The sequence below is a fragment of the Metopolophium dirhodum genome, chromosome 1 (genome assembly GCF_019925205.1).
Source record: "Metopolophium dirhodum isolate CAU chromosome 1, ASM1992520v1, whole genome shotgun sequence".
Classification (NCBI taxonomy): Eukaryota; Metazoa; Arthropoda; class Insecta; order Hemiptera; family Aphididae; genus Metopolophium; species Metopolophium dirhodum.
This window is the reverse complement of record NC_083560.1, coordinates 25,411,161-25,483,249: the sequence shown is the minus strand read 5'-3', so window position 1 is coordinate 25,483,249 and position 72,089 is coordinate 25,411,161. Positions and strand designations below refer to the sequence as shown.

At 28.3% G+C, this 72,089-nt stretch overlaps 3 protein-coding genes across 6 annotated transcripts in view; 2 read left to right on the top strand and 1 right to left on the bottom strand.

The window, feature by feature from the left end:
- The first annotated feature begins 23,972 nt into the window (after positions 1–23,972).
- On the top strand, positions 23,973–48,428 carry LOC132935678 (uncharacterized). Its single transcript, XM_061002288.1, has 6 exons — positions 23,973–24,357; positions 26,436–26,714; positions 31,896–32,094; positions 34,774–34,923; positions 44,582–44,716; positions 46,764–48,428. Exons 2-6 carry the CDS (start codon positions 26,438–26,440, stop codon positions 46,933–46,935), a joined length of 933 nt encoding a protein of 310 aa, XP_060858271.1. The 5' UTR covers positions 23,973–24,357; positions 26,436–26,437; the 3' UTR covers positions 46,936–48,428.
- Positions 48,429–57,273: 8,845 nt separating this feature from the next.
- Positions 57,274–58,081, bottom strand: LOC132937409 (uncharacterized). Of its 3 annotated transcripts, none has more exons than XM_061004229.1 (3): positions 58,063–58,081; positions 57,516–57,715; positions 57,274–57,447 (listed from the first exon to the last, which is right to left on the bottom strand). In XM_061004229.1, exons 2-3 carry the CDS (start codon positions 57,686–57,688, stop codon positions 57,291–57,293), a joined length of 330 nt encoding a protein of 109 aa, XP_060860212.1. In that variant the 5' UTR covers positions 57,689–57,715; positions 58,063–58,081; the 3' UTR covers positions 57,274–57,290. The 3 variants fall into 3 exon arrangements, with proteins under 3 accessions (XP_060860212.1, XP_060860211.1, XP_060860210.1); XM_061004228.1 differs by lacking the exon at positions 58,063–58,081 and adding an exon at positions 57,844–57,937; XM_061004227.1 differs by lacking the exon at positions 58,063–58,081 and having other exon boundaries at positions 57,516–57,739.
- A 9,328-nt stretch (positions 58,082–67,409) lies between these two features.
- The window catches only part of LOC132935850 (uncharacterized), a 7,581-nt gene continuing 2,901 nt past the window's right edge, over positions 67,410–72,089 (top strand). The window contains exons 1-5 of one of the 2 annotated variants that reach the window (XM_061002482.1): positions 67,410–68,323; positions 70,405–70,500; positions 70,562–70,636; positions 70,697–71,596; positions 71,829–72,051. In XM_061002482.1, coding sequence (XP_060858465.1) covers positions 71,171–71,596; positions 71,829–72,051 — 649 coding nt within the window. In that variant the 5' untranslated portion in view covers positions 67,410–68,323; positions 70,405–70,500; positions 70,562–70,636; positions 70,697–71,170. Of the gene's footprint in view, positions 68,324–70,404; positions 70,501–70,561; positions 71,597–71,828; positions 72,052–72,089 lie in introns of both variants that reach the window. The other variant, XM_061002481.1, reaches the window with a different exon arrangement.

Below are 72,089 nucleotides of genomic sequence, written 5' to 3'. Positions count from 1 at the left end.
AAAAGATTTATCAGTTTAACTTTTTTTTTGAAATTTAAATTTTTAACAAAAGCTATTCAAACTTAAGTATTTTTTTGACAATTATATTTTCTAATGAACAATATTTATTCTAAAATGATGTATAGTTTCTTATTAATTGCGGTTTATACAAAATACTTTTCATGTTGTATATTTTGATTTTAATATATTTTTGAATGTAATAATTATCTGATAATTTATGTTTAAAATATTATTTTCATTATTATTTTTGTTATAACCTCGCGCATCCTCAGGAAATACAATTTTCTTCGGGCAGCGCCAAAACCTGTATCGCGCAAATCTCAAACAACAAAAAATCCATTTTATAATACTGTGGCGTGGCGGCGGCGGCGGTGGTATTATGATTACTCTAATAAGTAATAACATGTAAGTGTGCGCACTATAGCTGATGACATCTCCGATTTAGCTGCGGTAGTGCTTATGCATGTTTATTTTATTTTAGCGATTTTATTAGATTAGGTTAGGTTGGAAAAACGATCGAAATCACGTCATATTGTGTAGGTAGGTAGGTACAGGCACGACGAGTACATACGAGACAGTAGACGTCTATATAAATACTTACATTGATTTTGACTGATTTTATATTATAGTTTATTCTTCAGTTCTCTACGGTATAAGAATTTTTTTTCATATTTGTGACATATTAACGGATATTATGATGGCATTTTATCATTTCAATAATGTGTTACTGCACTAAATTAATATAATATATTATGATATTATATTATATATAATATAATGATATAAGTAAAACAATATTAATATTATTGTTTTACTAATACATTTGATTCCCCTTGTACTTTGTTTAGTGACAATATTGATATCGTCTTTTAACATTCTGAATTTCGATTAATAACATCTTGGTACTTAGTATATGCCTACCTAAAATCATGATGGCTGTACCACATATCATCTTGATCCTATTATTAACCATATAGTTGATTTCATAAGACCTAATACTAATATATTATTATCCTGCTTGTTAAAATTATTCTTTTTACAAATGTAATAAATACATTCCATTTCAAGATAGCATGGATAGTTGAATAGTAGATGAGCATATATAAACACTTTAAACTATCATTACATAACAAAATAATGATAATCTTCATACATAATATTATGTACAATAAACGAATGTATAATTTTATTATTGTACATAATATCTTTGATAATAATCGTCTGCAATCGTCAGCTACTCAATAACCATTCATTCAGGTTCGCAACAGTACAAGCCGTCTAAGTTGGATATATTTTATACTACACTGTTCTACACTTGTACGAGTTCACTCGCGATAATGTTACTGACCACTTTTATTAAAAAATCCCCTTGGAAGATGAATGTTATAGATTGGACATGATAATACCTAACATTAAAAATATTTATAAGTTATTGTCAATATATTATTATAAATAAAAAGTTATTAAACATTTTATTCATTTCAGCAGAAGTATATGTATTTAATATTATATGTCGTCATATTATAAAAAGTAGGTACTTATACGAATTATCTCTAATTTTTTTATATAGTGAAAACAATACAAATTTTTTATAAGATTTTTTATTTCTTATTAATTTTGGTTTTTGTTTCGATTTTGTATACTGGTTTTTAATTTTTTCGATTTCGGTTTCAATTTTTCAATACCGGTATTATGAAATTTCGGTTTCGGTTTTGAATACTGGTTTCTAAATTTTTCGGTTTCAACTTAGCAATACCGGTATTAAGAAATTTCGGATTCGGTTTCCGTTTTGTATACCGGTTTCCAATTTTCTTTTGCGAATAATGAAATGGTTATCAACATTGTAATCATGATCTCAATTTTATTATGAGTATTAATTATGCGTATTAATGGAATTTACGTATTTAAAAACACGTCAATTAAAAAAAAAAATAACGATTTCCAATTTTTTTAATATTTTGGTTTTGAATTTAATACCGGTATTCAATTTTTACGGTTTCGATTTTGATTATGGTTTCGGTTTCGGTTATAAAACGGTTTTGAAAACGGTTTCAAGCCCTGATTTTAATATGGTACAACGTTTTTAAGTGCGTATCAATGGGAATGTGCGTATACCGGTTAGGCAGGCGGCGGCAGCTGATGTAACGACGATGTGTACTGCTGCTGCAACAATGAAAAATTCATTTACTGTGGCTACGAAACAGTATACTATGCGTGCACAAAAGACCGATATAACAATATGTGTATACACCACCGGGGTGGAACCAACAGCAGTAGACACAACAATAATAATAATAACATATTATATAAATAATAATAACATGAAGACACTTTATAGGTTTTTTTTTTATATAAACGGTTGTATTGTGTTTTCGGCGGTATTATTCGTTTGACACAATAACTGTCCTGTTCTTTATTCCGCAAATCGGTTACCATTGTGCCGGGGGCCGCAGAGCGTTGGACGGCGCGTGCCGAACCGCCGTTATTGTACCTTGAATTTGGTGAATTATCCTCACTCACAAGACTCAGCGCGGATATTATCATGATGTGAGGTGTGTACCATTGTATAATTTATGTAAGTTTACGTATCATAATAGTACATGACTGTATTTATTTGATCAATTTACCATAACTATATAATTATATTTCCTAATGAAATGTAAAATATATTTACTATAAAAGATAAATGCAATATTATAACATAATAATGCACTTTATTATTTAATTAAGACAAATACTGCTTGCTTAAAAAAGTAAAACAAATATATAACTAAAGATAATTAAACGTTAAAACAAAAACTGTACTGTAGGTACATTTATTTTTTTAAAATTCGTCAATGGCCTTTTTATACTAAGTATACTTATATGTATACTAAGCATACGTCATAATCCAGAAAAATAAATTATATTAAGTCAAATATCTGTTATTCAAATCATCGAACTACGTGATAAAATTATCGACATAGTTTTCTTATATTAATATAATTTATATTATTGATAGATAAAATTAATTTTTGTGACTATGAATTGTCATTATTCAATGTATCAATTATAATATGTTATGTATAAATGTATAATATACTTGGAAAATCCAGGGTGCCACTTTTGCACCCACCTCTCCCCCCTAATATAAGCCCTTGGACGGAGCCGTATGTACCACCTACAATACGACTAGAAATCGATATCAGCAATCAGTGGTGAAAGAAAAGAAGCGTCTGACGAGGTGATATTATTCTGTATTTTGTATATGAAACGCGTATTATTATTATTATTATTATTATTATTACAAGACGTCTACGTCGAGTTTCAGTCGCCTAAAATGTGTGTTTCTTCGTCGTTACGGTCACATTAAATAACTATCCTTCCGGCGGTACCTTACTGTGGACTACCACAATGTTTTTAATACACCAGCAGATTATAATAATATCATGCACGCGCGATCGGATCATTGTATAACTTAAGCGAGTTAGCACTCAGACTTGACCCAGTGCCGGAACCGGTTCTATAATATTATAGTAGACGTAATTTAGTATTAACATTTTAAATACGACCACGGTAATACATTCGAACGAACAATTTTAGAAACAATTCGTTTTCCCATTGATCGCCGCCCGTAATTATGTTATCCGACGGCACTGCGTAGTCGCTTTCGGGCATTAATTTCTGTTCCCAAATAAATTATTATAATATTTGACTCGAACGTAAATCCCCTTTAAGATAATAACCAGCTGTAGTAATAATTAGTATGATAAAATATTATGTTATGCGTGTGTGTCTATAATAAATAATAACGTTTTTTTTTTACCTTGAGCATATTATTTGGTATAAAAACAGTTAGATTCGAGGAATAAAATAATGAAAGCACAAAAATTAAAACAAATTTCAATTCAAACTGTTATAGGTACTTGTTTTTATATTGCACATTCTCTACACGTTTCAGGCGCAACACGTGTTATACATATACCTACTCAACAGGTATGTACAATAGGTACTAACCTAACCTGCGAAAACCTCTGAGTCATAAAATAAATTTTGTATTTTCGTTCTAAAACCTACTTGCAAGTATACCTAACACAGTTCCCGAGCCGATGTTATCAATTTTTATTTCAGAGAAACTTTCGAACGAAAATTAATATCAGTGTATGTAGAACCCATGGGATTTATGAAAATTAATAAAACATAATGATCCCTTCAACCTAATAATATGTCAACAATAATTATAAGTATTTATGTTATAATTTTAATCGCAGTAGATCATTTTGGATACAATTTTGATATTCGAACCTATTGTATAGCTTCATAGTATGTAGATAAATGTCCGTGAAGTTGGCACCCCCACTTTGAGATATCGACTTCAAACCAGTGCAACTGATTTGCAACACCAGTTTTGAAATTTGCAACTTCACCCAATCTCCGGGAAATCCGATTTCCCGACGGGGGTGCCAACTTCACTGAGCACTCCCACTTTGAGCTATTGACTTCAAACCAGTACCAATATTTGCAAAACCAATTTTTTATTCATCAATGTTATAAATTATTTTTGATGATTGTTAATGGTTAGTGAACTAATAAAAATGTTGACCAGTCAAATTCATTTATTTTTATAACTTTTTAAATTATATTTATTTATTTAATTATATTTATTAATCATAATTATAAAAAAATTTCCAATATTTTTTGTATATCATTATCTCGAAAAGTACCTATAAATATTATTGAAAATATTTTTTTATATAATTTAAAGTTGTTAAAAAATAACGTTTTCATTAAAAAAATCATATTTTTAATATTTTTTATCCTTATATTTTTTTAAGTTTCTTACTTTTTTGAATGACAACATAGAGTTTTTATTTCATATTCAAAAGCAGAATATTTTTCTAAGTATTTGAATACATAAAAATCGAATTTAGGACGAGTTTATATATTATATACACTGAAGCACAAGTTAGTGGTACCTACTAAGAACTAATGAAAATTTTAATTTCAATGTTTAAATTTTATGTTAGAAAAAACCCATTATCTCGAATAATTATATGCTGATTGATTATTTTGAAATATTAATTAGACACAATGTAGTACGAACAGATTTTTTGAATAATCATATAGATTGCTGATTTAAATTCGAATTTCTAAACTAAAGAAGAAACAACGTACGTTTTTTAATTCGAAATGTCATCATATTTATATTTATTAATTTGATTTTTCCAAATAAAATGAATTAAACACAAACTAGTATTAAATATATTATATTGTACCAACTAGGAATAAATTATTTTTAAATGATGCTAGCTTTTTGTAAAGCAAGTTCCTATATCGAATAAAACTTGTTTTGAGTAGATCTCATCGAAATTCATATTAGAAAATACTCGTGTGTTTGTAAACACACAAGTGAAAAAAATACGTAGGTACCTACTAGTTTACATAACCAGTTTGAAACAAATATATTATGTTTATCCATATAATATGTACCTATTATACAATACACCTATTTATTTTCTTAGTTTTTTTTTTTAATTAATCCTAATACCAACTCTAGAGTTGGTATTATTTAATAACTTAGGAAAATAAATTATGCAATCTAAAACATTAGTTAATTAAACTATTAATTATTAATTAATAGGAATTTCTATTTTATTTTCAAAAAAGATTTTTAAGTCGTGTTGTATTATAGCTTAAATGTAAGGTTTCTTTTTTCTAATAAATTAAAAATGTAGTGTCCGTACCTATATATACAATATTATCATCTATTATGGACCGTAATAATATACGTTGTGACTTGTAGATATATCCAAAGATAACCCACCGTGATAAGCTATTTCACGTTTACTTATTAAATTCAATGGTCTATTCAACTATTTAAGTCTTCTCCGAGTTTGATTTTTAAAGAACAAGGCGAGATATTTTATTCAAATGATTGTAATTTGTATGCCACGCGCATCCCAGAAGGCAGAATGTATATTTATACTATCGGATTATACATTAGACTATCGGATTATTCTATAGAATTACTGGTACTTTCAGTTATAATGTATTGAAGGAATCCATAAATACATACTTCAACTAGTTATTCTACATACTAACTAGATATTTTATAAACTAACAATAAGGGTTTTGTTAAAGTATTTAAAACTATTATTAAAATATAAATATTAATTAATTTCATGTCAATTTATTTAATATTATTAAAATCTTAAACAAATTACAAATTACAAATTACAAATAAAAATCAATAGTAATCAATAGTTTTTATAGTAAAATTATAAACTATTCTATTATTAAAGTTACAATTATTAAATTATTATTTTTTTTTTTTACAATTTATTATTTATCCATCACATCATACCGTTGTACTAACAACCCCGGTTGTTCCTGTTTTAATACGTTTCACTTCACTTATTAAAAAATCATATTTTTCTTTCAGAAAAAACGTGCTGTTATTACGTTCTGTTGTTGAATTTTTTATAATTTTTTATAATTGTTTCAAATTTGGTTTTCATTATAAAGCACACTTAGTTATTACGCTATACAACACTGAAAATGATCAAACTAACTATATAGTAGGTAGACTCGCGGTACACTGTCACACTTCTAAGTCTAGTCTATGCATAATTGTGTGGTTCAATATTATTCTATCTTATTATTTTTATAACAACGGCATATACATTTCATACATTAGCAAAAACCCAATCGGTATTCTATATATTAACTAGTAAAACCGGGTAATTGATATGGTTTTTATGTGATACATTTATCTGATGTGTTAAAACAACAGCAGATGATTACAGAAACCAAACTTCGACTTATAAGAAAAGGGAACTTTAAACGTACACACTACACGTAAAGGATAAAGAAAAAAACCATTTTTAATTTATACGATCGTTTCATAAGTAATGAAATAACTTTGATACAATACTTTAAAACAATACCCACTGTGCATTCATTGTTTCAAAACGTCGTAGCACTGTATGATTTAAGTTGCAATGCCACGGGCATCCCAGAATGCAGAAAGTATATTTTATATAATCGGATTATATAGTAAAACCTTTACCTATCTACCTCGAGTTGTGCGATTGGGTATAATTATTTAATATTTTTATAATAGTCGTTCCGGTTCCGTGTACTTATTATTGTACGCTCGCTTTTTAAAACGTACATACTTAATTTGTATCACCTCATAAACCTTACGAACTATAAAATATGTAATTACCCACTAAAATCTTCGCGGGGATGTATGTAATAATAGGTATCACCCACGGATACTGTCCACCATACACATATATATATTCATACGCAATACGCATACATCATCATTAAATCGTAAATCTTTGTAAGTCTGGCAGCTGTAGGTAGGTACTGTGTAAATAACGAGTAACTAAAATTAATATCGTAATATTGTTTTTATTATAGTCATCAATATAATTATATATTTTTTGACTCTCGAATTTAAATTGTTTATTTATCGTGATAAGATAAAGGTACTTAGTACTACGGTTATACATAAAAACTTGACAGATATTACATAATATGTTTTACGTGGTAATCAATTAGACCAGTGGTCGTTATATCGCAAACTTTCAAAAAAGGTCGTCATTGAAAACCGCACACTTTTATGGCTGCATCCGAGTTGGGTTCCGGATTTTTTTAGGTACTACAATAGTAGGATGGTGAGTACTACAATGTAATAACATTCCCATTTTAGCAGACTCGGGGACTGTCTATGATTTATAGACCAAAGTACATAATGGTTAAAAATGTTTTTAAAATTTTTTTTTGGTTTCATTGCCAATAAATATATAAGTTATTAGAATTTTACAAATTTTTATAAGCTACAAAAATATTATAAATCAAATATAAAAATATATGTTGTATGATATAAATAAAAATAAAATATTGATTAAAAAAATCACATTTCTGCGTTGGTAAAAATGTATAAGATTATTTGAGCGACATTCATTTGAGCAAATAACCCAAAATTTACCTGGGTAAAGCATATATCATTTGGGCGAGAAATTAACCAATCGTTTAGGTAAATTTGTAAATTATTAAATAATAGGGAAGTAACATACCTACGTAGGTATACAATAATTTTTATAACATTTACTACATGTTAATATTATTATAGCGTTTCGGGCCGAATACTTTCGGCCGTGGACAAAAGAACCAACTGACGAACCTCGTACTACTAATGGGGCTGAATCATTTCACAGTAATTATAACTCACAATTTTACCATCCACATCCTAATATTGATCAAGTAATAAATTAATATTTTAAAATAAATTCAAACCAAAACCTTACTAAAGGCTACTAGAAACCAACAAAAAAAAAATCAATATATTACGTAAATATACTAAAGAAAAACAAGACTATACATTAAAATCATGGGAAAAATTTCAAACCGGAAAATAATCGATTGTATTAAACAAATGAACATGAGATACCATACTAATAAAAAAAATTGTTAGGATTTTTAATACAATATTATGATAATTTATATGAGAATATAATACATTTTATTAAACAAATGGGCATTAGATACCATGCTAATGAAAAAAAATTAGTTGAGATAATAAATATATGACAATATAGTACATTTGTAACTAAACCAGTTAGAGTTAACTAAGAGTCCTAAGTCTCTAAGAATGGGAAGGAAAACCTATTAGTCTATATTAATTTAGATAAATATATATTTATAGCTTGCCCAAACGATGTATATTTAGATAGATTAGGTGTCCGTGTAAATTTCACCCAAATGATATGTATAAATTCGCCCAAACAATATATTATTTCGGGTCATTCGTCCAAATGAATGCCCCCGATTATTAAGATTAATTGTAATAATTTAATTGCACCTACCTAATTTAATTTGCATGAAATATATAAATAAAATTGGCTGGCAGACCACATTCCATTGTGGATGCGCCGCCTTTTATACAACAATTTCGCACTGTTTTCCCAAAATTAACGGTATGTTCGATACTGCACACATTTATCTAATATCATATTATCGTTTACAATCACACACTAGTTGATCATATTTAAAATTATAAAATATTAGAAATTATTAATTAATATAATAAATAAAACTTTTAAAATGAAACATTCAGGATTATCCACATTATTCTACAGATTGCCATACTATACACATTTCTCGTTTCTCCAGATAAGATACGCATATTATGGTTTTTATTAGATCTGTTAAGACAATAGTAAAATGATTACAGAAACCAAACTTCGAATTATAAGAAAATGGTACTATTTAAACGATCACGTAAAGAATGTAAGGATAAAAAAAGCCATCATTTTTAATTTATATGATCGTTTCATAACAATGAAAAAACTTTGATAGAATATTTTAAAACAATACGGTGTACATTTATTCCAGTCCAAACATTAATTTTTTTTCATAAAACAATTAATTTTTTCTTATTATATTATATTGAATTGATTATAAAATATTTTTAGTTATTGTTTTTTTATTTTATTTTTTATTAAAATAATAATACTAAAATATTTTTATGACGATTTATTTCATATTGATAAATGTTTAATTTTTAACTGTCAATATTATTATTATATTATTATTCTATTTATTATATATTTCATTTTTATCGTTTAATTCAGCATATGACTTACATGTTTTTTTTGAAACACTTCCAACGTTATATATTTTTTTCAATAGTTTATGAAAACAAAATTTAAAATCGTTTATAAAAATTTATTTTTTATTTTTTTCACTAATCATAACGTCACTCACAATTTTACATACATTTTTCACACACATATTTTTAAATAGAAATAGAACAGCGCACAAATGTCCACGAGACGGAATCGAAAGACATAGGTACTAACCGATTACATATAATTATTTTATAAGTACTCATATAGTCGTATCGATTATTGATTGAGATTATCAAAGGTATATTCTGATATCAGATAATCGGAATGCATTTAGTATAGTCGTATCAAAAACCCGGGACGCAATTTGTATGTCACAAAACGCAATTTTTATATCGGGGACGCAATTTGTATGCAGCTGTTTGAACATCGACCGTTTAAAAGGTCATAGGTACATCATTGCGCATCAATATGATTTAACAATAGAAGTGAATATGGGTGCACCCAAAAGTGCAAGTTGTTTTATAAATTTCTAGTGAGGTATCTTTTATTTACAACTATTACTCCTGAACGTCAAAAACTAGACGATATTCACAAACATTGGCCAAGTATTGATTTATAATATATTTTTTTTAACTTAAATAATTTTTACTCAAACTATATATTACCTATGTATATTTGTATTTTAACCATGGCTATAATGTGCAAGATTGCAATGAACACAATTTATTTACTCAAACTATATGTATAATAATTATTGTATTTTCTTTTTTGGAGTAAAAATATAATTTTATAGTTAAAAAGGTGGGTAAGGGGATGTTGCTCTGCTGTACAGTAGGTTACAACTTACAAGTTGGTCACTTTAATGGACGGTGTTAAATTTGAATTCAATGATGTAATATCATAGTATAAGAAAAACGATTCTGAGCGAAAACGATCAGACAGCCTATTTACTATTTACTCATTATGTTTGATGAGTATTATTGTGAATAAAGTAATTTATATATTTACCTTTTTACGTGGAAGCTTGTTTTAATTTTTAAATCCTTAACTATAAAAGTTGAAAGTTTTATAATTAATTTTTAGCTACAAAATAAATATTAAATTTTAAGTTTGATACATTTTGTCAAATTTGAACTTTAAATGCTTAAAAAAAAAAATTTTATTTGACTTTCTTGTAGCCTTTTTTTATAAAGGTAGACAAACTTATGAAAAATCTTGAATTATATTTTCAAATATTAGATTTAAAAAGAAAATTTTTATGAATTTCTACCTTATAATAATTTGCAAATTTCCGTCAGTTTTACGTATTTTGTCAATATTTGAACTTTAAATGCTTATAAAAAAAAAATTGTGCCTATGTATTTTTAATATTTTCAACTGCTATTGTAACAATACATTAGGAGCTTTGCATTAAATTTTTTACGCTTTTTTACCCAACAAATAAAATTTAATTGATATTTATGGAAAAAAAAACTAAAAAAATTGAAAACTGACAATGTCCGTAAAAAGTTCAAAAGAGTCAAAATATTTGGACAATTGTATGGTGTATAGAAAATGCTAATATACACATTCAGTGAACTTTTCAAGTATTTACAGTCATTCGTTTTTGAATTATATCAAAATAAGAAAATCGTTACATAAGAAATCGAGTGAAAACAAATTTTGTAAAAATATGAATTTAAAATGCTCATAAAAATGTAATTTCACTTTCTGGTAGCCTTTTTTTTTTTTGTTGATAAAGACAAACTTATGAGGAGTCTTGTATTACATTTTTAAATCTTTTTAAATCTTAAAAAATGTATCATCAAATATAATTTAAATTTTATTTAATATTTCATTATTTATAAATGAACGTAACTTGAATTTGATTAAAAGTAACTCGTTATTTATTAAGTTTATATCATAAAAATCAATTAGATTATAAATTAAGTTTATGAATATTACATTTTAAAAAGTTAAGTTAATAAGTTAAAACTTTCTGAAATTTTTAACTCGTTTATGCCTAGACTTGATAAAAACCCATGGCTATCGAACTATTGAGAACGTTAAACATTTTGGGTCGAACGATTGAGAATACTTAAAACTAACAAATAAATTACCACTGACCTAAAAAGAGAAGACCATTGAGAACGAATTTACGTGCAACGTTGCCATAAAATGTATTTGGCTATTGAAAGATTCAGTAATAAACAGTAACCTATACATAAAAAAATATTCTTTTAAATTCATAAAATAATAATTAAAATCTTATACAAATATATGGGCACCTAATAATAGGTAATATTTATGAATATAACGTGTACAATAATATGACGTCGAACTTATAAATATATGTAATATACAGAATGATTTTTTAAACATGCTTCCCTCCATTTATCCATTTAATAATTATACTCCTGTTCAAATTCTGATTTTTAGAATTTTTAAGTATACCTGAAGACTATATTTTCTAATTTCTGATCAATTTTTAGTTTGTATTACTCAAGGAGTGTCCTGTGGTGATACAAATTTCAATTTTTCAAATAAAAATTCCCCTTTTTTACTGTAAATTATTCAGTAGGTGTTTCTCCTGAAAATGTTGATGTATCTAAATCAAAATTCTAATAAGTAGTTTCTGAGTTGTTAAAATGTTCATACTAAAGATCTTTCTAATAATCCTTAAATATGGTTTTACAAAAATTTAAGCTATGTATAATATTAGATGTAGTATTCATTATACTTAAATTATTTATATTGATAGATCAACATTGATTACTAACATTTCCAAATCATCTAAGTCCTAAATCTACTTATGTAACCTATTACTATAGGGCATAGACATATTATCCTTAGTACCGTGTACCGTGTAAGTATTTTCAACATTATTTCTCCTTGAGTTTCAATTAGAATATTGCTGTATGATTTCAATATCAACAGATTATCGTGCTTAAATTATGAAGATGCTTTTGTTTATTTAATTGAAAATAGCCCTGCTGACAATTTTGAATTTTTCATTATATACTGATTATGTCATCTGATGCCACTTTTCCACCAATTTTATTGTTATTCGCAAGAATGACCAATTTGCCAGAATCTTTCCATAGCCACTATAGTGCTCAGTGTTATACATCTCATCCATCTATTTACCAAGTTATAAATATTTTATTAGATATTCAAACTGAATCTTGTTTAAAAATATTTAGTATAAAACAACAAAAATATTAACTAGCCTCGTAAAGAACAAGAAGAAAATATTTTATTTCTAATTAATACGTGGAAAAAATATAAATATAATGAGATATCTTTAAAATATTGTTCGCTGGTATTGAGATCATTTAGCCATTTTGTGATAAAAAAGTTATAAGAACTTGATTTTGTTATATTTTTTAATTATTTTTTTTTACCTATGTGTATATCTGGAGACGAATATCTGAATGATATTAATTTTTTTGACGCGTCATAACTGTGATGTATTTTAATTATATTTAATTTTGATTATACGTATTTCGTTATTACTTATTAGTTATAACTTATATATATTTGTATGTTTGGAATTTTTTTAAATTTTATGAACTTAATTTATGTTATAATTGGTTTTTGTTTCGTGTATATGATATAATATTCTATGTTTAAGTAGTGTAAGTAAACCATTAAAAATATTATGGGACAATTACCTATTGTTATGTTTCTTTAAGTCCAACGAATATCAAACGTAAAAGTTGCACAATCGTGTTGGGTTTTTTCATACATAAAAAGGTAAAAAGTGCGCAATCGTGGTACGCCCACGCCCTACGGTTTTTGTTAGGTACTTTGTCCCGGAGATTGGTGACCCGAATTTAGGTAGTCGTATTTTATCCCAAATATAATAGTATCCCGATTCCCGATTGCGTCCAAACACACATTGGTTCACATAATAACGTATAAGTAATAAGATAAAATGTCTATAAAATAAATTTTCATTAAAATGCATCATAAATAGTATATACATTTAAATAGTAAAATAATTGTTTACAATAAAAAAAGATATGAAATAAAATCATTAAAATAGTTAAAATGATTTTAGTGTTAAACTATATAGTGTTTGAGGTAGATTTTTAAAACTTTATTTTTGCAAAATAAAATTAGATATTTTCATATTTTTGGATTTTTAAATTTTATTTGTATAAATAGTATTTCCTACCTATTATGTACGGACCGCAATAGGGATAGGTTAAAAGGTAAAAAGGTTACTTTGGGTCGCAATCGGGCGATACCTCTTTGTCCTCAATTATGAAATGCCGGTAATACTTACGTCGGTCGCCGAACCAGTACTATAATGGGACTCGGGCAATTTTTTTTTCAATGTTATATTTCGATTCCTCATAAGTTAGATCGCTTTGCTTAATTTTTTTTTAAAGGTTATAGGTACATGACGTACGTTGTGCATACTGCACCGTCGCGTTTCCACATTTCATAAAGTTCGCGGTTGCAGCAGACCAGCGTCATTTAGTGGGTAATAATCGACAAAAAAACAACCGGTTGCTGTATATTATGTGTGTATAGTTCGTTTTCGATGCCATCCGAGCTGCAGTCGTCGACAATGTAACAATAATAATAATAATAATATAGTGGGTTTATGTAAAGGGTTCGAGTAAAGTGGTAAAGCAGACGAAAAACGTGTCCAATAATCGTGTCATATGCGGCCGACAGTTATGGTATATAATTAAATAACTCCGTGTTATACTATAATAATAATATCGTTGATGGCACACTATTGTTATAAGTCCATTTTTTCCAAAATATAATTTTTGATACTAATAGAATTTTATGCAATCTTCATTTATTGCAATTCGCTATATAGCTTCATTTGCAAACATGTGTCATAGTAATATATTTTTATTGTATAAATTGATATAAAACTTCTAGCAAATTTGCATTGTCTTGTGTATAGATATTATAATACTGTATTTTATCACTTATGCCCATATACATTTATTATTTAAATATAAATTTTGTTTTTTGATATGATTGAATTCATAACAGTAAATATAAAAAATAAGAAAGTTTTTATTTAGCTTGTGAATGAGTTATTTTTTTAAATATCTTGGAATTATTACACATCCAAAAAAGTTTGTAATTATTTAACACTGCTACATTCCGAGCATACTAATCTAATTACTTTTTATACCGGAGATCTTTTTCCAACTTCTGTGTGAATAGACCAAATGTTATACGATGATCAATACAATAGACTTCAATTTAATAATAATTTGTCAAAGATAACAAACAAATTTATAATCAATGTCTTAACTAGAATTTAGCCGAATTTCATAATTTTAATTATATCAAAATTCTGGTAACACCAAAACTAATAAAACATATCACGGCAACACATCCCAAATTCTAGATATGAGTTAGTTCAAATTTAAGTGAATATTTAAAAAAAAATTAATAATTCAAAACAACTATTTTTAAATAGGACTAGACATTTCTTAACATTTAAGAAATTATAAGATGTTACTCTAAAAACAATTATCTTGTAAATAATATATTTAATCTTAACTTTACTATTTATTTATGTTTAAGTGTTAAATTAGGTGTAACATGCAATTTTTTGAACATTTAAGTTATTTATATTTATTTAAAAAATAACCTCCTACTCGCATGTCAGCTGATTTCGGTGTCGGGCCAAAATGTTATCGAAATCTCAGACGAAGGGATCTATATACAATTTATTACTATACATAATATTATATCCCGACGACGGCGGTACGATAGCGACCATCATCATGTCCCTCGGGAATGAACGACGCGTAATTGTCGCGTAGAGTTGGAAAATTTGTGTAGACACGATTATATACCTCAGTGGGTACATGCCTATATATTATAACGTCGTAATTATATAGGTATATAACGACCGTACATCACACGAAGCGTTTTGAAAAAATTAAAAAACCATCGTCCGACAAGCATTTTAACTTTAGCTTTTTCCTTCGCAGAAATTCGTTTCATATTATTTTAATATATAATATACCATACATATATTACCGTGCTGCATGTATACCAGATGTGTACAGTATAAAATGTTAACGATAAATTAACAAATTTTCATTGATCAATTTTTGATATATTGTTGTAGTTCAAAAACGAATACTTAATCCTAGATAGGTACTTCACATTTTCACCAGATGTTAAAATTAGAATTTCCATATAATATGGTAATATTTTCAAACAATGTTGTCTCTTTTTGAGCTTTAAATAGCCATAAGAAATTTTTTAAATTTTGTAAATTATTTTTGAGTTAGAGCATCATATATGTTTTTATTTTCATACCTAAGATTAACAATTTTAACGGAATATTTCACATACATTTTTCTACTTATATCAACAAAAAAAAATGTTCTTAAACGAACATTAATTGTTTATAACCTTTTCACTTATTTTTACGATATTTGATATTCGGCGGTAAATTATTAATCGATTATTGATATTTTGTTGTATTGCTAAAACGAATAACCGTAGTGAAATATTTATATTAGAATTTTCAATACATGGTAAAATGTTATTATTAATACTACTTATTTTGACTCTTTTTGAGATATTTATAGCCATGATAATTTTTTTATATTTTTAAGCTATTTTTCAGTTATAAATTCATTAAAGCTTTTCGTTTCATAGTCAACATAAGACATTTTAATATAAGGTTCACAACGATTGTGTCTACCTCTATAAAAAAGAAAGAGTTCACCGGGAAGTCACGCTATTTATAGCCATGAGATATTTTAGATTTTTTAGATATTTTTAAACTATTAAATTTGATTATTTATGTAGGTCTCCACTCAGAACCATTATTTGTATACAATGATTAATCATTGGATTTAAATATAACACATCTATTACAACGTCATGCTCTATTCAAATACTGTACAGCAGAGCGGTACCCACTGGTCGACCTTTATTTTTATAGTATCCATATCTTCAACTTTTAACTCTTAACATATTTTCAGTCAGCGGCCCCTCATGACTTGAACGACATACCAAGTTTTACTGGGCCAATCCGGTCCTGGTTCGACTAGTTAATCCATCGCTCAGCGAGTCGCTATTATATTATTTAGTCTAAGATTGTTTTCTTCTGGACTTGATTTAACATGGTTTTTGAAACTTTCAAAAGCTATTCTATATACGCATAATATAGGTACTTGATCAGCGTTTGAATTGGGAAAACAAAATCAGAATGCATTAAAGCACTTTAGTCATACTTAAAAATATATATCGATAATATTTATCGCCGTTTGTCGTTTTTGAAGTGGTACATAATATTTGTTTTAACTTATTCCATTAAAAAAACGATAATAATAATAATAATTTATTAGAGAACGGTGCGCCTACGTTTACATACCTAAATATTATAAACCCACTTACCTAAATACATGGAATGCGTTTTATGTATAATTGTCATACATATAAAATGGGCGCATTATGGAAGCCATATGCATTCCGGTATGATTTTTAACATTGATATTACGATGGTGATAACAATTTTCATAGACAACATAACATTTCATCGTGTTTTCCCATTACTCGGAATGCATATGGCGACTTCCTATCAGGACCATATTTTGATTAATACATGAGTTCTATGTATTTGTGTTCGGCGTATAAGCCCCGATAATTGGCCGAGATAAAAAAAAACATTATGTCATTTTCGTGTACCTAACTACAATAGTAGGTATCATACGACTGTTTTTACCAGTACACTCAATTTTGATTTTATCGAAACGAGTAAACGACTGTTATACAATATTCAGCGCGATATTATCAAACCACATACCAGGTAGTGAGTACTAAAATATGTTTGGGTACATACAATAACAAATGGGATCAAAAAAAATGTAAAAATTACCTATAGTCGATATATGGGATTACATTTTATTTTTATTTAATTTTTCGTAAACCATACATATATTAATAATATTATATTTTATGAATGACAGTGTTAGGTACCTATGAAGCAGGGTTTTTTTTTAGTGTTGAGTGGGACACAGTGAAAATTGTTACTTTGTGCAGTGCAAGAAAAGAATTTCAGGATGATATTTATTGTATAATATTATAAAAATAAACCTACTATTATTTGATGCAAAAATTTAAGACAAAAATTAAAAAGAAGTTACCTATAGTCAATTGATTTTTTTTATTTTTATAAACAATTATTATTACAAATCACCTATTATATGTAAATATTACTTAGTAAGTATTATTACTTATATTTACAAACAAAATTTTAAAATTATTTATTTGGTATATCATGGGTTAGTTCCGAATTTATATGTATTTACATAGGTATCGTTTCTGATTATTTGCTTTTTAACTCTTGGAGTTTTATTCCGGACCAGGCCTTGGCTTTTTTTTCTACAATTTTTTGGGTCGGGCCGGTCTGGACTTGAATAAAATTAAGGGTTGGACCGGGCTTTTTAAGGATTTTTCTTCGACAGTAAATAATCACAATTTGAAATAACAAATAATAATGATGAAACCAACTTTGGTACAGATAGATATATAAAGAGTATACCACGGTTTAAGCTATAGGTTTAAGTATATCTTAAACCGTGGAGTATACTCTATGGATAGATTTTAGATAGGAGATACAATCACAATAAATATAATAATATATTGATTGGTGGGTATAATAAAACTATTTATATACCATAATAATATTATATTTTTTTTCACAATATTTTTTGGACCAGGCCGGACTGGGCTCGAGGATAAAATTCATGGACCGGACCGGGCCGAAAATTTACGGCCCTTGCAGGTCTAGTAGGTACTTAGAATAACTATAAGATATTAGTGGAATAATACAATAAAATAAACCGTATAATCAACTACAATGAATAGTTGAAATTATTATTTTTATTATAATTACTATTTTATAAGGTTAAAAAACTGAAAAAAACCGATCGCGGTTACTCACGAACGGACTTACGAACGGACTCACGATCGGACAAACTTGCTTTTTTGGAGTAAAAAAGTAAATTTATAGTTAAAAAGGTGGGTAAGGGGATGTCGCTCTGCTGTACAGTAGGTTACAAGTTGGTCACTTTAATGGATGGTGTTAAATTTGAATTCAATGATGTAATATCATAGTATAAGAAAAACGATTCTGAGCGAAAACGATCAGACAGCCTATTTATTATTTACTCATTATGTTTGATGAGTATTATTGTGAATAAAGTAATTTATATATTTACCTTTTTACGTGGAAGCTTGTTTTAATTTTTAAATCCTTAACTATAAAAGTTGAAAGTTTTATAATTAATTTTTAACTACAAAATAAATATTAAATTTTAAGTTTGATACATTTTGTCAAATTTGAACTTTAAATGCTTAAAAAAAAAAATTTAATTTGACTTTCTTGTAGACATTTTTTTTTATAAAGGTAGACAAACTTATGAAAAATCTTGAATTATATTTTCAAATATTAGATTTAAAAAGACAATTTTTATGAATTTCTACCTTATAATAATTTTTGTCATTTTTACGTATTTTGTCAATATTTGAACTTTAAATGCTTATAAAAAAAAAATTGTGCCTATGTATTTTTAATATTTTCAACTGCTATTGTAACAATACATCAGGAGCTTTGCATTAAATCTTTTACGCTTTTTTACCCAACAAATAAAATTTAATTGATATTTATAGAAAAAAAAACTAAAAAATTTGAAAACTCACAATGTCCGCAAACAGTTCAAAAGAGTCAAAATATTTGGACAATTGTATGGTGTATAGAAAATGCTAATGTACACATTCAGTGAAATTTTCAAGTATTTACAGACATTCGTTTTTGAATTATATCAAAATAAGAAAATCGTTACATAAGAAATCGAGTGAATAACAAATTTTGTAAAAATATGAATTTAAAATGCTCATAAAAATTTAATTTCACTTTCTGGTAGCCTTTTTTTTTGTTGATAAAGACAAACTTATGAGGAGTCTTGTATTACATTTTTAAATCATAAATTTAAAAAGAAAACTTTTTGTGAATTCTCAACTCAAAATGATTTCCTAATTTTCATGATCAACTACAATGAATAGTTGAAATTATTATTTTTATTATAATTACTATTTTATAAGGTTAAAAAACTGAAAAAAAACCGATCGTGGTTACTCGCGAACGGACCAAACGTGAAGTTTGTATAATATATGAACGCCTACCTATATGCGCGTATTATATAATAATTATTATTCCCAAATGTTTTGTAAAAAACCATTTTGATTTACATTACAAACGCGTGTCTAGCCCATAACATCGTACGCCCTAAAACCAGGCCCGTAATTAACGTTTTATTTTTTGACCCACTGTCGGAGGACTACTGCCGCGCTGCACCGTATAGCCGCCGAAGATTTATAATATAATAATAATATTATAATCGTCACAGCTTGATGTACAAAATGTTTAATTTCCACGATAAAATCTTTAAAAGAATGTAGTTTTTTTTTTCGACGCCAGTGGATCGAGATTTATAATTTATTGACTTTCTCTCCGTGGGCAGAACTGAAGAAAAAATATCACACATGAAAATTAGAATATAGTTAACGATTTATGTTTTTCCAGTTTTGAGGCTAATACAGTATAAAAAAAAAACACTCATATCATATTCTATATCGAGTAATATAATATTATAGAGCCTACGCCTAAATTAATACTTTTTTTTTAAAGCCGGGTCTTATAACCGCTTTCTAATAACGGGAAATTCTAATCACCGTAGAAAATATCAAAAATCTGATCCGCATAATAAACTAGTTGTCCATAAAAATGTCAACATTATATAAGTCCACTTTGGATTTTTGAGAATTTCGGAGATGGGTCTAATGGTATGATGTAATGGCAGCTGCTGCAGTAACGGTAATACAGCTTTAGTTTATTTTTGACGGCGTGTTTATTACGAGAATATAATATTACTTTTAAAACCATAACTTGTTTATTATGTATAAGAAATACATATTATCTTGAACATCACTAGTAATGAAATTCAAAACCAGTTAACGCCGCGTGTACAAATATGCTAATATCCACTATATTAGTATGCCTACAACATAATAATATATTCATAATGAGTATTATATGTATACCATCGTAAGATATTATAACACTCGATGTATAATTTAATGCAATCATTTCAAATCATAATATGTCATCGGTATATTTTATATGACCGAAGTACCTACGCGTTTTAGTTTTCAATATATATGTGGTGATTATATTTTACAAAACCATGAATTGTACAGATATCATTTAAAACGAAACATATTCTTCGCAAATTAAATATTATATATAAAATAAAACGAAATTTATTTTAATTAATATCAGCTGCGAATCGCGCGCGTATTTATCATTCCAGAGACGAATATATGAGGCGACATTCGAATTTATGAGTAACAATTAGTATAATAAAATAGCGATTTGGGGGGACGAGGTGGCCGAGCGGTCTAACGCGACGGATTCGGCACAGCCGGTTAGGTTAGGTCCTAATCCTCGACCATTGGGCGGCATTTTTCTCCGTGCAAGTCACGGTGTCCGGAGATCAAGTGCCGCCATCCCCCCACCCGGGCACAGCAGATACCTACGGGTGCCCAATCAAAAATTCTGCCAAACAAAACACACACGTGTTCATCCCCCTACCGACTTAATAACTTACAGTAAAACTAAAAATAGCTAATGGCCTCAGCTGCCGGGCTCAAGATCAATTAAAAAAAAAAAAAAAAAAATAGCGATGGGCGGTAATGGATAATTTGTACTATCGATTATTATTCGATTATTCATATAGACTATCGAATAATTATTGAAATAATTAATACTATTAAATAATTATTCGCATAATACCATACATGACAGAATAATCAAAACTATTGAATAATCAATACTGTCGAATAATTATTCAAATGATCCATACCATTGAATAAATACTTGAATATTATCTATAATTTTAATATAAGTTATTTCAGTTGAATGGTTATTTTTAAAGTATTGTTCAGTAGAAAAACACAAAGGTACAATTTGTATTTTCTCAAGAATCTCAAATTTAAGAGATAATTATTATTAAGTAATCATATTTATTTATTTACATACTTTTAATTGTTATTCCTCAAATTATATACCTTTTCAATTTTCATGAGTATTTTATAATTTGTTTGTGCATATTTTTATTTTGTTATTTTCTATAACTTCCTAGTTACAACTTACAATTTGTTTTTAAATTTCAACTTCTACCATATAATAAAATATAAATTTAATACCTATTCATTAATTTTAAGTTGTTTATACCTTCTAAAAACTTTGCCAAATCCTTCATATTATTAATTATTATAATACAAACAATGTAATGTTTTGATAACAAATGTATTATATTGTTATTGCTAAATGTCTAAATATATCATTGTTATAGATTTGCCTAATATTCAACTATAATTTTAATAACTCAATTTAAAATCTCAAAATTTGATTTTAAATAAAATACAATGAAAACTTACACTTGTACCTATTGACTAGTGGCTACTGGCTACTAGTAGGTAGTTAACTATTTGCTAATACAACTTTTCTGAAAAACCAACTGATAACAAAAAACAAGTTACTTAAATATATATTTATTCTTAATAATAATTATTATTTAATCGAATAATAAATAGTTATTCATTCGAGTAATTAATCGAATAGTCTTAATCGATTATTCAGATAACTAATTTGGCAAGGCTATCGAATACTATAATAATAGTAATAGACAATATTTAGGCACTAGTTGTGTCCCACGTGCTCCACCCCCGCGTGGATAGTTGTTTGCAAATAGTGGGGCTGTTGCTCGTGGAGTCGTCCATAAGATTTGTTTATTTTCTAAATATATATGAATTATATTTCTGTCAAAATATGAATAAATCAGTCAGGTAGGCGATCCCACTACGTCGTATCATAGACGACAAAACAGTGAGTAATTACTTATTACAAAATTAACTTGGAATTAAGCTTATAGCCTGGTCCGCAATTTACTCTTTCGTTTAAAAACAAAAATCAAGAAAATCCGATGAGTAGTTTCAGAGAACATTCGACACAAAGATTCTATTTTCACATTTATATGTAGTGTACATTTAGCACGTAAATGAAATAGAATATAGATGTTAATATATATATATAACCAGTGATAAAGATTTATATTTCGATTTTACAGTAGGTATAGATAATTTTTCGTATTTTCCGTTTAAAAATATTGTTTGTAAGTCAGAAGACAGCATTGCATTTATTAGTCAATCGTCACGTTCAAAATTGTTCCATGAAGTATATTACTGCCAAAAGTTTGAGATGAATCGCAAACCGAAACGTCAGTCGAGCTAAAACAATGATGCACAGCAGTCAGTGACGTATTTAGGATTTAGCTACCTTGGATATATATTAAAAATATAGTATAATATAAATATTGATTGCATATTAAGGATAGCTTTATATTAAGATACTAATATTAAGATATTAAAAAAACGTTTTGTTGCTTAAATCACTGTAAATCTGTTTTCGAAAAAAAAGCTCCCACAAAAATTTGCTGCCCCCCTTAAATACGCCACTGCAGACAGCAGTCAGTTTAAACATCATCATTTTAATTTAATTTTATATCGCAATACTGATGGGAAACGACGTTAGAATTCAAACGTAGCTTATCCGCCACGCGCCGTCTCTTACCAACCCACCAGACCTTGTAGGCGACATGGGCGGACTCGATTGCCGGAGGGGAGGGGCATGGACGCTTTACAAATAATATAATACATGTAATAACATATAGTTATAATAATTTATTGGTAACAAATCTAGTGTAGCGCCCACCCAAATTTTTCAATAATCCTTACCAATTTTTCGCAAACCTATGTATAGATTATGTGTATAACGAATCAAGAACAATGTTGCAGAAATTAACTGCAGGAAATCGTTTGTTTTAAGTTATAGCTAATACAGAATTCACGATTTTCGGTGTCCTACGCATTCGTAAAACCCAATATATTAACCGGGCGATTGAAACTCTTCTGATTTTATACTGAACAACTCTTTTTTTTTAAATTTATTTTTGTTTCAACGTAGAAATAATATGTATAGTTGAGCAAGCTGAAAACGACGGGGAAGTATTCGATTCGGCGTCAGATATTTTATTTTGAAGTTGTAGCTAATTGACATTTCTGGTATTTTCATATACCCGTCATCCGAAATTCATGAGAGCGCCTCTGGACTAGGCGACACCAGCGCGCCGACCGATGACGGCGGACGCGCACTGGAACGGCGCACCGCAGACAACCGGTACGGAGGGGACGGCTAGCTGTCTTCTTCCGAACACCAATACGCGAACACCGCAGTGCGCCTCCGCCTCCGACAGCAGTACGACGTCCGTTCGCACATCCGTCGACGATCCGAATATTTTTATTTTTCGAAATTTATTCTTTTTTTTTTGTTTTATTGTAAGTACGACCACGACATCGTGCGAGCCGTACTAATTTATTTTGTAATATTATATATTGCGCTCGTTTCCGAGTCCATAACCATTCACAGTGAGACCAATTCAGTGACACCTCGCGTGTATATTGTTTACCTGTCTTTATTTTAATCGTGTTGCGTCACCTCCTCGATCACCTCCGCTCACATTCTCGAATCACCCCCAACACCTGCGGTCGATACCACGGCACGTCAAGACGGATACCACTCTCAACCGTGTCAATACCTAACAGAACGATAAGCTATTACATTACCAATACAGTACGTATGCACCTATCACCTATGCTCAGTAAATAATACTGTAATAAGTAACTGCCGAACTAAACATTATACGAACTCGTCCGAATCTAATCTTAACTTTTAAAAGTCTACGTTGTCACGATATTCGAAACAATATGTATACGAATCGCAGTGCAAGTTACAGTAAATTTGTAAATTATAGCATAATATCACATTATCACACACTTAATCCTAACTCGAACAATGTGCACAGAGTTATTCAAAATCATCCGATTGTCCTTAGCATTACTTTTTTAGGGATATATAATATGTTAAATATACTGTGCACGTATCTGCACCATGATTATCGTTATGCAGAGGAGATAGACATTTATCGGAACAATATTCAAAGGTGGGCATGTGTTTTTTTTTAACTTTTTAACTTAACTAGTTTATTGTTTTTGTTTTTAACTTATTAACTTATTCTGTTAAAATTGTTATTGTTTTAACTTAACAATTTTCTTATTTTTATATAATTCAAAAACGAATGACTGTAAATACTTGAAAATGTCACTGAATGTTTATATTAGCATTTTCTATGCACCATACAATTTTCCAAATATTTTGACTTTTTTGAGCTGTTTACGGACATTGTCAATTTTCAATTTTTTTAGTTTTTTTTCCATAAATATCAATTAAATTTTATTTGTTGGGTAAAAAAGCGTAAAAATTTAATGCAAAGCTCCTGATGTATTGTTACAATAGCAGTTCAAAATATTAAAAATACATAGGCGCAATATTTTTTTTTATAAGCATTTAAAGTTCAAATATTGACAAAATACGTAAAAATGACAAAAATTATTATAAGGTAGAAATTCATAAAAGTTTTCTTTTTAAATCTAATATTTGAAAATATAATTCAAGATTTTTCATAAGTTTGTCTACCTTTATACAAAAAAAAATGTCTACTAGAAAGTCAAATTAAATTTTTTTTTTAAGCATTTCAAGTTCGAATTTGACAAAATGTATCAAACTTAAAATTTAATATTTATTTTGTAGTTAAAAATTAATTATAAAACGTTCAACTTTAATAGATAAGAATTTAAAATTTAAAACAAGGTTTCACGTAAAAAGGTAAATATATAAATTACTTTATTCACATTAATACTCATCAAACATAATATAGTTTTTTTTTCCATAAATATCAAATAAATTTTATTTGTTGGGTAAAAAAGCGTAAAAAATGCATAGCTTCTGATATATCTTTACAATAGCAGTTGAAAAATATTAAAAATACATAGGCAGAATTTTTTTTTATAAGCATTTAAAGTTCAAACTTTGCCAAAATTTATCAAATTTAAAGTTTAATAATTATTTTGTAGTTAAAAATTTATAAAATTTTAAACTTTTATTATAACAGTATATTTGTTCTTGTGAAACCTTGTTGAATTTTACATCCTCACCTATCATATGTTCAACACTTATAGTTAAGGATTGAAATTTTAAAACAAGGTTCCACGTAAATAGTTCATATATAACTTACTTTGTTCAAAATAATATCATCAAATATACTTGGTAATATCATAGGCTGACTGATCGTTTTTGCTCAGAATCGTTTTTCTTATACAATGATATTATATCATTTTATTCAAATTTAATACATTCCATTACAGCGACCCACTTGTGGCCTACTGTACAGCAGAGTGAAATCCACTTATCCACCTTTTTTATGTTAAACTTGATTTGAACACTTACCATTCAATTATATTTGTACAATTGAAAAAATCAATATTAGTAGTATTACATGCCACCATTTCGTTTACGTGTGTAGGAGAAGATTTCCCTTTTTTTATTTTTTTTTATTTATGTATAACAAAATATTGTAAGTTAATATAAACTATGTGAACCAATAATAATCAGCTACACTGTAATTGCGAGATGTAAATAGTGGAATGGTATATTATTATAAATTGTGTATATACCTCACTATATTACGGTATCAGAAACAATAATAAATTCTGTCAGTCTTATATATTTTATTTTATCCATCTCAAATATATATATATATATATTATTTTCATCTGCAGTATACCTACATATTGTTTTTGTTTTCATTTCAGGAATGATATACTTTAGGAGATCGTCTCTGTGGACCACGTTGTTACTGTGGTTGTGGTTTGAGAACTGCGTTACCGGCGCAGACGACAAGAATGACATGCGCGAAGAGAAGGACAAGCCTCACTCGCGGCAGAAACGTCTGCTGTGGATCACCTCGGATGGCCGCCTGGCCTTGCCACCCGGCACCAAACTAACGATAACGCCATCTCTATCCATGCCTTTCGTCAGGTACCCGCCAGAGGGGTTCATGTCCAACATGAGCATCAGCTTGCCGTTCACAAGTAAGTGTGACGATTTGTATACATTGTCAATATATTAGTTATTTGTCTTTATCCGTCCCCCCATGACTGAAGTCAAAATCTTCCAACTTTAAGACGTCTGGTAATCAGCAGCAACGACGAGTCATTGAACTGAAACCCCAATTGGCGGTGTGCTCAGCTTGTATATTTACTAAATTACTACCCGTTCCTAATCTACATATAAACACAATAATATTATGTGGTCCGAATAATATCAGAAGTTATTAATTATTGTGGTCCGACATTTTATACCAATTTTCCCGATAGACGAGTTACTATCCAACATGAGCGTCAGATTGCCATTCATGATTCAGTGTGACTATTTGTATTCATTAATAATATATTAGTTATTTGGTTTATCCGTCCCCTTATGACTTAAGTCAAAATTCTGACTTTGAGACGTCTGGTAATCCGTAGCTAATTATTACTATACAATTAAATCGTTGAACTGAAAACCCGATTGGCGGTGTCCTTAATGTGTATACCTATTAAATTAATACCCGTTACTGAGTCCACATATTATAAACACAATAATGTGGTCCGAATAATATTTTAAGTTATTAATTATTGTTGTCCGACATTTTATACCAATTTTCCCGATAGACGTCAAACATCTGCAGCATCACCTTGTTGTTCAATATTCAGATTTTTATCCATTGATATATAACTTATTTATTAGTCCCCTCTCGTGATTTAAGTTGAAATTCCGACTTTAAGACGTCTGGTACTCAGTAGCAACGACGACATCACCTCATTATTACTATAAAATTAAATCGTTGAACTGAAAAGTATAAAACCCTATAGACGGTATCCTTATAATTTGTATACTGCACACTGCAAAAGTCCACCTATGAACACAGCATGATGCGTTTAGAATAATATTTTAAATTATAAATTATTGTGAAAATGTGATCAGACCTTTAATGCCAATACCGCGCAATGGGAACAACGAATACGACAACATCATATTATTATAATTAATGGGACCAATTTAATTTACGCCGCTCCCACACAGAGTTAAAACGATAAATTTATTATGCACCATTTCTTACATGCTAAAATAGTAATTTGTTTCATTTTTATTTGGCAAAAATGGTAATTTGCACAACCGTTAAACAATAATTGTGGTTTCGACATAATCAAGTAGACGACGATGGGTGATAAACATATCAATAGTTGTACAAGATTGGAAAATGCAATGCTAATACATTTTATTCCAATACTATTTTTATATTTTATAATACTCATAAACAGTTAGTTATAAGAACTTGACTTAATTTAAATGTTAATGAAATACTTGATTTTACTTTAGGTATGTCAACTTACGAAAACAAATCAAAATTTTAAAGAAAATTATTTTTTCCATTTTTGGTGCAAACTACAAACGCCAGTGCTCTGTGTACCTGCGTATTAATGTATTATTATTATTCGTACTTAGCAGCGCATATAAGACATGGGTGGTACATCGTTTTGGCACATTATTACTATATATTACTAGTCGTAAGGAGCATATTATAAATTATTATAAATCATCAGATACAATTAAAAAAAAATCGTTAGTCATGTTTATAGTAGGCACAATGTCCAATTATAAATAAAATAATTTAGAAATTCATAAACAATGTGATGGTATGTAGAAATTTACAATTTTTGCGTACGGAAAAAGAACATTTTTCCAGATTATTTTTCGAACGTTTTCTCTATATGGGCAGTTATTTTATTCTTTGATTCCATCATCATTCATTTGTTTTCTGGAATTTCTTTACAGTTGTCTTCGCAAAGACTATCACGAGTTGGTGTTATACATAACTAGCTACATAATATATTATATAAATAAGTCGATTGGTCGGCAGAATAAAAAAGGAACTCATCACTTCTGTCCGATTGAGTAGGCATATTAAATAGTCGTTAGCTGTATATACCTACTAATTACTGATGGTACAGATACAAATAGTTGGCGGTGTAATCCATTTGCATAACCTAACATTATTTTTTATTATTATTATTTATTCCTAATGAAACGAATATGTACAATATTATAATATGGCGTACTAAAAAACAGTCTACAGATAAATGCACGTAATACCTACTGTGAATGTTGCGTGTTTTCATAATAAAGTCGAACGCATCGAAATAAGTAACATATTATAATTATTTAATCCGACAATTACAACTACTAAAAAAAACTTAGCACGTGCAATTTTAAATCCCGGTGTTTAATTATTCACAAAGCACGAGATCGATCTAATGTCATAAAAATATAATTATAATAATATTTGAAATGAATTTTTTAAATAATATACATAATATTAATATTATGAACTCGCTTCAACGTTAGTCAGTCGAACGGTCCTGTGGTTCTTAATAATATGCACTCAAACCATCAGATTATTTATTTTGATTAGTCGCAGGTGTCTTTCTAACCGTCTACCAATATATTATAGTATGCATCACTTTATACTTAAAATATTATGAATTATTCAAAAAAAAAAAAACCACTCCACTGAAAAAAATAAATAGAAAGAAAATAAAAGTCTTGTTAGATTCAGTACTGTCCTCCGCTCTCATATATAATATAATATGATATACCTATATCACGTTAACACTCCTGTAATTATAGTTATACCACACGACTGATGATGGGTTCCCGATATTCACACGATATGACGTCTCCGCCCAATTATTAAGCCGAACCGAGCTTACAATTTATACGTGCAGCTTAGGCAAACGACAAGAATCTGAAACCAGTTTATAGAGAATGTTTACATTGGGCTTATATTTTATACGGTATCGATTTATCATCACCTACAAAAGTAATGGCAATTAAACGGGTACAATAATGACTACCATGTAAATGTATAGGTTACTTGACTTTTCGGCTGCTCGATTCGGCGGCCCGGTGAGACCATAACATAGGCACAACAGTAAATAGGACATAGGTAGGTGCCTACATCAGAAGACTAATAAAATATTTGTACGCACATTTTAGTCGTGCACATCATGTGCTGTATTTTGTAGGTCAATATTGTATTTTGTACTTTTATCGCGTTTTCGTCGCCTAAATGTACACACTTAATAACACTAAGCCCAGTGGAGTACGCAGGGGTAGGGTTCTAGGGTTCTGACCCCTCCCCTTGAAATTTTTTTTTCTACAAAAAAATCTAATTTACCACCATTTTTATACACGCAGATCAATTGTTGGTCATTTTTAATAAATATAAAATAAATTGTTGAATATGACAAAGACTTCGATAGGTAATCATAGTTTCAGTTTTTTTTTTGGCTGAACATTTCTAATGTCTGCCATGATCAATGGTATATCATCGTCCATCGGTTATTACCACGTTTATTACGAACTGAGGAGGCTCTATAGATAACCAGGTTAAACACTGTAAAAGTAGACTAAATCTGAGACTAACTATAATTTGTTATATAAAAACTGTTTAGAAAAAATAATGTAAATTATAAAGCCCTAAGTGAACTAAAAGCATGCGTACGGTACTGACTAAGCCTACAACTGCACAGATAGGTCAAGACATCTGCAACTGCAGTTTTAGGTGTTGGTAATGTAAGAAATTCAATTTCATTAATAATAATTACTAGTGCGTTCGAATAATGCCGTTTTACTTTCAATAACAACAATGTTTGCTTACAATGACATAATATATTTCAGACTTTCAGAGACACGTGCATCTCACGCTATCACATTGTTAACATAAAAACATAATTATAGGCAAGGCTGGGCATTAACTATAGTTACTTTTGGCTTTTCATTAGTTTAACTGTTAACTTACTAAATTTCTTTTTTGATTAAAGTGAAATTAACGAATTATTTTTTCATTTTAAGAAGTAAATAAAGTAAATAAATTTTGTTTTTAATTTTATTATATTTAACTATTTTAGTCTATTTTGTTTTCATGTCAAAAAATATTTACCATGAATTGCTATAAGTTAAAAATGTATATCATTCGAATCTAACTTATATGGAAATACTGTATAAAGTATAAACACTATAGTCTATAATTTAGTTTTGGGTTGAAAAAAAATAAAGTACGCTAACGTTGTACAAACAAATTAAATTTTTTTAAACTAGTTAACAAAAAGTGTGTATTAACTTTTAACTTAACTGAGTTAACCCAAAGTTAAATTATTAACTTTTAACTTTTTGTTATTGGTGCATATTAACTTAATTTAACTGAGTTAAAAAAATCATTGACTTTCCCAGCCTTGGACTTTTTTGACGTAACTCTAAAACAAATGACCGTAGATACATGAAATTTTCAGTGAACATTTATATTTGCATTTGCTATACACCAAAACTATATGTTTAAATTAGAATATTTAGAATATTATCAAGGTTTGGTAAGACTTAAAAATAGATTCAACTATAAAACAAAAGCATTTGCAATTTTTAACTAATCAAATATTTTTTTATCGACAGTAGTTTTAAAAACTAAAATTTAAATTCCGAATATATGTTTTGTCAATAGTTTATTCCATTTAATTATTCCGTTTGACTAAGAGCTAAACAAATTAATAATAACTTATAATAATTACCTAACAAATAATACTCATGACAAATCCTCATTAATATTATTTCTTAGTGAATACGAATGCGTTTAACAACTGGTGAATTGTAAGAACCATATGACAACTTACCATCACATACACATATTATTGTTAATTATTGTAATATTTTTCATACACAATGGTATTTTTAAAATATTCAGAATAATTTTAAGTATTTATATTTGTATTTAAGTTAATATGCACTAACTTTTAACTTAACTGAGTTATAAAATTCATTAAATTACCCAGCCTTAGTTATATGTACATAACATGCTCAGTTAACAACAAAATAATAATTGGTATAATATACCGTCATACTAAAAAATTCTTAAACCGGAACAATCGTGATAATATAATATTCAGAGTGATGACATTTACGATCTATAAAAATGTAAATAATATATTTTCTATCACCCTGTCGTGTACAATCAAATAAATGACAAATATTAAAATTTCTTATAGGTGGGGACACGGCGAGAGAACCTGATTAAAATTAATGAAAATAAGATTAACGAAATTATGAATTATGATGAACGTATTTGAAAAATATCTGTGCTCACATGTTTTGTTTTTTAAATGTTTCTTATATTTTAGTCGACTTCAATACCTTGGGGTTGACCGACAATCAGAATCCGTTCGGCGCCTTCCCGCAAATATTGGCCAGGAGCATGGGCAGACAGACGGGGTCGGCACTCGTCGACTATGTGTCTCAACTTATGCGCGGCCGGAGATCGACTAGATCCGTTCCAACTTTACCCAAACCGATACACTCGTACTTCCAAGGAGGTGAAAGGTAAGCTGTAAAATGCCTAACATAATATGTACCTAAATATAGCCTTTGAATAATTCAGGAGCACACAGGACTCAATACTATATCTATAATTATGATCAAAATAAGTTGACAAAATATGTTCCCGTTTTAATCGCACGTCCGTAATTCATAAATTATTACGATTTTAATAATGTTTCTCAAACCATATCTTATGATAATATAATCATTGGATACGAGCGATATCAAATGTGAACAGATCGTTGTCGACGAATTACGAATAAATAATATGTATTATTTTAGCAATATTGTATATTATCATGTAACTCTTGATCAGACTACGCATAAATCTGTTCACCAGAATGATTTCAACAAACGATATTATTATACGAAAATCATAAAAAATAAATAAATATAACGTGCAGTTTGTAAGAACCTTCACATTAAGATTTTTTTGAAATTAAGTTTTTTATGGCACGATGCGGGCTGGTCGGGAAAAACCATTCCTGACGAAATACTATAATTTATAATATTATATTAAACAGTCATTTTAGCCAAAACATCCAATTTTTTATTTCATCACACTGATCGATCTAGTTATGTGATAATACTGTTTAAAACTGATTTGAATCGTTATTATGTCTACTTGAGATGATCAGTCCACTTTTCCCTACTTCACTTTCGCAATATCTATACATTTAGCCGTACGATATTGTTGTTGCGACACGCAGAGCTTTCTCGTGGTATTTACCTTTACAGAGTAGGTATATATGAAATTCCAGTGTGGGAAAGTTTCTTTTAAAAAGAAACTTGTCTCCGTTCCTCGTTCCTGTTGTAAAAAAGGAACTCGTTCCCGTTCTTTGTTCGTGTTGCGAAAAAGGAATGCGTTCCCGTCCCTTTACAATTTTTTTTTATGATCTGAACGGTTGTCAATGGTTTGGTAATTTAAATTAAAACGTTCAACTTTTAACGACAGACTTTCATCAAGACGACATTAACTGTAAGTTGTCAACTAGACGTATGATTATGATTTATAATATAATATTGTTTGTACTTAAATATCATTTTAATTTTTAAACCATAATCACAGTAATATCGTTTATATCACAGTCATAAAACCATTGTTTTTATAATCATATTATACCTTGTTGGAATCACGGTATATCGAACTATGTGGTAATTTAATATTTACTAGTGACTGACGAAAAGTGATACCAAATTACCAACACTAAATATATTCAAAAAAATATTATTATTAAAAATAACTTTCATTTTTTTTCATAATTTGAGGAACGGAAACGTTCGTTCAAGTTCCTTAAAAATAGGAACTCTTTCCCGTTCCCTGTTCCAATATTTTAAATATAACGAGTTCCAAGCCTCGTTTCTATAAAAGGAACGCGTTCCTTCCCAACATTGCGAAATTCGAAAAATATGTGTTTTCTATTTTTATGTCAATCGTTAGAAAAGCAATTTTCGCAAAAGCCAAAATAGTTTTCCACGAGGATCTCAGTTATATCAGCAATACCAGTTGCAAACCAATGTAAGTACACCCTACACACCCATATCGTGTGAAAACTCATTTCACCGTATGTACATATGGGCGTGTTTACTGATATGACCATGGCCATAATACCTGCGAAATCAGCTTCTCGCAGATTTTTGAACAATTTCAAAAAAATAAATAGCACTCTAGTAAAAATAGTAAAATATATAACGTCGACTAGTATCTTTCTTTTGGATTTACATTTCAGGGAGCTAGACAACTTATCGTAAACTCTTATAGATCGATATAGGTAGGAACATTTTTGTCGGCCACATCAGCTGTGAATGAATTCTAAGCACGACTACGCCTATATACGCATCGTATATATTATTATAATGGACACGCGCAGGCACTTAAATACTTAGCATTATATTATAATATTACATTACATAATAATATGATACGCTTAATGAAACGTCATTTTTTCGTTAAGTACTGATATTATATCATAAATATATACTTACAGTAGGTAATATTACTCATACATACCTACGCCTCGTCCGCTTTTTTACGATCGTATATGTTACGCGGCTAAATAGGTATACGTCTTACGTTTCATTTGACCGATATTAAACGCATCACATGCATGTATAAATATTATTATTGTACCTATATGTATATATATAATATTTTATAGATCGCATCTGTTATAACGAATAATTGCCGTATTAATATTCCGACCAGAAACCGCCGCAGACAGGGGTTACGCGGAGTAACCTGTTCGGTCCAAGTTCAAGGGCACCGCGAGCAACAGGTTTCGTGAGCCTATTGCAACAATTAATTGTTTTAAAAGTAAAACAAGAAGACCCGTTTACCGCCGACTGTTGACCAATGAAAATGGATAATCGTATTATGAAATGCGTGCAATCGTACATTACCGACCTTACCGGCCCTCAGCATTTCGTCGGAAATAAATAATAATAATAACATAATAATAATACGTCAGACCGTATACGATAATTATTATTATTATTATGACACAGTATCACATACACATAAGTATGTGTGTGTGTGTGTGTGTGTGTGTGTCCGTATTAACATCATGTCATCGTTGACGTTAGATTCAGAACATTATTTTTAAAAATACTACTCCTCTTACAATATTGCGTGTTATGATGTGCAATACAATAAATTAATATAGTAAATTATTATCTTTGCAGAGCTCTGATGTTCACCGTCGTCGAGGACCTGTTGACGAACTTCGGAATGAACGGAAAAGCGTGTCTGCTCCGAGCCATATGCGAAGTTCACGGGCACAAGTCCATACACACATTTGGTTTCCTCGGCGAATTTATTCAACTATTCTTTACGTAAGTCCTTTAAATACGAGTTGATATACGATCGCTAACGAAATCGAATACGATATCACGATGTGTATATACTTATGCACAGTGACATTTGTAATATTATAATGATATTATATTCACAAATAATATTATTCTAATGTTATAATAATATTTTTAGTCAAACATTTGCTGTCTGGGATATAAATACAAAACTATACGATTTAATCCGCGAGTCTTGACGACGAAATATATCACTCATATGCGTAAATAGCGCGAGAACAAAGAGTACATCAGGGCTGGGCATTAATGAGTTAATAAGTTAGAAGTTAAGTTAAAAGTGAAGTCAATTTTAACATATTAACTTAACTTACTAGTTCAGCATTTTAATTAACTTAACTTTAATTTAACTCATTTGCCTCTACATAAACTTAAAACCAACTCTTATTTTTCTTTATTTTCCCAATGAAGTTAATTTTGAATATTCCTACTATCCAGAAAAAATTTTGTTTATTACGAAATTTCAGTTTACAATAATTATTACAAGTTCACAGAGTATAAAAAATATTATCAGAAAAAAATAAGATATATTTATAAATAATTTGTATTTATGTTGAAAGATAAAAACTAATATATTGTCTTTACAAGTTACTTATAAATATTAATATAGGTAACATTAGTCGCCCGTATGAAGACATCAATGCGACGAATTATATTCATAAATCATAATACCTATTCATTACTCATTAGTTATTAATTATTTTTTATTAGCACAATAATGATTATCATAGTTTGTTTGAATAGTGATATCCCTATGAATGATGAATGTAATATATATAACTATATTTTACGGTATTTAAGAGTGGACAATCGGGGGTAAAATTATTTTAGTTTGAGAAATGTATACATGGGAAGACTAGAACCATACTCTAGGGAGGTATATAGAATAATATTAACGCAGAATTATTTTTTCTATGTTTTTAAGTAATCTTAGAGTAAAATCAGTCATTACAAAAAAGATAGAAAATAATATTTTTGAGGAAATAACATATCGATTTGTCTAAAATATATTGTCTCAAAACAATTTAAACGTAATTTAAATTTACACCATTTTTTTATTTTTTTTTTTTTTTAAAGTCAAATACAAAGTCAAATAACAATAAAATATAAAATCGATATGTCATTTCCTCAAATATATTATCCTCTATATTTTTTGTAATGGGAAATTTTATTCTAAGATTACTTAAAAACATAGAATAAATGACTCTGCGTAGTTGCTGGAGAAAGAAAACAAATAGTGAGCTGGCATCCTCTTAAATGAAGTACAAGAGCAATGTTAGCTGCATCCATTAACGCTTATTATTCCTCTGTTATGAAAAACTAGTTAATAATTTGGAACTTTATTTTTAAGAAATAATAAAGAAAGCATTATACAATTTTTTTACCCAACATTAAAAAACGAAGCGCACATATCTCTTGCAACAGGTTTGCCATCCCTGTAGAGCTCTGCACAGTCTAGTCTAGACCAGTCCGGACAGGACCATGGTCCGGTCTTTTTCGGTCTTTGTGTATTATAATTTAATGTGGTTCGGTCCGGTTCGGGCACTTTACCTAAAAAAAAATGGTTCGGTCCGGTTCGATCCTTAAAAAAATGGTCCAGTCCATTCCGCCTTCAAATTTATATTAATAAAGGTATAGGTAAATTGTCCGGTCTATAGTGAACGTTGATTTAATAATATAATTTATATCTGGTACGTTGAAAAATAAGAATCATTATCATAATACAATAATACTCGGTCTGGCTTCATTTTTATTTTATCGGCCTGGTCCGGTCCGGTCCTGGTCTTTGTTAAAATATATCAGTCCGGTCTGGTCTGGCTTCATTTTTATTTTATCGGTCCGGTCCAGTCCTGGACTCTGTTAAAAATGATCAGTCCGGTCAGGTCTATAAGAAAACGGACCGTACAGAGCTCTACGATGATATATATATATATAAGTTACGGGCAAAGTAGGAATTCGGGCATTGTTATGTGATTCATTGTACTGTGCACAATGCCCGAAAATGTTGGGCAATGTAAAAATGATCATTTTAATGCTCAATTTTTTCATACATTGGCTGGGCATTGTACGAGATTTCCTTGGCAATGTGTACGCCGCCCGGATTCAAGTGGGCAAAGTGAATTAATCAGTGCACACATTTATGTCGAATGGTATTATACGTAACAATAACACTACAAAACTATTCTTATACATTTTATTTGTTTAATACTACGACTTACGCGTTACAAGATGCCTATCTAATTGTACGCAATATACGCGATGACGTTTGCCGATAATACGAACCGATCTGTAATTTCAACGACAAAGTGATCACATAGTATATTGCGCATTTGCACAAACACTATAATCTAGATAATTTTTCCTGATTATCAAATAATTATATTGTCACGACGTCGCGTAGTCCGTCAATATTATTGTATTATTATGTAACAATCGGTGTAAATGCAAAAAATTTGGTCGACTTTATAACTCAAAGAGCCATAATAATTGTATATGTGTTAATAAATAAAGTAATATAATGCTATCTTACATGCTTAATATTACTTTTTTACTAAAAATTAATATTAATACTAATTAATTAAATTAAAACTATTAAAATAATTATAATTTAATAATAAATAATATTCATCTTGTTCAGTCAAACCACTTTTAGATAATAAAATATGAATTCTTCAGTAGGAGGTACCATACTCGATAATAGATTTACAAACTGTTAAAAGGCAACTAATATTTGAAGCGTCTAGGTATTTCAAGTTTTTTTTATGATCATTTAAAAATGCTGTAAAATGTTTAATTTGATTTATAATATATCTATATATATAAAAATAAATGTACATTATGAATACATTTTATAACTCAAGATCTACCAAACCGTTTTTGATGAAAATTTCAGGGCATATTAAGATTGATATGTAAATGGTTTCTGTGAAATTTTTACGCTGTGCAATAAGTGGTTCCGGAGTTATGGTCTCTTAAGTGCACACCTGGCGACATGGCCAAAAAAACTAAGACTAACTATAGAACATTAGGCTATAAGTATAAGACAACCTAAAATTGGAAGAAAAAAAATTGTGTTTAAAAATTACACGGAAAAAAAGATTTTAAAATGTAAATACTAACTAACCACAAGATTTACTAGGTATGTAGAATAAAAAAATATGTGTAATAAAAATAATAATAAAATGATAATAATAATGAAAATAATATAATTCTTATTTCGTGTGATTTTCCGTTTGCAAATACAATCTCCAGACCAGAAACAAAACTACGAAATCATAATATAAAAATGTGTCTTTTTTATTACGTTCTAGCTATACTTTTATACGATATTATGTCATATAAGTTCTCACAAAGTGTTAATATTTAAAAAATAAAACATATAAAATACCGTTTGTTTGTCCGATGGAATATTTAATTTGAAAACGTTTTTGAGTTAGGAATGTAAGTATAAGATACATTTTAACGGACACATACTAGTTGCGGACGAATTATTTAGGTCAGTAATTATAACATAACAATTGCGGACACGAGTTTCGTTGTCATAATACTAATTGCGTACAGAGCTTTTTTTTAATAAAAACCACGTTAGTTGTGGACACAAATATTTCCCTTCACCACTTTTTCAGGACTTAGGACAAGCTACCAAAAAAATTGCTAGGTGGGGTTAGAAATATTTGTGTCTTGCAAAAGAGCAATCGTTATTTTTAAAATGTTGTTGAATTATTTATTGTTTTAATTTTGTGGAAAAAATTGCTTATAAAATATTTATAGATTATCGTCATTATTAATTATCGTCATAGTTTTTATAGATCTTGTGGTAAACATGTTTTTGAAACAGCCTGTATATCAAACAATAATTTCCCAACGTCCACGATCGCTATATCAAAAATAATAATAGGAAATTTCTTATCTTATATTTGTGTCCGCAATTCGTATGTTACCTTTTTAGATTTCGTCCGCAACTCACATGGTTTTTGTCACTTTGTCCGCAATTCGGAAACACCGATTTTAACTAACCATACTTGATTTGTCTAATCTTGTTGTACGCTTAGTTAGATAATATGTTAAAATCGGTCCACGGCACACCCATGTCAGTGTCGACCAAAATAAATGACTATAATTTATTAAAAACCATCTAGGCGTATTAAAATATATTATAAAAATCGATTTAAATAGTAGATTTAAATGTACGGTGGCCTGCAGTTTTTCTTATACTATTGTAAATCACTAAGTAATATGGTATATTTTATTAATATATTTTTGACACGTATTATCAATGACAAAATATCTGAACAGTATAATTGATTGGAATAAAAAAAGGACGGTTTTTGTTAACAGATAGGTACACCTATTGCGTTGGGTGCTGTCGAAATAATAAGAAGACACCTATAAGTTTAAGAAACAGTTTATTTTCGTCTTAATATCGATCTCGAAAACTCCCTGTGGCTAGTAGTACTCAGACGTATTATGTTATTATCTTATGAACGTTCGGCCGTGACGTATCCCTTCGAAATAAAATTTATACACGTAAATTTATTGCCGCCATAATATTTTAAATATTTGCTCAGCGCTCTTATACACTAACCATTATTTAATTAAAGCCACTGTCTGCCCAATAGTATACCTATTTGTATATAACAATTAACAATATTATGTAGACTAGAAAATTTAGTTTATACCGTACCTTTAATTGTTGTACAAACATTTTAAGTATTCGAGTTAAGAGGACGTTATACCCGCATGTGTTGTCTCCGTCTTACAAGTGCGTAACATAGCAAATTTTACGATCAGCAAAATACGTGTAGCTCTGTTAATTTAAAAATTAGAGTGAATTGACTTCTTGTAAAATCTAAAGGTAAGATTATTATCTAGGCAACCTTATGGGCTTTTTAGTATATTTTAATTTTAAAGCAAGTTATGAGTATTTTAAAATGTATAAAAAAATTACAATTTTAAAATACTCATAACTCGCATTAAAATTAAAATATAATTAAAATATAATACTATCTTACCTTTAGATTTTATAAGAGGTCAATTCGCTCTAATTTTTATACTAACGGAGCTACACGTGTTCTGCTGAGCGTAAAATGTTCTATGTTACGCATTTGTAAGACGGAGACAATACATGCGGGTATAACGTCCTCTTAACAATATTTTACGTACAATAACTTACGATTTACATTTAGTTTGAAAAAATATCAATATAGACATACCTATTATCATTGATTATATTAATTAATCAGTGCTATTATGTATTTATTTTTATAATTACCAATATTTTCGAATGAATTACCATAATACCATTGATTATAATAAATATTATCGTTTATTTTATTCAATGATAACATTAACATATCAATAAACATTTTAAATACTTACGTGGAATCTTGTTTTAATTTCTTAATTCTTAATTCTTAATAAATTGAAAATTTTATCAAAATTTAAACTTTAAATGCTTATAAAAAAATATTGCCTGTGTATTTTAATATTTTAAACTAATATTGTAACAATTTACGAAGAGCCTTGTATTACATTTTTAAGCTTTTTGACCCAACGAATAACATTTTATTGACACTAATAGAAAAAAAAAACTCATAAATTTAAGACGTCCATAAAAAACTCAAAACAAGTCAAAATATTTTGAAAATGTTATCAACTATCACTATTAATAGTTATTATGTAGACAATAATAAAGTAATTCATAAATATATTATCCATTGTTTTTCAATTAAACAAAAATAAGAAGCTCCATAAGAAATCGAGTGCATATTATTATATCCAATGTTGTAAAAATTTGAACTTCCGACGCTCATAAAAATCTAATTTTATATCCAGTAAACATTTTTTTTTTTGATAAATTTTGTATTTAATTTTAAAATCTTAGATATAAAAAGAACAATTTTTATGAAATTCCAAATCAAAATAATTTGCAAATGTTCGTATTTTTTACAAATGTTGTCAAAAATCTAACTTTGGATGCTCATAAAAAATGATTGTGGACTTACGCTAAATTTTTATTTTTAATTTAAGCTAACAACAACTCACGAGAACCTTATATTACATTTTCAAGTTTTTTAAACTAGTGAACAATTTTTTATAGACATATTTAAAAATGACTCAAAGTGAGTCAAAATATTTTGGACATCAAATTACATACCTATATAAATTAATTAATGTTAACAAGAAGTAAAAATTAATTTAGTGTTATTAATTTTTTTTTAATATTAGCTTCTGAGCGGAGAGATGACAAAATACGTAAAAATGACGAAAATATGCAAATCATTTGGAGTTAGAAATTCATAAATTGTATTTATTTAAATCTAAGGTTTGAAAATGTAATTCAAGATTCCTCATAAGTTTGTTTACATTTATTAAAAATAAAATGTGTACAAGAAAGTCAAATTAAATTTTTATGAGTGTTTGAAGTTCATAATTTTACAACATTGGATATTCACTCGATTTCTCATGTAGCGATTTACATATTTTGTTGCAATTCAAAAACGAATAACTGTAGATACATGAAAATTTCACTATGATATGAGATATGAGCTGTTCGCGGACATTTTCAGTTTTCAAATTTTGATTCTGAGCGGAGCGATGAATGTACTGATTTTACAATGAAGTGTTTTTTTTTAATTTTTTTGTGTCTGTCATCAGGGCCGGAAAATCTCGGTGGGCCACTTAAAGTTTGGGCCGGTCGTGTGAGTGTGAGTGAAAATAAATTCATGTTTAAAATATGATTGGCCACCTATAAGCTCGTAATAATTATAGACGTAATTTTGAACCACTGAATATGTAAATGGGCTGCTTATAGAAGTGAAAATCTTGATGGGCCGATACATACCAATCCGGCCCTGTCTGTCATCACGGTTTAGGGCAAGTAAAACTGCTTCAATTTTCTTCAACAGTATCTTGTTCGATGGGAAAGCGAATCTAGTTGGTGTATTCGGGAGGTCAAATTTCTCAATAGTTTTCAAAAGCGCCGAGAAAACTTAAATTTTTACGTAAAATCGGTGTTCGATAAAATCGATTTTGGTTTTTGGTGTAACTCTAAAACAAATGAACGTATACACATGCAATTTTCGCCGGTTGTTTATATTTACATTTTCTATACACGATAAAATTTTAAAAATATTTTGATTTGTTTTGAACTATTTAGGAACATTTTCAGTTTCCAATTGTATTAGTATTTTTTTCTATGAATGCTAATAAAACTTTAATTGTTGAAAAGCTTGAAAATTAAATACAAGGCTCCTACTATATTGTTACGATGACATTTGAAAAATATTAAAAATCCTTAGTTACAGTTTTTTTTATTAGCATTTAAAGTTCAAACCTTGACAAAATACGAAAAAATCACGAAAATTAATAAATTGTTTTGAGTTGAGAATTCACAAAATATTTTCTTTTTAAATTTAAGATTTGAAAATGTAATACAAGATTATTCATAAGTAAAATGTCTACAAACAAATTAAAATACATTTTTATGGGGGTTTGAAGTTTATATTCTTACAATATTGGATTTTCCCTCGATTTCTCATGTAGTGGTTTTATTATTTTGTTGTTATTCAAAAACGAAGAACTGTATGAACATTTTACTGAATGTTATATTTTTATTTTCCATATACTATAAAATTTAAAAAAATATTTTGGCTCTTTTTGAACTTTTAACGGACATTGTCAGTTTTCAATTATATAAATTGTTTTTTTTATAGACTATAAATATCAATGAAATTGTATTTGTTGGGTAAAAAAGCTTGAAAATTTAATGCAAGGCTCCTGATACCTAAATTGTTATAATAGCAGTTGAAAAATATTAAGAATACAAAGGCGCAATTTTTTTTTATACCCAAGTACTTATTTAAAGTCCGAATTTTGAAAAATTTGTCAAATTTAAAATTTCATAATTACTTTGTAGTTAAAAATTTAAAAAATGTTCAACTTTTATAGTTAAGGATTGAAAATTTAAAACAAGGTTCCATGCAAATAGGTTATATATAAATTACTTTATTCATAATAATATCATTAAATATATATAGTAATATCATAGGCTGACTTTTCGTCAACAAAATTTTGTTTAAATGTTTTTGAAGGGGTTGTTATAGATATTTTATATAAAATTAGAGGACTTGATTTTCGATAATTCATTTTCAAAATCCATAAAATCGTTTTGCATTTTTTGTTTTTTGTTTTCACTTTTTTGATTTGTGGATAATTGGTATAATAAATTAAAATATTAAAAATCTAGTCCTGTACGTCAACAGATTCAACTCTTCTCTTCAACTTTTGTAAGAGGTTTTTTGCTCTAAAACCAGTCAGACAGTCGTGTTTTTTGAACTAAAAAAATAAGTTTTTACTCACAGCCGTGGCTGTCACGGCAATACGGTAATGCAAGTCGGTCGCGGGAATTGTAATGTATCGAATATCATTTTAGTGATTTGATTTTATTTCATTTCACGTAAATAATAATATAATATATAAACATAATAGGTATATATAAAAATAATGCAACGACGTGCGATAATTTTCATTCTATAATATATATTTTCATATTTTTTTTTTTAGAATTTTGTTTGATAACAATTTAAAGTTATATAAAAGAAATATTTTAAAAAACGTTAGTGCTTTCTTACGGTAAACGGATCACCACGTATATGCCAAATAGAATATTATGTAGTATACATGTATTAATTATGTTAAAAATATTGCTACATTTGCTACGTTCATTTATATAAAGTAAATAATAATGAAAAATAATTTATTTTTGTTAGGTTAATTCGTTAATATTATAAGTTATTTTATTATATCAGCCTGGTAATCATTAAAGCGACTTTATTTTTATATATTCAGTTCTCGTAATATTATTTTTATCATATTGCTGAACAAATTGTTTCCATCTGTTTAAAAGTTCTTCTTGATTTCGGGTTTTTAAAATGTATAAGGCTTGTTTGTACTATTGACTTTTATGTAAATTTCAGATTGTAATTTTACTAAAATTATAAGTATGGAGATGAGGAGTAATAATAGCTTTTATTAAAATACTGTGAAAAGATTGCTGTCCGAATTAATGTTGCGGAAGCTGATACCCAAATATTCGGAGGAAAGTCAGCAATTTAAAAGCGCCAAAATATACAATATACGATATGTACAGCAATACCTTCTCTAGTTCCCAATAGAGAGTGTTTTCTTGAGAACCAACTACAAACTTTCTACAATCTTGACTCTCTCAATAGCGGACATCTCCGAATAGTAGAACAAATTTTAGCGACAGAGCTGAGTTTCCGGTATTTAGAGGTTTCACTGTATATTATACGGTATATTTATAATCTGTAATGATAGTATCCAGTAGTATTCACTCATATTAGGTTGGGTTATTGATAGTGTAATAATAACTATTTGCATTGATACATTTTACGCGTGTGAGTCGATTCCAAGAGTATAATAATATAATATTTTTTTGCCTGTCCAAACAGTTGAGTAATATAGCTTAGGAATGCACACCATAATTAAATAAACGATTTTTAGGTTTTCATGCTGCAGATAATATTATGTCTATTAATCAAAATGATCAGAAAAATCACATAATAATAACATGTAATACAATATTTCTGTAATTATTTTGCAGGGCTAGTAAATCGACGTACGCTGATTTAATGAACGACTACGTGACTGCTGAAACCATTGGAAAACAAAGTAAAGAATGTTACCCTTACTTCAAGGAATGTCCTAAGTCGTTGTTCACCAACAATCATAACTATTCGTAAGTACTGCGATCGTATACGAAATATTATATAAGATTTAACAATATTTAATAATTATAATAATACTTAAAAGTACTATTATAGTGGTGAGATGGATAAAGTGGCCATTTGAGTTGTTCTTTCTGCGGTATAGCACTGAAGGTGCGTAAACAATTTGCGCCAAAAACCAAAAAAAAATAATGTAATTGATGCCAAATCTAAAAACTAAGTGTGGTAATATGTTGTGCTACATAAATTGTCATTAAAGAGAATCGTGTAACGGATGCAATATTAAAGCTACAAAAATTCAATTTGCACATTTTTTTACCAAATAAAATTGTAATCTATACCACTTTAAAAGAATTGATAATAATTTTTTTTGAAACTTATTCATATGTATTTTATTCATTAATCAAGTTAATTTTAGTAGACATGCGTTTCAAGAAAAATATTAAAATATAAATCGGGAATATTATAAATTATAGTTCATTGTCCAATTATTCACGTTTATGTTGTTGATAGTTACGTTATTATTACCTACTATTTGTATTTTATACGCTCACTAATGTGAGTTTGCGTGTAAATTTATCAGGTGAATTCCGGCGATTGAAATTGAAAGTGTGATATCTAGGTACATATTATGTAATTTCGTGTCCTGACGTGGGGCAGATCACCAAAACTAATAATTTGATGTGGCACTAAAAATAATATCATGTTGTTTTTTCATATTTTGGCACAGATTACATATAGCTGGTACGCACTATTAAATGTGTCTGTTGGTGGCACACATTACAAGCACTTGAATATTTGATACTTGGCATATTACCAGAAAACAATTTTAAAATTACCATGTTATTATTATTTAAAAAAGTTTAAATATTAATTATAATGTAACACTGGTATCCGTTAAATTGTATATAATTGACAAACATAAAGTAACTTGTTAAATGTGAAGAAAAAAATTCTTTATTTATTTATGATATTTTATATATTGTGCATTAATACTCGCGAAAAACTTAATCGGTTGTATATTAATTTATTATATAATTATAATTTATAACTAATTAATTAGTTTTCCTTAGGTCGTGTAAAATATTTTGAAAGCAATAAATTGGTCTATTAATCCTAAAATGTATAAAGCACAATTGGTCGATAGACCCTAAAATGTTTAGAGCGTGATTGTTGTATGAAACGGTCATTTTAAGCGCTGCAATTGATAAATTCCCGTTTAATTTATCAACTAATAGTAATCATTTTTGTTAAAATAAATATTTATAACTATGGTAAAATGATTAATAGTCATTAATTATAATATAATAGTTATAAAGAAAATAAAAATATTAGAACAGAAGTTATTACACGCAGTTGGTTAATTGTATATTTAATAACTTATTAACACATTTTTGTTACAACATACAGAAACCAATCGCGATCTGTGGATAATTTGTGTTGTATACCCAAAAGGGTTGATATGATGATCAAACCCCATGTCAGGGAGAGGGTTATTAAGTTCGCAAAACAAATTTTAAAAATTTAAAAAAACCAATTTCTATATTTCCGCATGGGGTTGTTATAATATTACACGTGGACCATTATTATCATGGAAGAACTTTATTTGGCCCGCAGACGAAATTTGGATTTTTTCCAGTGAATTAAATGAAAAATTAATTTTCAGTTTGGTTTCCTTTAATTTTGATTACATTTTTGATTCCTATCTTGATAACATGTATACTATATACAGAGCCGTGTTAAAGAGGGGGCAAAGGAGGCAATTTCCCCCAGGCGCCGTAGTTATGTAGAAAAAAGGGGGCGTCTTTATTTGTGCTTAATATGCTACCTGTAGCTCAAATTGTAGAGAAGGGGAGCGAACTTCCCCGGGGCGCTCAATTGCTTGACACGGCTCTATTATACATACAACTTTGGTGGCTTCCGAGAACTTGCGCCGAATTCCTATACAGTGATCTTCAGAGAACATTAATCGCGGTGATCCCCTTTTTATAATAAAATATTATATTGTCAAGCAATTTATATCACACCTACTTTAACGCGTCGTTTGCGTGGTTCCAGGGAAAATGATCTTTCGCCCGACGACGAGGACGAAGACGGTGAATCAGTGTCGGCCAACAACGATGGCGATGACTACGGAAACGGAAACGAGGTCGACGACGGCCGGAAGAAGTCGTCGTCGGCAAGCGGCGGACTAAAAGTGACGGTGAATCCGACACCGTTGGCCATGTGAATCGGTCGGCTGAATTTTCATCACTCTCCGCCGCACGCAATGATCGTTGAACAATCATCTCCCGAACGTATTTCATTTGTATAATAAAATATTATTTTTTAAGTGTGCACGTGTTTGTGCGTGTCTGTGCGTATCCGGAAAAACTTTGCTACCGTCGCGGGCTATGTCTTCTTACGAGGTTTTTACCTCGTCCGTTTTCCGCCCACGCCTTCCCCCTATATCTTCCACCAATAACGTCCAACCAACCCCCCCCCCCTCACGGTCACACTATTTAGCGAACAATTCGATTATCGGGCGTACTTGTATTGTTCCACTAGTTGGGCATAAATCAACCACCACCCGAAGAAAGACTATATTATAATAATGACACAAAAGAAACACTATAAAAATTTGCGTCCGGAAATTCGAATCCCTGAGTCCGCGGCGACCACTATCTAAATTCCATCCCAACACGCATAGCATTATTATATGTAATACACTGTAGGGACATTTGAAATTCGCTCTGGATGTGTCTGTGCCAACGATAACGCCGCTGCCTAGAGAGTATAATTATATATTTTATTTATAATATTATTACCCCGTACACATTAAAATACCATAATTATCATTAATATTTATTATTTACAAACAATTATATCGTATTCTCTAATCGAACAGAAACGTAACAAAAAGAACAATGTATCAAACGTATATTTTCTCGTTTAGTTTCGTTTCGGATCATAAATTATAGACTATATATTATTTTTACTATATTATTATACTTAACACATTAAAATATCCAAATTATTATTATTAATCATTAATATTTATTATTTACACATAATTATATCGTATACGCTTTTCGCACCGAAACGTAACAAAAATAGGACTGTTTCAAACGTATTTTTTCTCGTTTTGTTTCGTTTCGGATCATATTATATTATATTTTATTTATTATATTATTATACCATACACATTAAAATATCATTATTATTATTATTATCATTAATATTTATTATTTACACACAGTTACATCGTATTCACTATTCGCACCGAAACGTAACAAAAATAAGACTGTTTCAAACGTATTTTTTCTCGTTTTGTTTCGTTTTGGTTCATATATTATACACATAATAATATATTACTATATAAATATTATCCGTAGTCGTAATAGCATAGTTATATAATATATTGTATAGTCGTACCTACCTACCTAGTAATATATTTTATAGTGTTTTTTAGTAGACGCGTATAACATGTAGGTCTCGTACATGTCATAATATTATATACCTATTGTATTAAATAATGTTGTATGCTCAAAATATGTAGCTATATGTTGTGCCATAATCCATTTAGTTTAATTTCATAGTAAATTTATTATGATTATTATTATTATTTACTTATTTATTTATATACACTACCTATTTTTCAAACGTTTTGTATTTTATGATTAAATTACCTACGTATAGGTACATAATATATCGTATTATATCGTACCCAACCGTTTTGGATGAGAAGACTGTTTATTTTTATTATACAATTGTACTGTTATTTCAAATATTACACCTGTGTTAATACATATAATGATGATTATAATTTATAATATATTTTGTCTGACGTAAATATTTAATATAATATACATAACTATATAATATAATAAATATCGTTTTTCAGTTGTGCGGTATTATAATCTATATTAATAAAAGGTAATGTTTGTGTGTCTGTGCCGTAGAAACCAAATTTTGAGTTCTGGATGAAACTTCAAAATGCGCTCTTATGTACAATTACTATTATATAAATTTAATACTGACATTTTTAAATCAACAGTCATAATTAATATCGTATTGGTAATACAAATACACAAACAATTTTGTTAAAATTTGATTTTCGAAAGTTCATAAAAATGATTGTAATATTTCTACTATCAAACACTGCAGATGATATGAAAGGGTGAATAATTTATGAGGAATTTTGAAAACCTAAACGGTCATAGTGATTGAAGATTAAAAGTTTTTAATTTTGAAAGGATTGTGGAAGCTAGTGGTTATAAATTAAAAAAATAATGTCTATGTATTTTTGAAATTTTTGTTCAACAGTAATAAGTAATAACTAACGATAGCAATGCGTCAGGAGATTTGTATTTAATTTTAATATTATAATTATTTTTATCGCAAAAAATATTGTATCGAAATAAATCGAAAAAAAAATAAGAAACTCGTAAAATACAAATATAGATTAAACATTTTGGACTTCATACTAATGTATAGCAATTTATATAAGTATTTGACAAAGATTTCAAATCCCTACGTTTATTTTTTTATAGCCAACGTATTTTTCATAGTAAACGTTATAGATCAATGGGCGATGGTAAATTACACAATATACTTAGGAATGTCTAAATTTTTGTTTTGTTATACGTGTATGAGTTTTCAATTTTAAAGGACCCTAAAATTCATAATATTTTCTTTTTAAAAATCCCATGAAATAATATTTCATTACATTAATTGTATTGGTTTTGACTTTTGGGTACATCGGATTTAAATCGAAAAAGTGGTTCCTATAAATAGCATAATCTAGAACGAGGATTCTCAACCGACGTGGCGCACCCCCCCCCCCCCCCCCCCCCCATCAGTTTAAAATCAGAGCATGAAATATTTTTAATGAGTGCTGGGAAATTAGATCTATAAAACAAGTAATGTATTAGCACAAATTTCATGTCATGTGAATTGCCTAAATAATACTCCTTTTAAAACATGATACGCTGGTGCCCCTCAGCTCAATTATATATATATTTTTTCGTAATAATTACCTATAAATAAAAAATAGCTTCTTGATTTAAAGCTTTTTTTGGAAACTTTATTGACTATTGCCTATTTCAAGCATTTTTAATGCGACAAGTTCCGAACATTAGCGATGAATTATGTTATACTGAAAGTATCCGAGCTACAGTTTCATGTTGACTATACAGACATCAATACTACGGACACGTATAATACTGTATCATAATTATTTCTTAAATGTAAGAACTTACTACATAGACTGATTGTATTTATTACCTAACTATAATTGGTTTAATACTTTTATATAAAAATATTATAATTATTACACATTATTTTCAACAATTTCTTCAATTAATATAAAAGAATGTTGAATTTATTGTTAATAAAATATACAAGATCAACTGTTGTAATTTTTAAAATGCAAATTTTTCAATTTTGTGCCCTCCCAAGAATTGCACTGTGGCGCAGGCACCACTCACCTCCCTTGCTTTGCCCTGGGTATGTGTGAGTGTGTGTGTGTGTGTGTGTGTGTGTGTGTGTGTCTGTGTGTCTGAGTGGGTGTGCTCTCATAGATGAGAAATTTGGCAAGCCTATACTTGAGGGAGTTCACCTCTTACTGGCTCAAAGTCCAATTTTAAAATGTCGCATTTTCTAGATTTGTTTGCACAGGGATTCGTTAACTAACGAATAACTAATTTGCAAAGGGTTGCCATTTATAGTTACAAAAATAAAATACCAACACCAGCCAAGTACGTCACGAACGTGTTAAAAATATATTGTGTAGCTTTAAATTTTCAGTAGTTTCAAAAGCGCCGTGGAGCACAGAAAAAAATTAAGGAAAAACATGAATTTTTATGCAAAATTGAATTTTTATTATATCGATTTTGGTTTTTGTTGTTACTCTAAAACAAGTGATCGTAGATACATAAAATATTGACTGCGTAAAAAGGCTTGAAAATTTAATACAAGGCTCCTACTATATTGTTACAATGACATTTGAAAAATATTAAAATTCCTTATAGTCATAGTTTTGTTTTATACGTTTTTAATGTTCACAAAATACGGAAATATCACGAAAATTATAAAATTATTTTTAGTTGAGAATTCATAAAAATTTAACTTTTTAAATCTAAGATTTTAAAATGTAATACAAAATTATTCATAGATTTGTCTACCTTTATAAAAAAAAAATGTCTACAAGCAACTCAAATTAAATTTATATAAGCATTTAAAGTTCAAATTTTGACAAAAGACGTAAAAATCACGATAGTTTCAATGTTTGATTACAATTATTTCTAATCCGATCAGATTTATTTTAAATAGCTCCACAGTAAAAAAAAAACTAATTTTAGAGATTAATTTGGACTAAAATCCACAGAGTATAACCTCAGCAGGAATAATCCTGGACAAATTATTTGTTATACTTACATAGTTGCATATATACACCATCAATGCCATAATTTTGCCATTTATTGTATCTAAATAAATAAATAATAATAAATATAATAATAATAAAAACAAAACATTTTAATGTCAAAAAAATTTTTTACGAAGCTTTCTTAATTTTAATTAACATATTTCAATTAATTTAATTTTAAATTTCGGGCCGTAATTTGTGTGTAACCCAAAAACACTCGGGCCACAATTCGAATGCACCCCGAAAAAACTCTGGCTGGAATTCGGAAGAAATTTTTACTTAGGGATGCAATTAGTAGCCATCACCCGTTACGAACATTTTTAGTTTCCAATTTTTTATTTTTTTTTTTTATAAATTTCAATAAAACTCAGTGCTCGAAATGGACCGGAACGCACCGGCATTTTGGTTCGTAATATAAACTTTGCGTCTGTTCCGGTTCGTAAAAATCGACAGTATCACAATCTAGAGGATTAAAATTTAAAATTATAATATTTCCTTTCGACATAATATAATATACTTAATATAGAGAGAAGTTCAATTGTTTGGTTTTGGTGCAACTCTAAAACAAATGACCGTAGTACATGAAATGTTGACTGAATGTTTATATTAGTATTTTCTATACACCATAACATTTTCAAAAATAAATTTTTCAAATTTTCAAATTTTATAGCTAAGGATTGAAAATTTTAAACAAAGGTCCACGTAAATAGTTAAATATATAAATTACTTTATTCACAATAATATCATCAAATATACTTAGTAATATCATAAACTGACTGACCTCTTCGCTCAGATATTAATACTTTATATTTGATATCATAACTGCAGTGCCCTGCAATTATATTATAAACGAAGACAGGATTTATAATATGTTTTTACATAATATTGTTACTGGGTCTATGCAGTCTTATGAGAGTAAGAAATGTGGACAATTCGTTCAATTCTGAGCTCGTAGAGAAAAGTTTTTTTGCATATTTGAGAATATTTTATGGGTGAATATTTCTTATTTAAATATTCGCCACCAAAGGTATTCATTTTTTTTTTAATTCGATATGAAAATGTTGTAAAAGCTTTGTCAATATGTTCAAAAAGTTCAAAAAAGAAATAAGCCGCAAAATCCAAAGCTCTATTAAATCAGTTTTGTTCTTTCAATATAATATTTGTTCTAACATTTCTTGATAACATTTTATCAACTGTTAACACACTTTCAATACACTTGCAATCTTCAACCCTCGATATAATTAAATGTTTAAAATTAGTTGAAGCAACAAAAGCAGAGCTTAAACGTTTACGTTAAGATGAACATTTTAGTAACTTTAATACAAAATCTGAAATTACAGCTTCGAATTTAAATATTTCTTTATCAAATGATAAAAAATGACGTACGAATAATAATAGTACATTAACTGATTATATTATAACTTCAACGACTGGTTTTAAAAATACTGATATTACGATTCAAAATATGCGAGTTATGTATTTTACAGTGGTGGATAATATATTAAGTGAAATGAACAAAAGATTTAATGACAATTCCGATTTTTTAACTGCAATATCAGTATTTAATCTGACATCAAACAATTTTTTAAATGATAATTTTGTTTTAAAATTTACGAATTATTATGGCGGTGATAAATATTTTTTGGATAAAGTATTGAGTCAATTCAGATTAGCAAAAAATATGTACATTGGCTTTAAAAATATTATGGATTTTTACAAAGAAATATGCGATATGGGAAAGTCATTTGAGAAGATTGAATCGGTTATTGGACGATGTGTGTGAAGTTGGCCCCCCAACATTGTCCGACCGATTGGTGAAATATGTTAATATTTTGCAAATTAATTGCAAATAATTGCAAATTGATTTTCAGAATTTGCAAATAATTCGTTAACATATTATAAACAAAAAACTGTTACGGGGGGCCAACTTCACGCAGCCCCCCGACTTTGTCAGATCGATTCGTGAAATATGTCAATATTTTGCAAATTAATTTCAAATAATTGCAAATTGTTTTTTAGGATTTGAAAATAACTCATTAACATATTATAAGCGAAAACCCGTTACGTTTATTGACATATTTCACGAATCGATCGGACACAGTCGGGGGGCTGCGTGAAGTTGGCCCCCCGTAACAGTTTCTCTCTTATAATATGCTATCGAATTATTTGCAAATTCTGAAAACCAATTTGCAATTATTTGCAATTAATTTGCAAAATATTAACATATTTCACGAATCGATCGGACAAAGTCGGGGGGCTACGTGAAGTTTACCCCCCGTAACGGGTTTTTGGTTATAATATGTTAACGAATTATTTGAAAATTCTGAAAACCAATTTGCAATTATTTGCAATTAATTTGCAAAATATTAACATATTTCACGAATCGGTCGGATAATGTCGGGGGCCAACATCACACACATTATTAAACGTGTGTTGATTATTCCAGTAAGTTCGGCATCAGCCGAAAGAAGTTTTTCAACTATGAGAAGAATTAAGACATATTTACGGAAATCTATGACTACTACGCGTCTTCATAATTTAGCATTGATATCAATCGAAAGAGAGTTCAGTTCGAAGTTGTTGAAAGATCCTACTAAGATAATTGACGAGTTCGCCAAAATGAAAAACAGGTCAATTTATCAGTTTATCAAATAAATAGTCATATTATAAATAATTCTTAATATTAGTACGTCATGTTACACGTCATGCTTATGACTTAAAAAGTATAATAAAATTTTTCTTAAATTTAAAAATGTGTTGACTATACAAATTATTTTTATAACCAGGCCTGTCCTGAATTTTGGTCCTATACAGTAGGCACGCCTCTGATTTAAATTAATATTTTGTTCAAATATCATAAGCATTAATCACATAACAAGAGATTTATTATACTGTAATATATGTGATGTTATTGTAAATTACAATTATTTATTAATATATTCGAATGATTTTAACCATATTATGTTGTATGTAAAAGTAGCTTAACATATTAAAGTTAACAACACGAAATTAGTTCTGCTGAACGTAAATTTGCTATATACTGTATGTAGAAATCGGATATATTTTAGGGCTTTAGACTCAGTCCTTTGGGTCTAAAGTTATTAGGTAAATGAAAAAAAAAATTTCATAAACCGATCTTAGAACCTAAACCAAAACCATAAAATGTAGAAAACCGTTCTCATAAACCGAAACCGTAACTGTTAAAATTTGAAACGGTTCAAACCCTGTGTATAAATGTTAAGTATGTTGTAAAAATTATGTGTTCATAAAGATAACTAATTAAATTTCACTAAACTGATTTAGTGATTTATAATATTAAATTTAACAAATATTATGTTTGAAAAAATGTTAAACAAAACCCCTTCCCCCATCCAAAATCCCTGAGCACGCCGCTGATTGTCTATAATATTTATACCTAATTATAGTGAAATTATGTGTTTCTAAAAGATTTACATAATTTGAACTTTTAAGTAACGTGTAACCAAATTAAGTAACAAAATAATATTATTTATTTTGTAGTCAAAACCATTGTCTTGTTAGTTGTTATCAATGGAGAAAGCGCTTTAAAAAGTGTTGTTGTGTTAATGAAAAAATATATATTGTAATTGTTTTATATTTATTGTTTTGAACAAACTTGTTAATGATTTTTTCGTTTTTATGGCACAGGTATTAATACTTTAACAGAAAAACCCGTATTATACCTCTGTATGTACCTACATAGTTTATTGTTCTCATTATTAATGAATCTTTTCAATAAGTTTAGAAGACAAATGTTTTTATTTTGGATTGCTAATCAGGTAGGTATATGAAAAGTATAAATTGTCATATTTATGAAAGATGAAAAATAAAAACAAATTATGGATTAAAAGAACGCTACACGACCATTTGTTGTCTTCAGTAGTAGTAATTTGGGGAGTCTGAGTTAATTTTTATGGGGAGATGAAAAATGTTCAAGGAGGAATGTTCCCCTTGCAGTGCATTTGATCACCGTATACCTAAAAATTCTAATATGTATGGTTGAGGAGTCTGAGTTAATTTTTACGGGGATATGAATAAAGTTTAACCAGGAATGTATGCCTTACACTGTAAGGCTTACAGTGTAACCAATATCCCTATAATTTTCTTGGGAAAAAATCAAAACGATTTTTTATTTGGCAGACAAGATATTATTGAAAACATTTAGCCAGTTATTATCGAACCGTTGTACAATCAAGTTGTGTTATTTTTTTTTTTTAGTAAATTATCTTATTCATTCGATTTTTTTTTCAGCCAATTATTTTTAGTTTTATTAAAAACCATGAATTTACAGAAGTTTTCTAACGATTTTCCTTCGTTGGTTTATTTAATAAGACATAATTCGTATCCAGTACATTCAGATTTTACTACATTTTTATCGAGATTAAAATCGTATAATTCATTTCCACCTACTTTGTGTCAAAATAAATATTCGCTATCTGAGGCCGGATTTAAGTATTCAGGAACTGCTGACATTGTCGAATGTTTTTGTTGTGGACTGGTCTTACAAAAATGGACCAAAGATGACATTCCGTTTGTTGAACACGCAAAATGGAATCCTAAATGTATATTTGTTTTACTTTGTAAGGGTTATGAATTTATAGAAAATGTAAAAAACGAATATTTAAAATCTACACATGTTTGTGATTGTAATCAGTCTTATTCATAGTATATTATTTTACTTGAAGAAATTAATTACACTTCAATAAATTGTAATCATTTAAAAAATAAATATTCTATTAATCAACTTAAATGTGTTAATAATTGATTTTATATGTCGTGGACCTGTAGCCGAGTAGGATAACGCGTCAAGTCATAATTAAATATAGTAGGTTTAAAATTCAATAAAGTTACAGGTTCAAAGATCCAGGTAAGTATCCCCTCTCTACGCGTTATTTGATTTGGTTTCATGGTCACTTTAGTTTTTATATCAATTTCAACCAAATAAGTTTTGTATATAATAATACAGGATTCAAGTAATATACTCAGTTTTCAAATATGTGTGTTGTAAGGATCATCCGTTATTTTATTCCACGTTATTTAAAATTAAAATATTTTTTACATTTATGCGTTTTTTTAAAAAAATTATCAAATATCGACTATATCAGAAAGAACACGTAACAGTACAATATGATTCCAATTGTTGTTTCAAAGTCAGTAATCGATATACGACCTCTTAGCAAGAAAAGTGCAACTGTTGGATTTTTGGTTGATAAAAATATGTTTAATGTTATTATATTACTCCAATGTAATTTCACAAAAAAAATGATAATGGTCGATTTAATACAGTGGTATACACTAATTTCGGATTCAATTTATAGCTCAATAACTAATAATCTACATACTAATAATTGTAAACGTATAAAAATAACAGATATCATGTATTATTCAGTTAATTTAAATCAGCTTACTATCAAATTGTATGTTAATAACCAATTTTTCAAGTTATCATATAATGATCTCCATCGAATAAAAGAATTACAAGAATGTATAAATTCGTATATTGTTGAAAAGCAGAAAAAGTTGGTTTCATATAAGTCAACTTTTGATACAGTGTATTCATTAATTAAATCAAGCATTAATATTCTACCATTATCTTGTCAGCGAAATGATTTTACAAACCAGTATATACAAAATTTTGATTTTAGCAATTATTTTGTACAGAACGAGGATTTCAGTTTTATGTATGAAATACTTCAATTCCACAATAATTCACTATCAGATATAATATTAAATGATATTAAAATATAACGTTGCGATCCACGACTGCTTTATCATCAGCTGCAGCAGCAGGTTGTTTACGAGTTGCGATCATACAGCTGCTGACTATTGTTATATTATAACAATATTATATTATATGACTATTATTAATTTTTATATTGACAACCGTTGTGTTTCTAGTGCTATGATTTATTTCTGTAAGTATTGCACATAATCATAACATTATACTTTTCTAACATTATTTTTTTTTACTCTTTAAACTTTATACTATTAATAATATTACATTAATACTAAATACAAATTACCAATATTATTGTAAAAATAGAAACAAGATTAATTATTTTATTATAATGTTACTATTTTTATTATACAATCATTAAATTATAAATGTTTATAATTTGTAATATTGATAATATAGTATATACATTTAAATTGTTGTTAATTTATTTTTTAGTATTTTTAATAATTTTTTTCTTAGGATCTGCTGAAAACCGGTCCAATATTTCACGAACAACGTCATTGATTTTGTTTGAAATGTTCGAATCTTTTGTATCTCTAGTAGATGTATGAATTTTAATACTAGCTTCCGCATGTTTCCATCTAGTATAAAAATTCACTTTTTATATTTTTTAGTTTAAACATGTTATAGTCCATAGTTTTTTACTAACCTTTCATCTGACGGAATATCTTGAATTGTACTAATTTTGTAATGCTGAATAACATAGTAGTCTTCACAGTGTGGTGCAACAGGACATTTAAAAGTGTATGAATTATTTCCTTCCTTCATTGTTAATGTGTTCAATACATCATTTTCAACTTTCCCTTTTGATATCAAATCCATAAAAATATCCTTGTATGATTCCGATTGCTGATATATGAAATAAAGTAACATTTCAATTGATATTAAAAATGTGTATGTGTGTGTGTGTATATGTGTGTGTGTGTGTGTGTGTGTGTGTGTATGTATAATATTTTAGAAATAATATTAATTATCACCTTTCCAATCTTGGTCTTTTTACTACCAGTTTTTGACTCGCCAACATTTTTTCTTTTACTGATTTTTGGTTTAACAGGTTTTACTGAATATGAACTTTCCTGCTATTATTTAATAAAATATCAATAATATAAATATAAAATTATGTTTTGTATCTATTATAATAAATGTACACACACACACACACACACACACACACACAATCAAATGGGAATACTTACATCTTCATTTGATGAGCTTTCGTCAGTAGCATTGGTATATGAAGACATTGTATTTTTTACCTTTAATAAAAATTTACGAGTTAAGATTTTTAATATACTAGTTTTTAAAACTTGTACCAGATCAAAATATATTACTTGTTATGTAGTCTTGTAGCGGTTTTGTAATGTTGTGAAGCGACGACGCATTAAGTCTAGTAAATTATGTTGAGATTTAACACTGTCTATAATCAATGCATGCCGACTGCTTATATACAATCTAATAAGGTTGTATGAGTGTGTAAGTGATCATCGGTTTATGTATTATTGTCAGATAATTATAGGTATAAATAAAATAAATGTAGTGTACTCATTTTGTTTTAGGCTTTCCACATTTAATTAAACATAAAGGTCCTTTGACCAGATTACCTATGATAATTTATAATTTTAAATAACTTTTACACATATATATATAATGAAACAATGTCTGTTTGCAGTTTATTGTAGTAAGCAAGTTACTACTTAACAATAAAACAGATTCCACAGGTACATAATTATACTATACTATAATTTAGCTATACTGTAATTCGGCATAAATCGGATATTAGAAACGGAAATAGGTGTTCCTACTGTTTAATAAATAATATTACATTATTATTGTTTAATAAAATGTATATAAATCGGATATTAGAAACGGATATTAGAGACGGATATTAGAAACTCACTGAATAATATAATTACTCGGGGAGCCCTGTATACGACAATGTTCAAGTATAAAAATATAAAATAGTAGAATGATTATTTTTATTACAACGCTGTACGCGACGATATTCAATATAAAAATATTAGAATGATTATTTCAATTGAATACGCAGAATTATACTGGGAAGTCATAAAATGTGTGGGCTGGAACGATGGTCACACAAATCACATCCGTGAGCCGAGATACAGTATCTATAGGCAAGGGGTACGGGGAACTTCATATAAAAGGGAGCCCGAATCGGCCTGTTTTCAGACGTGTACTACCACCCATTAGTGCAAGCACCTTCACGCCACTCTGTACAACATTATTTTGGACTTAGAAAATTATCGAACAATATAATAAAATTCACTATAAACAACATCTGTCTTTTATTTATTCATCAACCACGACTTCAACATCAAATAAAGTGTCTGCGACCTGCATCTATAATATCTTGGCAGCCACTTATCTACTTATTAGTACTACGATAGTAGGTACCAAGCACCAAGCATATTACACTGGCGCAGTCGAACAAAGGAGGTTCAATGAGTTAAAGACGAGGCGAGCAGTCGAAGCGGCGGATTTAAATTTCCATAGGCGAGTCCAGCAGTCAAAGCGGCTACATTCAACTTCGGAGATCCAGTACCGACGCAGCGGCTACACCACGTCAGCAGCTCCACGGAGGTAACAGTTAAGGTCTGATCAACCAAGGCGACTCCGGAATCAACGAACAATTCAAGACGGGCCAGCAGACAATCAAGGAAAATGAACACAGCAGTGGCGACAGCGTTGTTGTGAGTATATTAATTAAGTGAAGATAGATAATTAAATTAAAATTGTATAGCTTGAAGTGCACGTCTCACGTTGATTCATATATGTCAGCGTTTATTTTATACTTGGTGGTGGTGTAAAATATTAGGGAAAAATATTCGAATAAAAAAAAATAAAAAAAAAAAAAAAAATAGGAAACAAGCTTGGGAAGAACTATATACGTATTTTATGATAGACAGCTGTAGACTGATCTAGGATTTTTATGGTAAATAGACGGCAAGGACCGATCTAAGATTTTTTTTGTGATAGGCAGCAGGGACTGACCTAAGTATTTTATGGTATTTTGTGATAGGCAGCAGGGACTGACCTAAGTATTTTATGGTATTTTGTGATAGACAGCGGGGACTGATCTAATAAATTAAAGTAGACGGCAATAGGCTGATCTAGGAAATTGATGCACGCGCGTAGCATTTTTGAATTATATATGGGAATAATTGATTAAAGTGAAATATTGAATTTTGAATTGAAATATAGAATATAATTGTTGAAAGAAGTTAATTGATATATATTGAAGAAAATAGATTTTGAATTAAAAGGCAGTAGATGACCTTGTTAAAGTAATTGACGTCAAATTTTGAAAAGTTTTGAAAAAAAAAAGGAATTAATTATAGGGGCCCTAGGATAAGAAATAGTATAACGTTACTAAGAATAAGTTGATAGAATAATTATTAAAAAAAAATAAATAAATTGTTAGTGTTTAGAAGATTAAATGGTAAAGCGCGTAAATTAGGAAATTTAATCATTTAGGAAAAAATTAGTAATAAGAAAAATAAGGGATAGGAAGTCGAATATTATTGGAAGGATTTACGGAGTAGCTAACCGGGGATTGTTTCTTTTTGTTATAATATTCGAGCGTAGTAAGAGCGCGTACGCATAAAACATCGCGGAACATGGCGAGGGAAACGGGTTAGGGGATACCGTATCGAAATTTAACACGCGTAACATAGGCGGTCGAACGTTTTACGTGTTATTAGATAGGTACTCATCCATATCCGACGTACGACGCGTGTTTACGTAATTTCTTTTTATTATTTGTGCATGATAGTTATTTTATAAGTAATAATTTTTACGTATTATTAATTTTGGTGACGGTAGTTACGTATTATTAGTTTATAAATCAATAATAGTATATACATGTAGAGTAAATACTGTTGGTAATTACTCACGCGGATAGGATATTAATAAATTTAGTAGATATAATTTATTAAAAATTATATATATGTAATGTTTAGATAAATATATGTCAGAATCCGATAGTTCAGATATTGACACTAGTTCTGCGGACAGTTCAATAAAAGTTGAAAAATATAAATCTAGGAAAGAGTTAAAAGAGGCAATTTTAAAAGACGCTGTAAAGAAAGAATTTTTAGAACAAACTAGGAAACACATAGTTAAAACTGAAAAAACTGTTAAGAAAAAGTTAGTAAGAACACATAGTTTAACAGAACAGATAGGTACCGCGCCACGAAAACAAACCGTAGGTCGTTTAGGTACTAGGTCAGACTCAAGCGTAATTCACGTGCAGTTAGAGTCAGTGGTTAAGAAAAAAATGAGTAAAATGGATTTAGATAAAGCAATTGCTATGATACCTATTTGCACGGGCAAAAAGGACGTAGCCGAATTTATAAATATTTGTGAAATCGCAATTAAGGAGACAACGGAAGCAGATACACCGATATTATTAAAAATAATTACTTCTAAGTTAACAGGAAATGCGTTAGAAGTAACAAAATATCGAAATTTAGAAACATGGGGAGCAATAAAAACAATATTAGAGGCATTCGAACAAAAAGTATCGGAGAGGGCCCTATCAATAGCTTTAAACACGGCACGTATGGCCGAGGGAGAAAGTGTGGCAAAATTCACTAGTAGAATCGAAGAGTTATATTATAAACTCTGCGCGGCAAGTACGGTAGGTCTATCTCAGGCCGAGGCAGATATAGTGAAAAAAACAAACAAAGAAACAGGCAATGATCATATTTATGACAGGGTTACCTCATCACCTATATACAGTACTGAAAAGTCGAAATCCCAGTACATTGGAACAATGTTTCAAAACGGCAATCGATGAGATGCTCGAATATGAGTCAAAAGTAGAAATGGACTAATTGCAGAGACAAATTGGTAATGGAAAACATTATAATCAGTTTAATATTATGATGTGGTGTAATATTGCATGGTTATTTTATTATCAGGTAAACTGGTCTGATTAATTAGGTATAAATAAAATAAATGCAGTGTACTCATTTTTTTTTTTAGGCTTTCCACATTTAATTGAACATAAAGGTTCTTTTATCAGATTACCTATGTTAGTTTATAATTTTAAACAACTTTTGCATAAATATACATATAATGAAAAAATGTCTGTTTGCAATTTATAATCAGTCTAATATTATGATGTGGTGTAATATTGCATGGTTATTTTATTATCAGGTAAACTGGTCTGATTAATTAGGTATAAATAAAATAAATGCAGTGTACTCATTTTTTTTTTTAGGCTTTCCACATTTAATTGAATATAAAGGTTCTTTTATCAGATTACCTATGTTAGTTTATAATTTTAAGCAACTTTTGCATAAATATACATATAATGAAAAAATGTCTGTTTGCAATTTATAATCAGTCTAATATTATGATGTGGTGTAATATTGCATGGTTATTTTATTTTCAGGTAAACTGGTCTGATTAATTAGGTATAAATAAAATAAATGCAATGCATAATTGTGTTGCACATTGTCATCATTTGATTAGATTACCCACTTTATTCAATAATTAGTAATGATTTTTTATATTAATTGTAAACTTTTTATCTACATATTAATTCCAATTTTTATAAAAAAAACATCAAGACCTATGTATAATAACTGCATCAGCATGTCATCTAATATTAGAAATTTATTAAATAGTGCTAATGTGGTTCAATGATGTTCTGTATATTTTCAATAAATATGATAGTATATATAAATATAGATTCATTTTTCATTGAACTCTAGAGTTTGTTAGGTCTATGATTACAGTTATATAACTAATTCTTAAATAATTTGTGTATGTATCAATTCATTTTTTAACTACTACCTATTCAACGTGAACGTGCAATTCAAGATTTGTTCAGCAAACAAGTAGATTAATACCTACTATTATAAGTAAGTTATGAATCAAATAAAAATAAATATGTTTAACGCATAATTTTTAAATTTCAGTGAAATAAAAAATCAGATTAATATTGAAATATAAAATATAACTAATTCTCAAATATATATATATATGTATGTGTCAATTCATTATTTTTACTACAGCCTAATCAACGTCGACAAACTGAACACACATTAACAATTGAAGATTTGTACCATAATCAAATGAATCATATCAACAATAATATGTAAGTTAAATATTAAATGATGAATAAAATATAAAATAACATAATATTAATTTTTTTTTAATAATATAAAATTTGAATAAAATAAAAATGTTAATAATTCAGTGTCTATATCATGATCAATTTCAAATAAAATTAGTATAAAAAAAAATAAACTTAAAAAATGTGAAAATTATTGTAAAAAATATTATTTTATTTTTTAATAATATATTATAGGTTAACTACTGTAACTGGTATGAGACCATACATAAAAATCGAGTATAAATTGAACTAAACTAAATTATTATAATGTATTTTAATCAATACAAATAAAAAAATAAATATTATGTTTGTGTTTTTACTTTTTTATATACTATATTAAATAGATGAAAATAATACTTATGTTGAATATAAATGTTTTATATTTTCAGACAAAAACCGAAAAATAAAATAATAATTATTGATTTTGAATTCACAAATTATCGGCGTACTGATTTCATACTTATTTCTGCAGCAATACCTATCACAGACTCATATTAAATCAAAAATTGAACGTATGCGAGGTCGACCTTTGATAATATCGCCTGATGGAAGAATAACATTAATGAATAATTATACCTATTTGAAAACTAGAAATTTGTTACTAAACATTTTTGAAAAGAAACCAGATCAACTTCAAACTATACTGAATGAATTAAATTTAGCTATGGAAACAAAAACTTCGAACTTAACCAAAAACTATCTTAATTTTAAAAATCAAAATTCAACTATTTTACTATGGAATGGTAGTTCAGATAAAAATATTTTATTGAGATTAGGTCTTAATAGCTATATAATGTTGAATATGACTGCATACGATACTTGGCATACATTCCTGGTTAAACTTTTTTCATCTCCCCGTAAAAATTAACTCAGACTCCCCAACCATACATATTAGAATTTTTAGGTATACGGTGATCAAATGTACTGCAAGGTGGACTTTCCTCCTTGAACATTTTTCATCTCCCCGTAAAAATTAACTCAGACTCCCCAACCATACATATTAGAATTTTTAGGTATACGGTGATCAAATGTACTGCAAGGGGGACTTTCCCCCTTGAACTTTTTTCATCTCCCCGTAAAAATTAACTCAGACTCCCCAAATTACTACTACTGTCTTCGTCTTACAATTGCGTAACATTTCAAAATTACGCTTAGGAGAACACGTTTAGCTTCGTTAGGTTAAAAATTAAAGTGAATCGACATATTATGAAACTTGATGGAAGTACATTATCTGCGTTTGTATGTTGGTTTTTTACGATAGTTCAATATTTTAGGAAAGGAAGTTATGCGTATGTAATATACCTAGCGTAAATTAAAAATGCTCATAACTCACTTAAAAACTGAATCATCTTAAAAAAAACCCACATAGAAACACAGATAATGTTCTTACCATCAAGTTTTATAATTGGTAGATTCACTCTAATTTTTAAACTAACTGAGCATAAATTTGTCAAGTTATACACTCGTGAGACGTAGAGAACAAATATCCGTGTAGCGTCCTCTTAAGAAGGTGTATAGTACTCATTTGTTTTTCTGTCTTATGAACACGTGACATAGTAAATGTTCTAAATGAATTCTGACTAACGGTATACCTATAGTTAATATGTTGTTAATGTTAGAGCATACACAATTATAATATTAATAGTATTATAATAATTATTATTGACACATCACGTAGACGCTATAAGTATTCATATTATTATGTTCTATACGTGTTAGTGTGTTAGGTAGGTACTCAAAATTATTACGAATCATTATTTACAATAAAATTCTTGTATAGTTTATAATTATAACTACCCATGCCGTATCTGCCGATGTTATGCGTTATTTTATGATTTATTCAGCAGTTTTCGTCACTTTAATGTTTGATGGCTTAAATATTTCTTGAAACATAATATTATAATCTCCATGCAGCGTTTATACTGCTGTCTAAAGGTCATTATTATACACTGTATAAACTACTAACGAGTTTTATGTTTATTATATATATTTTAACAATTTTTAGTCGTTAAATCTGTAAAAATGTATTTATACACTCGACAGTAGGTACGAAAAAAAAGAAACAATAATTTTTGTGTTCACAAAATATTTTTATTGATTGAACAAAAACAATATTAAGGTGAAAAATTATTATAATAATAATATTATTATAATGTGAATAATAATTTTCAAAAAGGAAACAATTTTTTGTTTAAAAAAAATAGTGAAGTGGCTATATATTAATATAATTGTATCAATATTTTATTAAACAGAGTTTAAAATAATTCAATTAGCAATACCAGAAATATTAAATAATATAATGGTAAAAGTTACAATGAGTATTTGCGACGACGTACATCCTAAAAGAGAAGCGGGTCCGTCGGTCGGAGGTCGTGTTACACTGCCGCGGTGGTGGTAAAATTGTACACATATATTTAGTATTATATACTTTAGTACTTATAGGTCCACACACCGCCGCGGTGAAACCTGCGGTTGATCTGGCGGTAAAATAACGTGACGGTAAATTGCTGCATGACCGAGTTCACCTTCGCGTTATGGCAGCTGAACAAAAAATATAAGAACAGGGCTACAAGGGCACGCGGGCAGTATATTTTGTGGGCCAGAGCTGGGATACTGGCGTGGCCTGGGGGTGGGAGTAATGATAATTGTCTATTATTTTAACATACAATTATTATGAAAATTATTTACGTTATCGGAAGTAATTATACAGATTAATTATATAGCAATCATGATGCATATAAATTTGCCTCATATAATATCATTGGCATGAAATTTAAATTAATAAATTAGTATTAAAAATGATATCTATTCTTTGAATTGAAAATATACTATTTAGTTATCCTATATCTTAGTATTAATAGTATTTATAGTTATCGTATGCCTACCTACCGTTGATTCCAAACTTGGCAATTTCTGGAACTTGAAAAAAATTTTCTGTAAAATAATTGTATTTAATATATTTATTATTATTATCATTTTCAAACAAGTAAGACTAGTAAGACTGCGTGTTTAGTTGCTCTTGTTTAGTTTTGGCCGACAGTTACATAAATGCGTACTTAAACATAATTGTATTTCACAATCATACATGACGTCTGTTTTAAAAAAAAAAACCACACGGAAAAATTAATATTGGTTGTCCAAAAACATCCAATACTGTATGATAAGACATTGTGAGAATTTAAAGACACCAGAAAAAAAGGATCAATTGTGGGACACTGTGATAAGTAAGTTGTGAAATGAACGGAGAAAAAGGTAATATTATGAAAATATTATATTACTATTTTGAATTTCATTTTATTTTAATTAACTTTATATGTACTTAGCTGTATGTAATATAGTATAATAATTATACTCACCTACTATATATTTATATATAATTTTATATTGTAGTAGTTACTAATGAGGCATTAGTAACTACTACAGCAGGTAGTTGCCAAAAAAAAATTACATTTGAAAAAGTCATTTTGTGTTTAAAATATAATATACTCTAAAAGTTTCATAAATTCATGAATAATATTTTAAATCACAACAAAATAACTAAAATCATTATTCTTGGTTTTAATATGTAATTTTGACCAAATTTTAATATAAAATGTCTGTAAAGAATAACTGTGTTTATATATTCTTAGATTTTTTGGTTACAGTATGAACTACTTATGAGAATCTTTGTTTTAAATTTTCAATCTTTAGTTATAAAAACTATTTATTTAAATCAAATTCCGAATATTAATTGATCCAGGTACAATAAACTTATAAAATACAAAATGTAAAATAATAATAAAAATATTTTGCAATATATTTTGGAATCAATAATTCAACGGTAAAAGTTAAGATTTGAATTGTACAAATATATTTTTTATTTTACTTACTAAAGAAATCAAATTATAAAAGATATGGCCAAGACATGGATATAGATGTTATGTATGTAAAAATCTATTTAAGTTACCACGATCATATAATAACTAATAAAGGTTAAATTAATTTTAACTTTTGACAAAGACTTATGCATATTCAGATGAAATAGCACAAATTTTCAAAAATTATAACAAATAACAGTATTTTAAACAAAAAATTTTGAATATAACATTATTATAAAATATTAACTTAAACATTTAGGATATAATAAATTAAAAATAATAAACTAAAATAATTAATTACCAACAAATAAATTTAATATTTTCAAGAACTAAACTAGATACTAAAAAGTAATTTTCATTTGGATTTTCATTTTTTAATTTTTTTTTTATATTTTTATGCATTTAGTTTTTTAATACTTTAGAACTATACACTAATGTAATTTAATGTTTTCTAATAAAATTATTGATTAAGCTAAGATTATTAAAACTATGACAAAGATGCATGCATATTTTATGTCTCTGAACTTGTCTTAAGAGGACGCCACACCACTCGTAATTCGGTTGTAAAAACTGTTTCGCGCGGGACAACTTTTCTCGCATTATAATTTTAATAGAATAAACAAAATTTTACTACATATAGAGGACAATTTTATCTATGTCGTAGCGTTTTTATTATTTGGATAACATAAATACGTTTAAAGTTATAGGTTTGAGAACATTTGACTTTTTTGTATTTTTCAAATGATTGTTAAAAATTATTGGGTAGTGCTATCAAAAAAAAAACGACGCTACGACACAGATAATTTTCTTCTTAGTAAGGATTTACAATTTTGGTAATTCTAATGTTAATATTGAGGGAGTAATGTTGTCCCGCGCAAAACAATTTTTAGCATATGGAATTATTGTAAAATAATTTTTCTAATTATTATCGAATTATTCCCTGGTGGCGTAAAACGACAAAACGCGGCTTCCCCCACTCCATTCAAGCACTCGCGTTTTTCGTCATCGGCCGGCACCGGGCAGCCGCGCGACAAATTGTGACAAAAATAAACATTTCCGATAATCAGAAGTCGATAGACATACTATTATTATCTTGAATAATGAATATAGACCATATCTAAACTTATTTATAAGCTACACTTGATTATGTCGTCGACCGTCGTAGTCACCATATGACAGAATACGCTGTGGAATTACTATATTATATTACGATACCTATTATAATTTAGCAATATCAGAAAGGCCTTTATATTAATTACTCATTATATAAATTGTATTTAATTTTTATGCTGTTGTATCTAACCATATTTTTTTTCGTGCCAAAATTGTATTAACCATTGTTAACATAATGTCACCAAAAAAAATTCGCGTCATCCAAAAGAAAGGAGCCCGATCGGGTAAGACTTCTTTAAAAAAAAAAATGAAAAAAGTTCGTAATGGGGTTCGTAAGGATGTGCAGTAAGTACTTTTAAATATAAGCTTCAAAATAAAAATACATTATTTCATGTCCTATTTTGTGACTTTTTGTAAGTAAAATATTATGTTATTTTGTAGAACATAATATGTTAAATTATAACTATACAGGTATATATAATAGTTTTATTATTTTATGAATATTACTTGATTTATATGCATATGTTCATATATTTTATATTGATGTGAGTCTCGTATAAATTTGCAAAAATATTTACGATTTACATTTTTTTACCGTTCAAAAAATTGAGTGATCACTTTATTTGTATACTTCTATATTTTTATCGAGATTTTAGAATTATAATACAAATCAATATTTTATAAAATTATATTGATTGATAATATGTTTTTAATTTGTAACATTTTATTAATTATTTTTATTTAAACACATAATAGAAAACTATAATTATTAATTATTATTTTTAATAAAGGGATTAAATACTAATGCTTTATTTTATATTTGTCTTGCCTTCTTTACATAATTTTGTAAAAAAAAAATAAATAGGTACACTATAAATTTAATTTTAATAAAAATTTACTAATTTTACCGTATTTTACCTAACAAATTACCAAAAAATTTTTTTACGTAAAATACTTATCACTTATATTTTATAATACAAAATAAAATAATATATTATATAAGGTATTATTATTACTTAATTTTTTCCTATTTATATCAACAATGTAGGTATCTGCTATTTAATTGTAATAAAATATTTTAGATTCTGAGTGAAACGATGAATGTATTGATTTTACAATGATGTGTGTTTTTTTTTTTATTTTTTTATTTATTTTTTATTTTTTTTTTATTTTTTTTTTTTTGTGTCTGTCATCACGTTTTAGGACAGTAAAAGTGCTTGGATTTTCGACTTCAGTAGCTTTTCTGATAGGAAAGTGAATCTAGTTGGTACTTTGGGGGGTCAAAAGTAAAAATTTTCCAATAGTTTTCACAAGCGCCGGGAAAAACAACATAAAAATTAAGGAAAAACGGAAATTTTTACGCAAAATCGGTTTTTGACAAATTCGAATTTGGTTTTTGGTGTAACTTTAAAACAAATGACTGTAGGAACATGAAATTTTTACTGGCTATTTATATATGCCTTTTCTATACACGATAACATTTTCAAAATATTTTGATTTATTTTGAACTGTTTAGGGACATTTTCATTTTCCATTTTTTTTTAGATTTTTTTCTAGAAATATCAATAAAATTTTATTCGTTGGTCAAAAAAGCTTGAAAATTTAATAGAAGGCTCCTAGTAAATTGTTCCGAAGGCAGATGAAAAATATTAAAAATCGTTAGTCACAGTTTTTTTTTTATAAGCATTTAAAGTTCAAAAATTGACAAAATATGGAAAAATCACGAAAATTAGCAAATTATTTTGAAAGAATTCGTAAAAATTTTCTTTTTAAATCTAAGATTTAAAAATGTAATACAAGATTCCTTATAAGATTATCTACCTTTATCAAAAAAAAAATTTCTATAAGAAAGTATAGGTACTATTATAGGTCAATTTTTTTTTACCGATTTCTAATACCATAGATACGTATGTAATATGTTTTAAACCTAGACTGACATACCGTCTCCACTCAGAATCGTTTTTCTTATACAATGATATTATATCATTGAATTCAAATTTAAAATCATCCATTATACAGTGACCTACTTGTAACCTACTGTACATGCAGAAGAGCGACATCCACTTACCCACCTTTTTTACAGTGTATTACCACTTTTACCTAATGATTAAAAATTAAATTATATTTTTGTATTGCATATATTTGCTATAATATACATCTTATACTTTTTGTTTATAAAAATTTAAATAAAATTAATAATTAATTATTACTGCAAAATTAAAATCAAGTACCTACCTATTTATGTTTGTATTCAATTTTTGAATTACTTGACTGGGTGTAATAGTGTACCTAAATAATTAGTTATTACGAGTAAATAATAATTTATGCAAAGTTAAAAAAAATATACAAAAAATGGTATTCAAAAGTGACTATATATGTTATGAAATAATTTTTCAACATTTTTTTTTGATTTTATATTTATTTAGAAATGAAGATTTAATTAATGAATTAAATAATGTAATTCCGTCTTCTAATGCAGAAAATATGATTTTGAATTATAACTCAACAATTGTTTACAATAAGTATGCATATTTGTATTTTCTTTAGATTATATTTTAATCTATCAATTTTTTTTTAATGCAGTGTTTTAGTACACGATTTAAATCTTGATGAAACGTCTGTATCGTCTGTAGTGAATACATTATCATCGGATATAAAGTAAATATTAAAACCAAGTTAAATTATGAATATATTGAATAACTTTGTTATTTTATGAAGTAATTTAGATGCAACATTGATTTTTCCTGAATATAAGGCCTCATGTTCTCGATTAGAGTGAGCAAAGATTTAATACTATTTTTCTTATAAGTACTATAAGTATTTACAAATAAATTAATATGGGCATAATAATAGTGTATAATATAATTAACAATTATTGTAGAGACAACAATATTTCTGACCATAACCTAAGTGTTATGTATACTGCATCTGAAGATAGTTTATCATCGGAAAATACTACAACTGCCGAGTAAGTGTGTACAAAAAAACTAGTGTTATGCAATTTAATTTAATTTTAATTTTTTACTAGAACTTATAATATACTGTAAAACATTTATTCAACTATGTTATTTTTTGTTTTTTTTTTTTTGAATTCACAGACCTTTAACAGGCCGAAGAATTATTGATATTTTTCACTTTATCAATCAAATCCAAAAGGTACACAGTGGTGGGTTCGGTTGTTCATTTATTGACATGGAGTATCAGAAAGAAACATTTGTAGGATTTCAGTCGATTTTAACATTCAAATGTAAAGTGTGTAACATCAAAAGTAAACTTTATACAGAAAATCCTAAAACAGTACAAGTCCCAATTAATAAAGCAACTGTTCACGGCTGTCAAGCAATCGGTATTGGTCACACACAGCTGTCTGAATTGTTTTCATTTCTTGAAATCCCATCGTTATCGATTAGTGGTTATACGAAAGTACAAGAAAACGTAGCTGATATTGTGCATGCAACAGCATGGGATGAAATAAAAAAAGCTGGTGAGGAAGAAAAAAAAATGGCGTTGGAGTGTGGTGATATAGACGTAGATGGCACACCAGTCATCACAGTTGTTGCAGATGGGCAGTGGTCTAAACGCAGCTATCGGACAAAATACGACGCCTTATCCGGAGCAGTAAGTAGGCTAGAGTTTGCATATTTTTTATTAATCATTAAAACATAACTTATTGATATATAAATTTGTTTTAAAGAAATACAGTCATACTGCATATGTAATTAAAACTGTAGTTTTGTTTGTATGTTTAATTTTTTTTTACCTTTAGTACATATTTTGGTAATATATCTAATATAGTATATATAGTTTGGTAATAATGATAATTAAACCAAATCTTATTTATTTCATTTAGGCTACGATAATTGGTTTTAAATCTAAAAAAGTGCTTTTCGTTGGAATACGCAATAAATATTGTTGTATTTGCCAAAAATCGAAAAATAGTAAAAAAGTCGCACCTGATCATCAATGCTTCCTCAATTGGAAAAAGTCCTCAACAAGTATGGAGGCCGATGGCGTGGTTGAAGGATTTATGAAAAGCGAGGAAATGCATGGATTAAAGTATAATTGTTTAATAGGTAAAAAAATTAAAAAAAAATACTTGGTAAAATAAAAA

What these genes read in the sequence shown, in the direction of transcription:
- LOC132937409 (XM_061004227.1), bottom strand. Translation starts at nt 57,739, where the DNA reads ATGTTACTTTATTTCATATATCAGCAATCGGAATCATACAAGGATATT. An exon ending in GATATTCCGTCAGATGAAAG is followed by an intron (nt 57,448 to 57,515) that starts GTTAGTAAAAAA and finishes TTTTTATACTAG; the next exon opens with ATGGAAACATGCGGAAGCTA.
- LOC132935678 (XM_061002288.1), top strand. Translation starts at nt 26,438, where the DNA reads ATGATATACTTTAGGAGATCGTCTCTGTGGACCACGTTGTTACTGTGG. An exon ending in TTTATTCAACTATTCTTTAC is followed by an intron (nt 34,924 to 44,581) that starts GTAAGTCCTTTA and finishes ATTATTTTGCAG; the next exon opens with GGCTAGTAAATCGACGTACG. An exon ending in ACCAACAATCATAACTATTC is followed by an intron (nt 44,717 to 46,763) that starts GTAAGTACTGCG and finishes GCGTGGTTCCAG; the next exon opens with GGAAAATGATCTTTCGCCCG.